Raw genomic sequence first — 72,089 nt, 5'->3', positions numbered from 1 at the left:
CAATCTCTGCTCACATCCAATTAGGATGATCATTGCAAAAGAAAACAAACACAGACAAAACAAGCAACACACACGCAAGGGTAAGCTAGATTTCAAAAATAATACAAGTGATATAAGAGCTACTAAAATAAAAAGAAACATACAAGCAATACAATCACAGAAGTACAATTTTACCGAGTTATAAATTAGAGTTGTATTAAGTGGTGTTAGACTTAGACTCGTCCAGACCTGGAATGAATATTGAGCTATGGCGGGTTATGCACTTGTGGTGGCCTCTACTGCTTTGCAAAGCCATTGCCAATGGGTTTCACCCTACCACACACAAGGTTAGTCCGTTATCACTCACCTTGGCCCATATACAATGGAGACAACCAAGACTAGGACCCCTTACTACTCTTCACCACATGAACTAATATTCTCTAAGTGAGATTGAATAGTCATTAGAGCATTAAGGGCAACCCCCAAAACTAAGCTACCTATATTCATTCCAGAACTTAACTTGAATCACTCATTCTTGGCCCATATAAAATGGAGACACCCAAGATTGAGCTTCCTATATTCATTCCAGAAACTTAACTTAGATCTCACCTAGAGGTGATACTTAACTCTTCGAATCATAATTCATACCATACCAACTTCATTGACTTTAAATTCTCAATTTTATACATAAAGATGTTATATTACTTTATTTTCATGCAAATCCTACATAATTAACTCATACAATCCTAAAAAGAATCATACAATGCTAGAAATAATTCATACATTACATGTTTTCACAGAAACATCATTTATTAATACCAATTTCTTTATCAACTATAATTACCTATACTTAAGTAATTCAAATAGCTTGGAAACCCTCACCAATGGCTCCGGAAGGGTCAAAACCCCCATAATGACCTAAAAAACATCCAAAACAGATGTCCGGAACCCCACAAACTATCAAAAATAAAAGCAACAGCAGAAAAGGGCGCCCGGCGCCCTTTAGGGGCGCCCGGGCGCCATATTTCTGGCAAATGCCGAATCAAAGGGCGCCCAGCGCCCTTCAAGGGCGCCCAGGCGTGAACTCTGCAGATTTTTCTGTAGAATTTGCAGTTTTGGATGAACTCACACCCCTAAGTTTCGTTTTAGGCCTTTTGGTGAACTTTGGACACTCCTAACTCGAAATACAAGTTGAATCTAACTTGTTTGAAGTCTCACACACCATCCTAACTATAAACTCTAAGAGATATGCAAGGAAATTGGATCTAAAACTCTAATATGATTCACCTAAGAGCTCAATCTGAATTCTACCACTTAGAAACCATTTTAGGCCAATTATACACTTCCTATAAGTCACAATTGACTTTACTAAGCTATCCCAAACACCTATTTCAGACCNGGATCCCTATTTTTAAAATTCACTACCTAAGTTCCTTATTTTTAACTCAAACGCTAAAAATTAACTTAGTCATTTTACTTACAACCTGCATAAACTAAATTCTCAACCCTCAACAATGAAATCCACATAATCATACAGTTCACAAATAGTAGCAGATCAGTTCATACCAAACACACATCATAAAACATAAATTTCAGAACATGCTCTTTTACAATTCAGTCCAAATTAACGAAACTTTTCACCCAATTTATACCTACATCAGATTTTAATAATTCTACTTGAATATCAAACTAAAAACAGAGTAAATTTTCAAACAAGAAGTTAGAATCCAGCTTCCCTTACCTGGGAATTTTAGCACAGCACCGCTAATTAGAGACTACCCCGAAAGTACCTTAGAACTTGACACACCTATAAATCCCCAAAATTGAAGATGGAATTAGTTTCCCTAATAAATTTAAGAACGAAAGTATTGAAGAGAGATGTTGGGTAATCACATGCAAGGTATCCATTTGCATGATCATCATCTAAATTAGAAGAGGGGAAAAATGAAGAAACTAATTACCGGATGGAAGAGAGGAATTCAACAACTCAGAATTATGCTCTTGGAGTTTGGAGGTCCTATAAGTTTTCTGGAGAGGAGATTATATGGATTAGTTTTGCAGAAATGGATATGGGTGCAAGGAAGGAGGAAGAAACGTGAGAGAGGAGAAGCTGTTGGTTGTTCCAGAGAAAGAGTAGGGTCTTAAAATTTCAGATTTTTTTTTACAATCTTTACATAAACTCTCACTGTCATAAACTCTCATAATATAATATATAATAGAAGAGAATAGATTTAATTATTCAAAACACGAAGTATCAATAGAATTTATAGGACTCTATCTATCACAAAATAATTGTTACAATTAATTAATTGTTGTAAATATAAAACTTTTCAACCATTCAACGTGTGAGGTAACATCAAAATAAGAGACAAACTCAATCTCTATAGTGGAAACAGTGGTGAAAGTTTACTTTCTCTTCTCTAAGTATAGTTCTACTAGTTAGTATAAAGATATAATTAGATGTTAATTTTCTAATATTAATGTAACTAACAAAGTCTCAATGGAATTAGTCTATCACTTTTAAACTATCAATTTGTCTTTATATGAGCACGAAATCATTTATTCCTTTAAGATATCTCATTATCTTTTTAATGGTGAACACCTGAATTACTCTTATATCTTTCTAAAACTCATCTATAAATGCAATATCACTTTTAGTATAAATCACAAATAGACATTATCCATACTTGATCCGATGAATCCAACATATTTTCATTGTTATTTGAGATATAACAATTTAACTATTTATGTTAAACAAGAATAATAAAAGTCTAAAAACTAACTTTGTAAAAGAGTGTATTACATATTTATAAAATGACACATTCCATCTCATGCAAAGATTATTGATCCAATATATGGGCTTTACACGCAAAAGGAATGTGCATAAAATCTTGACATAAAGTATTGAATCCTATATGGTCTACCTAAACCTTCTAGTTTAAGTGAGAACTTTCTTTTGTAAATCCTTCCTAACTGAAGTTTTTTAAGAAGTGATTTTTGTTTTCTTATGGAGTTGGTAAATTCTTTTTCAAATTCCTATATATGAATTATTAGAAGTTACTTGAAAAAAATCATCAATAAATTAGTGATTAAGAAATACATTTTTTTATACAAGAAAAAACAAATAAATAGGTTTTGCTGGGATGCCATTGTGTATTTATATAAATAGAATTAAAAGTAAAACAGTATTTGTTGGAATATATGTTATAATGGAACCTTTTTTAGTGTTGCTTGAAATAAAAGTAGATATGAATATTTGAGGACAAAACTTAATTATTTACAAAAGCAAATATATAAGCAACATAACTAATAATTATTTAAAATTGAAAAGCCGTAGTAAAATTATCTACGAATTTAAAATTTAAAGGTATTTAAGTTACTTGCTAATTTATCTATACATAGAAAACTTGAAATTTAAAATAGCTTATTCATCTCCATACAGTCAACGGGAATATATTTTCTGGTTTTTATTGATAACAGTCAAATATATTATTATTTCTTAATAAAGCTATGTATATTTCATCTTTACATCTAAACCAATAATGTAAATATATATAAAGTTTAAATGATGAAAATTCATCCATGAATATAAAGAAATAATCAAAATTGTTAAGAAGTAGATTTTAAATATAATTCAATCCTATAAAATCAGTTTGTAAGATAAGGTTTACACCCATTTATATACTTTAGATTGATCTTATTTCTAATCGATGTCGAACTTGCAACATCCCCTCTCCTCATACTGAGATATAGATAACGGTCTGATAAAGAATATAAGAATATGTTTAAGGAACATCAAAATCTCTTTAGAATAGACTTTAACATTTTTCTAATACCACGTTGAATAGTAAAAACCATATATGAGATTAATCTTCCTTATGTTGAATATATAAATAAAATATTTTATTTATAATAAAATAAATATGGACTAAAATCAATAACATATTAAAAAAATAAAAATTAAAAAAAATAAAGATAATATATACCAAAACTTTACATAGAAAATAAAATATATATTGTTTTTAAATATAAATAATTGTTGGGTAAAAAAAACTGAAAACCCTAAATATTAACACTTGTACGTTACTGTCCCACCAGACCGAATGGTTACTTGGAATCTTTCCATATAATAGTATTTACTTTTATTAAAGAAAGTGAGAGATAGTCTTTTAAATATCATAGACCAATGTGCTAAACATGAAACATATATCTCTTTGACAAAACAGTTTTAAGGTGACAACTTTAGAGGTTCACACGAAAAGTTATAATTTGTTCTGTAACTAAAGGATGCATATGCATATGGAATTTACATAACTGCACATATATGCATTAGAAAATGAGTTTAAGAAATACAATCATCATCTAGAAACACATGGGAATATTTTCTCTCCATATATTTCAATTTTCTCGAGTAAGTTTATGGTACTGCAACAAAATAAAATAGTTGAAAATAACGTAAAAATGCAAAAATATGACATGGGTTAAGAAGACTATGCTAGTTCTAAATTGAAAAAAGAAAATCCTTTTTTAAGGAGGGTTGAAACAAACACCAATTCACTTGAGAACACATGTGATCCTTTTAAATTATCGATCACAAGATTCCTAATAATACATTTTTAACTTTTCCACACAAGCCAAGATTCCTTGTAATAAGCTTTTAACTTTTCCCCATAAGCCAAGAAAAGTAGGGTAAAACGTGTAATATTGCCTCCTTGCTACGTAAATTGGAACCCGAAATCTTTTGGAGCCATCAGGTAGACGTTTAGAAAGGTGAATCCATAGTAGAGTGGAAACCAGGAAAAAACTAAACAAATAAGGAGGCAAAATAGGTAAACAAAATTATAATGCATTTTAATTTTGAAAACTTGATTAAAACCTTTAAAAAAAATTAGCATGTATTAATGAAGTTTTATTTTATTAAAAACTTGATTTTTTTTTATGTTCTTAAAATATATATTATGAAAAAGTGTTTTCATATAATATTTATGTTTTATAAGTGTTTATGTAAGTTGGAAGTCTACCACATGCAATAACAAAGTCTTCCCATCTAAGCAATAGGCGAGTCCATGCATTAGACAAGTACAACTAAAAGAGATCACCAAATAAGTATATTAAACTATTAAAGTCACTAGATGACATAAGGTATTAGACGACCTTAGACACTAGACAACCTTAGATATTAGACAACTCAAGTCATTATACGACCTAAGTCTCTAGACAAACTAAAGCCTTTAGATAACTAAGACATTTAACAATTCAAACGATGACATACGTCCAACCAAAGGACCTATTACTAGAAACATGGCTAAAAAGATACAAGAAGACTGGGAAGACATTGAGACATGTGAGCTTAATCAGATACAACTACTAATGATACGGGTCAAGGAAGATGTTAAGATTTGATGGATTGTATTAAGTCCAATAGTTTTGGTTTCTTTTGACTATATAAAACATACGTCCAAACCAAGCTCTCCTGTTTCTAGTTGAGTTCCCTTACTTCCAAACGGGCTCTCTTGATTTCAGTCGGGCTCACACGCCGACTTGTTGGACTTTCATGCTTCTAGTTAGGCTTTTAGGCCAACCTGCTGAGTTCTCCTACTTCCAGTCGGACTCCTAGGCCGACCTCTCGGGTTCTCCTACTTCCAATTGTGCTCCTAGGCCCACTTATTGGATTCCTCTACTTGCAGTCGATCTTTTCTACCTCTATTTGAGCTCCATTCCGATGGTTGAGTTGTCGAGCTCCATATTGAAGGTCAAGCTACCAAGCTCCTTATTGAAGGCCAAGCTATCGAGCTCCTTTTTTAAGGCCAAGTTGTTAAACTATGTATAAGAGGGTCGACCTTTCTTCTAAAACACCTCACGTTTAACATATGTCGCACATGGGTAAAAGTATACTAAACATGAGGTGTCACTTGTCCATTGATCCACGAATCATTACATGATAATAGGACATCTAATAAATTTACGTTAGCGAGAAGTGGAAGTCTCCTTTCCTATAAATAAGAGACCTCCATAATTGTAAAAAACACTTTGAATTGCTTAATGAAACTATGTAGAGATCTCCAAAAATTTTCATTCTTTGGTTGAGGTTCACTAGCTAGAGGTTCTTGGTAGCTTTCTCTAGCATTCTTCCCTAAAATTAGCCCTATCTTTCTAGAAATCTACCTCACTCAGGTTGTATCATGGAGAGTAGGTCGTCATCAAGTAATATTCAGAGCCAACTTAAATCACGATCCTCATGAGTTAAGTCTTTATGTTTTCATATTTTTTGTGTTGTGCCTACACTTTTTTTATTCTTTTGAAATTGTTTCTCGATTAAATTTATTGTTTCCGTTTAAAAGAAAAATAGAGGTTTTAATTATTCTTCATCTATGAACCTTTTGATTTCATTATTTAGGAATCCATACTTGTGTTCGTATTAGATTCTGTTGAGTTTTTGATATTTTTTATTTGGTTATTTCTTTCGCATTCCAAGTTTTAATCGAATAATTTCATTTTCAATCTATTCAAAATGAGTTTCTACGTTGTATAAATTTTGTCAACCATTGAAGCTATGAATTGGCTTGAAATGAGCTTTAGGATAGATTTTAATTATATAGTTATGATGTGTACCATTTTCATTTCATGCTTGATACAATATCAAATTCACATAGTTAGAATTTTCTTTGCATTCTATTCACTAGTGCAGAATTGGCTTTTAACGTCACCCATTAGACGTTAGTCAGAGGGGGTCGCGATGTAAATTATTGACCGGTGGCAGTTTTGTAAATAAGTCAGGCCTCTAGACGTTGGTTAGAAGGGGCACCGACGTCTATAATATTATAGACGTCGGGGCCCCTCCTAACGGACGTCTAGAGGCCTGACAGGTAGGTGAAAAGTCATTTCTTTCCGCCATTTGGACGTCAGATCCCGTCAGACGTCTATATGCGACTCTAGACGTTTGTTCCTTCCTAACTGACGTCTATATGTTTGACAGTAGGTGAAAAGTCATTTCTTTCCGCCATTTAGACGTCAAATCCCCCAAGTCCGACGTCTATATACGACTATAGACATTAGTGCCCCTCCTAACTGACGTCTATAGTCTGACAAGTAGGTGAAAAGTTATTTTTTTTTTCCACCATGTAGACGTCTAATCCCTCCAACCAACGTCTACATTTTCCACGAATATTAATTTTAAAATTTAATGGATGTCATATTAGTAAGGTCCCTAACGTATATTTGATTATAGACGTCGGTTTCTGTGGCAACTGACGTCTCATTTCTTGTTAAATCAGTCATCGCGAACCATTTTCACGCACTTCATCATCTTCCTTCGCCTTTTCTCTCCACTGCATTGTCTTTCAGGTGCGTTTGAACTCTTTTGAACCGTTTAAACTTCACTTTTACTCTGATTAAACTTGCTTTTGAACCGTTTGATCTCATTTAAACTAATTAAAATGAGTTTTTGTTTTGTTTTGGTGCAGTTTTTCTCGTGTCTTTGTGTAGCGTAGTGCATCTTATCCCTTTGCTAGTTTCCTCGTAAGAATAGCTTGCGTTTTTTGGATCTCTTATGGCATTTCAACCTGAAGTCAAACTTGGATTGTTGCCTACTTCCACGTCTACTGCCAAAGAAAAAGAAAACGGTGTCACCGTATTCTTTTTTTATGGTGAAAGAAAAAGAATACGGTGTCACTGTATTCTTTTTCTTTGACGGTTGGAAAGGAATTAGGCAACAATCCAGATTCGGTTTTGGGTTGAAATGCCATGAGAGATGCAAAAGCTGTCAATTTCTGATTTGGGTGGAACATTTCAAAAATTCAGTTTATAAAAAAAGTAAAAGAAACAAGAAAATCAAAGAAAAAGTGCATAGATAACCGTATCTCTTTGAGACTATTTACTGTGATTTTTTTAAACTAAGGATTTTACTTGTATAATAATTATTTTTACTTTAAGATAGGATAATACTATAAAAGAATAATTCTTTCAAAAGAAAAACTATAGAATTGTCTTGTTTTTCTCTTTTTGAATTTTGCAACTTCATATGAACTCCACATCTTCTTCCAGTTTTCCGTATGGCAAATCATTAAAAAGACTTTGTTTAACATTCACCTTCACATCACAGAATATATGTATATAATTCTTATAAAAATTAAGCTTTTTTGTTTGAACATGCTTCAAGTCATGAATTTAATAAAATTGCACAACCTTTATGAATTAGTTTGTCATATAATTCCAAAACAAGTTTAGTTCTTAAAAGATGATAAGCATCGTGATTAAGACAAACTTGTATATTCAAGGTTATCCCATTTGCAAGTGAGCCTCTAATAACTCAAAAACTAAAATAAAGAATTAAAAAAGTAAGATATCAAAGAAATTAGGGTTCTGAAACACATATTAATCTTATTTTATTATCTTTTGAAATTATGTGTGAACTTTGTGCATTAAAAAACAAAAGAAAGATGACCCAGATGAAAATGAATGATCTTTTCCCAACCAAGCTTTAAACTCGTTTGATAATTTGCATGAAATTTCAACAGCTAGCTTTGAAAGAGGGACCTCCTTTGTCTGCAGGGTGGGAAACACATGTGACCCGCAATGCAATCACCAACACACATGTAGCTACACCTACCTCCATTATCATCACACAAAACACTGTATAATTCATCATATATTTATCTCTGCAACACACTACACATTGCAAAATTTTAAGATTCAATAGGAAGATTACTATTCACACTAAGAATTTAGATAACAAGTTAAAAACAAATAGTGCAACCTCTAATATCATTAATGTATATTTTATATTCATTTTTAATAAAAAAAAAAGACTTGTTTTCCAATCTCAAATTTATTTACAAAACAGGTTAATCACAATTTTGTTTTTAAAATACGTTTTAGATGGAGAAAAATATATTTAAATTATTTGTTATCTTCATTTCTAAATGAATATATCTCAGAGAGTTGATGGAGAAAAATATATTTATCTTATATTTGATCTTGATTCCAAAACAATATAAAATTATTAAATATAGCTATTTCTGGCGGTTTTGAAAAAACTCCGATTATTTTCGATCGTTTTTGAAAATTTGTCGATAATGTTTAACGATGCTGTTTTTTCTTTGCGTTTTTTGCAATTGTAGGAAACACATTTTTTAGAAATTAAAACCGCCGGTAATGCTAAAAGTAATTCCTGAAAAAATTATGAATTTTTTATTAAATTTTAAACCAAGTTGCTTAGGTTTAGCAGAATTTTAAAGAGAAAAAGGAGTATGTGTGCCATTATATCTTTTGAAACACGCTCAAAAAGTACTGGAAAAAGAAACTTCTCTAGATTTATATCATTGAATTTTATGGAATAATAGCAAGAGATGTATAAGGAAAGGAAATGGAAATGTATAACCAACGTTAGCACCCCACTATGATATAGCATAGCATATATGTGTGATATATTTTTCAATCACATTGAATTATCATTTGCCTCCATTGATTATTTATTTCTTCAAGAATCTCATGACCTTTTGAAAGAGCTTAGAAATTATTATATTCTAATACATTTAATACTCTCATTATTTAAAAAAAAATTAATTATGAATAATTTAAATCCATTTTAACTTTTTAATTTTTTAAAATATTTTTGAAAGATAAAACTGTTATAGAAATTCAAATCGTATGATTTCAACACATTTATTTATTTATTTATTTGGATAAAGAGGTTTTCTAGTCATCTCATTTCTTCTCTTTGATAATAGTGAAAAAGGTCATACATCATATTCCTTTGAAATTTGATGATTAAAGTAATTTGGACCAATTATTGGACTAACCAATCCTTGTGAAGAAATTCTTGTATAACTAAAAAATTAAATGCTTGATAGGCTTCAAAACTTGCACGTTAAGGTTTGGCATTTAAAATAACTTGTCCAAACAAAAAGGAATACAGAAAAATGCGGCTACTATAATTTGTAAAATCTTCTTGTACATGTTATTATACCAACATGTTTAACAAGGAAAAAAAAAAGAATTCGTCAATTTCTCCATAATGTGTTGTGAGCATTTACAAATTGAATGAATTCTTGAAATGCACTAAAATTTATTGCACTCGACGTAGCCTAAATGAGAGGACCGTACACTCGTTTTGAGTTGAATTTGATTTTGTTTGTAAAATTTTGGGTTCAATTTGGCAATAAAAGGTAGAGATTTTATTAGACGTAAATCAATCAAATATTTTAAATAAAAAATAATTTTTAGTATAGTTAACGATAATTGTACAATCCTAATAAACAATACCATTAATATTGTAAGAATTTTTGTAATAATAAAAAATATATTTGATAGAGATATTTTGCGGAAGTTATTAAAACTTTAATTAACAGAATTCAAAATTGTCGTGGTAAGTTTTCTAAAGTTATTAAAACTTTAATTAACATCGCACATCTGCATATCTGCATATGCTTGAATGTTTGATGTCTGAAGATGTTGCAGTATTGGCTCTCTCAAAAGGCTTGAAGATTTCTTAAATTGCAATTTTAGCATCGCACAATTGATCTTATGTCATTACCATGGCTTTATATCTTTCTCTTGTGATGGTTTTAATATAATGGTTTACCTGGTTATTTGTTGCAGGTCTTGGTTGCGGCATGGGTGGAATTTTTTTCCCTTTGTTAAAAGAATCCAAATATCATTATTTTATTAATTACAATTACGACAAAGTATTTTATTGTATAGTTATTTCATATTTATTTTATTTATATATTACTAATAATTAATTTTATTTCATATACAAGGCTAATAGTCAAATCCTTACAGATTTTCATAAACGAATAATTATTTATTTTTATTTTTTTTATTCAAATGGTCACATTTATATATACTTTTTATTGCTTTTTATTTCCTTAACTTTGTTAATCCCTCTTATTACAAACTTCGGTTCCTTCACAGTATACACCAACAGGAGGACTGAAATCTTCACTTTATGGTTTAGGCACAGGTACTTTATTGGCATTCTGTTTCCATTGCTTATGTTGTACGTATATTTAATTTTAAAATTTTTTTTTCTGTATATTTCACAGCTACAGTTTCAGAGTCAGTTGCATGAAGCCATTTTTTTCTGTATATTTCACAACTACAGTTTCAGAGTCAGTTGCATGAAGCCAACTCCCTGCTTAGTAAATATATAGTTGATGTTTTGGCCAATAGAATTATTTATCTTGTAAATGGATCTTGTACCAATTTAAGTTGGGTTGGAAGGTGTACCTGATATCATTGTGAAACAGTTAGAGTATAGGAATGCTAGGATGTCTGTGAATGAAAACAGTGTTGATGATTTCTCATCTGGCTATCTAATGTAGAAGATTTTATTTACTGAGTTTCATTATCTCAATTTTTATATTTATTTTATTTATTTTAATTAATTGCGATATATATGTTGATGCAATTTCCTGAGGTAGGATAGGTGAACAGTATATGTTGATGTTACCGACGGCCTTTGTCCTTCGGTAATTACCGAAGGTCTTTGCCCTTCGGTAATTACCAAAGGGCGAAGGTCATCGGTAATAGTTAGCGACAAGGGTTTTACCGATGGCTTTTTAACCGTCGGTACGCCGTCGGTAATAGGTCATTACTGACGGCTTCTTGCTGTTTCCGAGGGATTCTGGCCTTCGGTAATGCTCTTCATTACTGTAGATGAGTTTTCTAAAAGTTAATAATAGTAGGGGTTTTATTCAATACACCACTTACACAAAGCCAATATAAACACACGTAATTATACAAACATTCCACTCAATAAATGACAACATGCCTTTCACACAAATTCTAATGTATTAATCTTTAACATTCAACCATAATATTAACTTTTGGTATCACTCAAGACTCCACCTATTCCTCTATTCCTAATTTATTTCGTCTTATCAGTATAACTCTTACCTAAAAGAAATAAATATTTCATTCTCACTAAAGAGGTCCATATATTCATCCAATAAAGATATCATACGATGAATTGTATATTCTAGTTGTGTCACTCCTCATGTAACAATTTGACCACCCTTTAGATATGCGAAATATGAAGTCACAAGAAAATAATAGAAAGGGAGAGAGGTTGAATAGTGTTTTGAAATTCTTTTTGTAACATAGCCTTTGATAAATAAATGTGAATGAGAAGTTAAAGACAAAGTTTAGACGTTATATTTCATAGGAGATGTTTAGAAGGATTTCACAAGAAGCATCATGTATAACTTTAAACTACAATGATAGAACAAAATTTGAGTTAAAAAAAATACCTGAAGTACCTCACGTTTGAATAAAAGTGTGTTCACACACATGTTTTAGTTCACATAATTAGTGCCTAATGAATATAAGAAAATAGATAGTTTAAACAACTTGTTCAAACGTCTTTTTATAATGAAAGCAAAAAGACATTTAATATGATAAAGCAATAGACACAAGATTTTTATATTGGTTTGTTCCAACTAAGCTACGTCCACTCTCTCCCAAAAACTCTTGAGAGGTTCCAATTATCTTTTTCAAAGATTACATATGAGTTTAACCCACTCTTGGTTATACAGTATTATTCACCGTTATTGGTATCCCTAGACTCTCGTCTAGTTAAGTTTAACATACTCTTGGTTGTGTAGTATTATTTACCACTCCTGGTATTCCTAGACTCATCTAATTGAGTTTACTTCACTCTTGGTTGTGCAGTATTATTCACCACTCCTAGTATCCCTAGACTCTTGTCGAGTTCAACTCATTCCTAGTTGTGTAGTGTTATTCACCACTCCAGGCATCCCTAGACAATCTTGGCATCTCACTTATACACTACCTAGTTAAGTTTCACCCACTCCCGGTTCCCGTAGACAACACGACTAGTTTAAGTATTCGAAACCACTCTTGGATTCCAAGTATTATAGTCACTCCTAACACATGACTATTCTAGCCACTCTTGGAACTTGAGTATTCTAGCCACTCCTAGCATCCTTAGACAATCCTGATATCTACTTGATACACAGCCTAGATGAGTATCTCCCACTCTTGGTTGTAAGTGTTTTAGTTCTCTCTAGAACATACAACAAATCCACTTAGGATATTACTAGGTACAAAATTGTATAGTTACAGACTTAAGTAACTCTCTAAGAGAGGATAAATGTATTGATTTACATTCTTGTAACTTGGAGGTTGCTTCCTTTGCTGAAGAGCATCAGACGATGTAAGCTTAATGATCAACATTAATCTTCATGTTTTATACTTGTGCTTGTTATTTATCTCTTCTCTTCATTGAGGTTGATTCTTCTTGAATGGAGAAGCTTCAATGATGTGCACGTGAAGAGCAGTATGAAGAGTATTTGTTCTTTCTCTCTTTTATTATCTTTGATGAAGTTGTTCTCTTTTTACTGAAGAGTTATAGACTGTGTAAAATCTGAGTACTAACTATGTTGAATATTCAACTAAGTTTCATATGAATGCTCATTCTCTTCTCTATTCCCTATGGATGGAAGAGCTTTAGACGATGTGTAAAGGCTTGGTGAGCCATAGAATGAATATTCAATTTATGCTCTCTCTCTTTTCTTATCTTATTTTCAAAATGCTCTCAACTTCATTTCAATTCAACCTCAACTGTTTCAACCTCTTTTTCTTTTCTTTTCTTCTTTCATTCATCTCGCTTGGGCCTCATAATTTGTTCTTCTCTTATTCATTATGGTTACTTCATTAGTCTTTTCTATTCTTTAGATCTTCTTTATATAGCCTTCTGAAGAGATGAACATTGGATGTATAGTTGACCCTTATGTAGGCTTCTTAGTTCTTTTTAGCAGATGGTTACATTCACTTGTCTTTGTCATGAAAATGTATAATGTTTTATCATATCTTCATTGAAACACGACTTCTACAATATGTCAGAGTAGAATTTTTTGCTTAGATCATTCCTAGAGTGTACTTTTCTTCTCTCAACGTCTTTATCCATGTATGTTTGTTCTAATTAACCCATTGTGTAGTTCTGATTTGTACATTAAACAAGGATCAATCATGAAGATATAAACTATAAGTCCAGTTTAATGGACAAATATCCATGAAGCCTATAAATAAAACATCTCTCAAGAAAAAAATCAAGAGGATAACTAAAGAGTACATGAAACACCTGCGAGTGTTTAGACTGCATTATATTGTAAGCAAATGCTCTCGTTGAAAGATATAGTATGAATTACTTGTAAGCAATCGTTGATTGCAATTCTAAAGAGAATTAAAACACTTGCAACTGAACTCTATTTGAGTTGAGGAATCTAGGTGCGGTAATCTAGTACTAGGAGTGGTTCGAATACTCAAAGGAAATCTCGGTAGAGTGCTGAGTACCAGGAGTGGTGCAAATACTCAAAGGAAATTTCAACAAGGTAGCTGAGTACCAATAGTGGTGCTAATAGTCATTTGTAATCGTGTGAAGATTATAGTAGAACCCTCTGCGGAGGAGACTGGACGTAGCTCAGTTGAAGCGAACCAGTATAAAATCTCTTGAGTTATTTTCTCTTCTCTTAACTAAATGATCCTCTTGCAAAACCTGCAGTTGAGTTTTATATTTCAAATACAAGAACTTCCAAGCTAAACGATTATCTCTTTTTAAGGAAGTTCTTACAAAACGTTGCAGTATATATATATTCTGAATAACACAACAAACTTATCAACGCTTATACATATATTTCAAGTCGAGTGTCTAAGCTGTCAAAAGAATATTTCAAAAGCTTGATAACGTGCTATATTAGAAGGGTTGCAAAAAACTTTTCCATTAACACTATTCACCACCCCGCCTTCTAGCGTTTTTCAGGTAATTCAGGATATTGCTTATGTTGAATTTTTTACCTCTTGGTGCCCCACATACTAGAATATTGTGACTTACTTGATCAGGAATACTTGTGGACATTAGATGATCAACAATCTTTTGATTCACAATTAATCTAGGTGTAATAGCAGTTATGCACTTCCTTGTCTAAATTCTTGACTGAAAGAACAAAGTGTATGAATATTAAATGTGGTAGGTTGAAAGGGACTCTGGTCAATAGATGATAAATGGAAAATCTATCCATCTCGATTATATGGTCCCTAAAACCACTCTTATGTAATAATATCTTGGAGCAGACATGTGGGAGAACCTTGGCATAGGAGCACAAGCCCTTATAGACAATTTCTATCCTAACAAGTTCTTGCCTGATGGTTGCTCCATATAGGGTTTGTTCCACAATTCCCTTTTTAGCATATATTACCTCTCAGCCTTCATAGTAATAATTGTCATATTTGGGGCCATTTTATACTGACGATTATGTTTTGACCTAGTACCTTTGAAACAAGGTCGTTGGGTTGGTACTGAAGGTTGTTCTGGAACTGACGAACCAGTTTAGGCACAACTGGTGTATCCCAATCAAAATAATCTTGAATCCTAAATTTGTGTGCATCAGCAAATAGATCATAACCGCACTACCTTAATTCTTTGAGGTTTATTTAGTGTTCTCGGTAGAGTTGTACTGGTTTGTCTCTAGTTCATCCTATAATTAAGACTATGCTGGCAACATTGTGTACCTCTTAAAGAGTGATAACATCTTGTTTAGTGGTGGTGGCCATAGTGGTAGATGGATGTTTCTTGGAAGGTTGAAGAATTAGGGTTTTCGAGAAGGATAACTTGAGAAAGAGAGTGAGAGAGAGAGAGAGAGAGAGAGAGAGAAAGCATAAGTTTCCTAAAGTTTCTTAGAAAGCACGAAGGCTTTTGGCTTGCATGGCGATATTGTGTGTTTTGAATAAAGGTAGTTTCTTGTACTTTTAACCGTTAGGGTTTTTGGGTAATCATTGTGTATTTAAGTTTTACTCGTACCGTTTTTGTTGATAGGGTCAGTTTATGAATTCCTCCTTAATCTGAATGATCCTTAGTAGGCCTTTTAGTTAGACTTTGTGCTTTATTCATGAATATGAATTTCCTATACGGTCTGTCTTGCACAATGCAATGATTTAACGTTTCAAACGATATGTCATAGACGTTATGTATGCAAAATGGATTGTCTTTTTAGATGATTTGTCTCAGCCCATACAATTGATTAAGTCATTTATATGCATATAATTTTTTTTTTCTCAACATGATTCATGCATAAGATATTTATATATTATTATAGATGGAAAAAGGAACTTATAATTATTAAGATCTTTAAGTTATTTGGCTTGCTTGGAAATACGAATCCTTTAGAGGAGAAAGATGTTGAATATATGTTTGACTCAGGAGTGGGAGTGTGACATTAGGGTTTGACTAATCTTGTGTAAAAATAAGTGATGGATAAATCAAGAAACATTCACAACTCAGACATTATAAGAAACATTTGATAATTATAAAAATTATATTTTTGAATTTTCTTTCAAAAACCTGAAATTTTTGAAAATGTCATAATATTTCATAATCTAAAATAAAAAAAAAAAACTTTTGAAATTGTTAGAAGATAATGTTCTAAAATGATTTTTGAAATAAAGAAACAATATATGTAAAACAATTTTAGTAAGCATGATAAAATATAATTTTGAAAAATATATTAAAGATAAATCTTAAAATAATAATTTCAAAAAGATTTATTTTAACTATGAATATATTCACATATAATTTTATAATTTTATGTATACACTGTAAAATTACCTATATGTCAATGAATCAAACATGTATATATGTAATGTGCAAGTGTGTCGAATCCTAAATTGTGATGGGATGACAAATAAAAAAGGAGTTATTTAAAAATATAGATTTGGAGTCGTCAAAGTAATTAATTCTACAAAATAATGAAAAATCATAAAAAAAATTGCATGATCTGCGAAACTGAATTTTGTTCTGGAAATCGATTACACATAGAAAAAGTGTTAGCATTGCCCAAAGGTTATACCTTTATTTAAATGTGCAAAATAGATTTATTTTTTCAAAATATTTAATTTTCTCAAAAACAAAGTAAAAGATTGTACCAAAAACACAAAAAGATATTTTTTATTTTAGTCTAACAAGGACGCATATGCATTCCATTTATAATGAAAAATCAAGATACCACATAATTCTAACAAAAAAAACTATTTAGAAAACCATTTCGAAAATAGTTTGTTTTTTTTAAAATAAACTCAACAAGAATTAACCTTATTCCTATTATCTGTATTCATAATAGAGAATCAAGAGATACATAAAATTTATAGAAAACACAGGTTGAGATGATTGATATTTTTATTTTTATTATTTATAAAATAAAATTTATATTTTTAAACTATTTGAAAATATGTATCACACTATATAGACGTTCGAAAAACACCAAAAAGTAAATTTTAAATTATTTGAAAATAACTGTTGCTTTGGAAAAACATCAAAAAGTAAATAAGAAAGAAAAAAATTTAATATTTTTGGAAGAAAAAGTTGGAAATTAAAAAGTGAGGTTTAATTAAAACAGAAGGACAAAAGTGGAAATAAAAGTATGAGGCTAATGGACAAACCTTCGAGGTGCGTGCAGTAAAGCCAAAAATTTAAAAAGACAAAGCAAGGAGAGTGAGGTTATTACATCTGGATGGTGGGAGGAGTAAGTAAAGATAGAAATAATAATAAAAACAAAAAAGGGTGGTAGAGGCAGCAAACATGGGGTGCATAAAGATCATCCATGACCCAGCCCAATGAATTTCATCTCCTCTTCTTCAAAAATCAGAAACCCTTACGACCTCTTCTTTTCCTTCTCTGTTTTGTATGAAGATGGAAGAGGCAAAAGGAAGTTGAGACACAAGAGAAAAATTGTTCCTTCCTCCAAAGAGCGGCGATGCCAAACTGCTTGTTTTTAATTTTAAAATTTTAATTGATTAATTAAGAATAATAAGAAATAAACAAAAAGACGAAATATCAATTTTAATTAATAATTTATTTTTTATCACTTTTTTAATTTTGTAATTCATTTTTTATCTAAAAAAAATCTCATTTTATTTATTTTTATTATTTTTTCTTTTTTGAAAAAAAAATCAAGCCCTTTTTTAAATCTTTTTTAAATTATTATTATTTAAGATGAAATGTTTGTTTTACTCTTTTATATTTAATATTTTATTTTTTTTATTTTTTTGGAAATAATTTTATTTATCCAAATGAAATTGAGTGTAAATGCGTGTGTGTCTAAAATATTATTAATTTGTTTGATGCGTTTAATGCTTTGATACTTCTAATGCCATGATGTATCTAATGCTTTGATGCAATGCTAAATAGTCTATGAATTAATTATTCATTTAGAAAAGTAATTCCTAGTAAGGGTTTTAATTGTTTAAGTTTATTTTGTAGGAGACATTGTAAATTTATCTACAATTTGATTTATATAAATTTCAAATTACTTATTCCTTCATAAACATAATTTCTTATAAAATGACGATGAATTTTAATGTATTCACTAGTAAAAAAACAAAGTATAACTTTACGCTTTTAATATCCAACCATTGAATAGTTAATATAAAAAATGATCGGTGACATTTTTGTAAATAAAAGTTCAATTTAGACGTCGGATATAAACTTGTCTGACGTTAATTGGTTATAAGATATCGAATATTGAGAAGTCTGATATCCTATTGGGTAAATTTCACAAAATTCTTTGGAGTGAAGGTTAAAATAAACCTACGTATGACGTCGAATGTTCTAAAATTAGACATCAAAATATTAAAAGAAGTTGAATGCCCTAGAATCAGACGTTATATGTTAGTGAATTCAATAAAAATTTGGACAGGAGGTTGAAAATTCATTCACTTAATCTTAGGGCGAGACCGTCTTCTCTACTCAACACATGTAATCTTTCTATCATTTTATACAAATGCATGTTGATTAACTACTTTAGGTATCATTTTTGTTTGTTTTGATCGATTGTTTTGGTGTTCTTCTTCATAGGTATCAAAATATTATAAGAAGTCGAATGCCCTAAAATCAGACGTTATATGTTAGTGAATTCAATAAAAATGTGGACAGGTGGTTGAAAATTCATTCACTTGATCTTAGCACGAGACCCTCTTCTCTACTCAACACATGTAATCTTTCTTTCATTTTATACAAATGCATGTTGATTAACTACTTTAGGTATCATTTTCGTTTGTTTTGACCAATTGATTTGGTGTTCTTCTTCATAGGCGCGTTCTGATTTCTCTCTCACTGACGCCAACACTTTATTCCAACGAACCCACCATCAAGAAGGTTAATTTTCGTTCTCGTTTTCGTTTTTGTACTACACTACACGTTATACATCGAAACTTTAGGGTAAAACTAAGACTGTATTCAAAACAACTCCAAATGATTTAAAAAATTATTCACAGCACCAAAATATCATGAGAACCTCCACAAAAGATTTTAGATCAAAATTCAAAGTCTAAGTATGTAAAATATTTTTTCAAAGTTTGGAAAAAAACAAAAAAAAAATACGAAAAATAGAATACGACATTTTTTATAAGATCTAGAAGGAACAACCTGTTACGCTAAATCCATATATAATAATAGCAAGTCGAACAACTGAAGCAAAAGTTATAGTTGTTTAAAGATCTATATATCACAATTCACTTTGCAAATAATTTTTATACATCATAGACAACCAAAGTAAGGACTCTGGTTTTTTTCCCTGAACTAAGGGTTCTAAGGAGTGGTAAAAAAAAACTCAATCAAAACTAATAATCATAGCTATCAAAACCAAAAATCGCAAGTTAATATTACTATTGTTATAAATTTTGTGCTTTTGTTTATAATTCATTGTTCATAGTTCATGTTGTATAAGATACCAAAAATTGGATTATATTTATAGTTTTTCTGCTTTTTTAAGTATCGTACAATTATAAAAATGGACCACAATTAATTATAAAAAAATGGATTAACGTCAAACAATGACAAAATTCGACATTAACTAACGTAAGATATATCACAAATGTAATATGAAATTTTAAAATATTTTAAATGAACTTTTTTATTTAAATCTTAATTTATATATATATATATATATATATATATATTTAAATAATATTTCTCATATTATTTGATATTAACCTGGTATTTCTTTAGTTTATGTTTTTTATAAGAGACACAGTTAATTAAATCGAGGGATAAAAAAATAAAATGTATATTTTTAAAGCCAATAAATTAAGAAATCACAAATAATATTGTATTAATAATAATAAACTTTTAGTTTTCGAAGGGATAATGAACTCTCCCTTCAACTATTTTTAAGTAATAAATTAGAATCTTTATTAGTGTTAGTAGGACTCGATTTTCTTTGAAAAGCTAATGTGTGTTTTTTTTTTTTCAATTCATTTTATTAGTGCAGAAAGGGTTGTAGACGTCTGTTATTTTAGGTTTTTAACGTCAGATCCTGATCTGACGTCTTTATGGGTGACGTTAATGGGACGTCGAACTCTATAGGTCAAACGTTTATATAGACGTCGGACTATATAGGTCAGACGACGTCTAAAACATCGCCATATTTGATTGGATCTTTCTCTACTTGAGGTCTCTCGAGTTGTTCCTGTCTCATGGCAATTCGAGTTTACAACTTTATATTTTAGTTGAAGAGAATGGATTGCATCTTTTTTTTTTTTGTATTGGATGGTTTTAAAAATGTAGTGGAGGGAATTGGAGGAATGCAAAACGCAAGAAATCACCGCCTAAGAACGCCGCCCAAGGACACGACCAAATCCAAACGAAAACACATTTTAATCGGTTCAAATGAAAGATAGTTCATCAAAGAGTAATGTAATCAGAGTAAAATTAATTTTAAACGGTGCAAAAGTAAGAAAACGAACCTGAAAAACGTAGCCCGTGGAGAGAAAACGCGAGGAAGATGATGAATAGTGAGTGCACGTAACTGTTGCCTCTTGTTCGTAGTGTTTTAATGCATACATTTAGAAGTCGGTTCCCCCATAACAGACGTCGGTTGCCCCCACAACAAACGTCTAAATGACTTTAGAAGTCGGAGTGGCGGGATCAGACGTCTAAATGGAGTCAAAAAGTGACATTTTAAATTTTTGGGCTAAGTATTTAGAAGTCGGTTCCCGCCATAACAGACGTCTATAGACGTCGGTTTCCCACACAACAGAAGTCTAAATGGCTTTAGAAGTCGACACCCCCATAGCTGACGTCTAAATAGTTTTTTTATTTACGGAAAATGTCACTGGACATTTTTTCGTTGGATATTCAAGGGTCGAACATCTAAAGGGTGGCGTTAAAGGCCTTTTCTACACTAATGTTTATAACTGAAAAAAAAAATTTGCTTTCTTAATCAAAAAAATATTCAAACTCACTTTCTTAACAAGTAAATTTTAATTTTAATTCACTCTCACAGAATTGGCTTATAAAGTAAGAATTGTATCCATTTATATATTAAAAACGCACGATAGGCCCAACAATCAATAAATATCGTTAGAATTTTTAATACATGTCTATGATACCATGTTAAAAAATACATTTTTAAGGTGTATTTGCATTCACTTATATGCTATAAACTTGTATTATCTCTAATTGATGTAAATTTTCCAACAGATGAATAAGATTAAATTACAAAAAAAATAAATAAATTATTTAATAAATTAGAGATAAAAACAATAGTTATATGATTAAAAATAATATCAATATTCATAATAATAAAAAAATTTGATAAATCTCAGTCAAAAATATTAAAATTTATAAATTACTCCAAATTTAATTAAATAAAAAAATACATAACATTAACAAAAAAAAATATCATAAGAAAATAATATACTATATTTGCGAAATCTAACACTATAGAAAATGCAAAAATATAATGCTTAATCAGTGACAATTATGGGATTTGTTTATTGGGTATGTTTTTGCTAGTTTTCTAAGTTTAAGAATTAATGAAAAGGAGAATATTTGTTTTAGTCCATTGTTCTAAATTAGGAGCTTCAATTTCCTTATAGTTTGATTAATTATCATATATTTACCAGTATTTGAGTCATTAAATCATTCTATAAATCACTCTTATAGAAGTACAACACGTAATATTGCATGCATTATAAATAAATAATAAAAGTTAAAACTCTCTTATGATCCTTATAAATTTATAAGAATCTCAATTCAACCTTTCATTTTAAGTTATCTCCATTAGATCTTCAATTATAAAAATAAGTAATAAATAAGTCATTTTCCTTAAATGATAATAAATTGTCAATACATGCTTAGTTGTAATGTTTAAGGAAAAGGCCTGTCATTGTTGTTTAATTTCAGTGATTAATGTGTTTTTTCATCACCTTGTTTGTCCTAACATTCAAAATGAAGTTTTTTTTTTTTTAAATAGAAAAGAAAAAGAATATAGTAGAAGAAAAGGAAGAAGTTACTTTAGAATCATTTAAAGGAGGTTTTATTGAGTGAAGAGTGGTGCGTGTTTTGCTATTCATTTTTCATTCAACTTTCTTGAGAAACAAGAAATAGAAAAATGAAACTTGCTTCAGAAAAACTAGGTTACTAAATTGCAAAAACTGGAAGCGTTGTGAGACGGAGAAGAAGGTGGTTTCATACAAGTGAGGAATGAGAAATAGAGAATGCGAGTTTTTTTTGTATTGGTCTTATATCATGTTGATCTTTAATTACCTTTCACAGTGTGTTCATCATTTGTTGCAAATCCATCTTTCGAAATCTCTAAATCCCTTTTCGATATCCCTATTTGTGTTGGTCTTTTGTCCTGTTGATCTTCAAATCTCTTTCACAATCTGTTCATCTTCTGTTGCAAAGTTCTCTTTTGAAATTCCTAAATTCTTTTTCGATATTCCTATTTTGAAATACCAAATGTGCACTTTCTAAATCCTTAACCAATAATAAATTATATCTGAACTACGTTATACTTAAGAATCTCCTAATATCAATTATTTTTTTTTTGGAAGAAAGTCTTCATCATTATCTTCGTTTCTCTTAATTTTTATCCTCTTGCTTGCAATATTGAACCATATGAATTAGATATACATTGGTTTTAATCATAATTGGCTCTAAAGGGTTTTTCTCTATACATTCTTTATACGATCAACTGTCACAATCGTCACAATTATTTAAATATAAGTATAAATGGTTGAAGTGTGAGAACTATAAGTTTATACTTTTATTATTTATATTTGTAGAAATGATAAAAAAATTATTATTTTTTACTTAATGTAATTATTTCAATTTTTAAAAAGATTTAATATTATTCCTTCTCTTAGCATTAGCGCTAACATCATTTTTCTTATTTCAAAATTGGATAACAAATGTGTAAAAGAAAAAGTTAATAAATTATTACTCGCCATTTTTAATTGACATTAATCTGATGAAAGAATATGTTAAGTCTGTTTAAAAAAATATAAAAACTATATTAAATAAAAAATATATGAAACTATTACTACATATATATAACAATAACTAGTATAAATTATTCAATAACCCTAAAACTTATAAAATAGGAAACAAGCATGATCTTGTAAATTCATGGGCTTAATATAATTTGTGATAATAAAATGGTTGGCTTGTGTTGATCAATGTGTCAAAAATGTGTGGAAAAAGAATCTTCTGGAGGTTAGTGGGTTTACTATCCAAGATGTCACAATCTGTGCCATGTGACTGATTGACATATTTTCTAGATTGTGACTTTGGTTTGGCTTAATGGTATTGGATTTTCATTCGTAAAGAGAATCCAACATTATAATGGCAAAGAAAATACTCAAGAACTAGATTCTCAAATTTAAATAAAAAAAATAAACTTGTCATTGTTTGAGATACCCATCTTCTACCACTTTCTATTTTTCCTTTTCTCATTCATTCCTTCTATTCATAAACTTCAAAAACCTTTCACCCACATAACAAAATATAAATAGCAAATTATCGTTGATGTTCAAGTGATTTCCAGTAACAAACAGCGGTTGCTTTACACCTAAAATAGCTAAGAATTTTTCATAAATAGCTCACGAGGCATTCCATTAATGCCTCACCTTTTATGAATTTGGTTCATAAATATTTTGCATTCTATGGTCATAGGTAAGATCTTTGCAATTTTTATGGTATGCTCGACAGGTTTGGGTTAGATTTACATTTCTTTTTTCACTTTTTCGAATTGATATACCAGAAAAGATCATCAAACAATATAATTTAAATTAGAGTTACCACTTAACGAACCAAACCCAAATTAATAAATATTAAATTAAGTTTTTCTTCCAACTTTTATTTATTAGAATATTTTAAGGGGTAAATAATAAATCTAAATTTTTTAACTTTTAGCATAAAGACTATATCTAAATATGATTGATGGAGGTTATATATGTGATTGTGTCAAGTGTCAGAAGAATGGATATCATGAATATTGTTAAAAGTTACACTCATTTATATATTATAATTTCGTTTTATCTCTAATCAATGTGGGACTTCAAAAATACTCCTTCACGTTGAGATATATACATCTCGGTTCTAAAACTAGACATTAATGGGTGATCCGATAGCGAGTAGAACAATATGCCCAACAAACAACATATATCATTAGGATAGACTTTTAACCTGACTCTGATACCAGTTGATATGTCTTTTAAGTTATATTTTTATATTTGATGGATTTTCTTTGAAAAAGAGAAGATTTCAATGGGTAAAAGGTTGCAAAAAGTTTAAGGTGTAAGTAGATTATTCAATGTAAAATGGTGGATTCAGACTTATAAGGAGAAGCAAAAGCTAACCTCAAGAGAAGGTCCTTGTGAATTGAAAGAAGGATAGGGTGACTCTTAAATGTCATCAATTTCTTACTCATTTAAAGGTGAAAATACAAGGAGTGGATGTCCATATGTTCTAAAGGCGATGCAAAACCTTAATCTGGCGTGGGATTTTAATTAGAGTTTAACTGAGTTCAATTAAAATGCTAAGACCTACATAGAAGCCCATCCAAGACAACTCAAGACTACAAGATCCAAATAACCTAGTGTAATTGGCCTAAATACCCTATAGTCTAGTTTATCATCTAGTTTATCCTAATACAAATCCTATGATATCCTCGACTAGTTTTCCCGATTATTCCTAAATTATAAAATTTATATTACATTACATATGACTCGTATTAAGAGTAGTTTGAGCTCACTGAAGTAAAAAAAAAAAAAAAAAAACCTAGTTTTCTTGTATTCTCTTAGTCATGATTCTAGTTGTTGGTCCCCTAATTTGTAGTTTTTCATGAAATTATAAATTCACTAAAGCGTCTACTAAGACCAAGTGCTATTTATGTATGAATGAAGAGAATGGAAAGCATTGTATGTGTTATTGTTAGAATTAACTATGTTAGTTTTGTCTATAAGTAGAAATTATGTGACAAGAAAAGATAGAGTTTAATAAGTTAAAAACATAAATTGAATGAGAGGTTTATCATAGAAGAACAATATATTTGTAATCTTTATAAGTTCTTGTGAGAGAAAGAAAACTTGTTCATTCTGAAACATATTTCGAGTCTTATAAAATGAAAAAATTATTGAATATATTTTACAGCATAATAGAACAAATAAAATTATAATGCAATTGAAAAAAAAAAAAGTGAACTAAGGAAATAAATGAAGAACATTCTAGCTAGGTACCCGAAAAATAAGTGAAATGAAAATCTAATGAAGAAACTCTTCAAAATAAGAACAAAGAGAAAAAACTTTCATATAATTCACACAAATTTATAATTCAATTCTAAGAGTGAATAATACATGAAAGGAACCCTTTGTTTATAAATAATAAATAACGAACCAAAACAAAACTTATTATAATTATAGGATTAGGTACATGGAAATGAATTAAACCATCACCAATTTTCAAAAGTAGGATGATAAATGATTTTTTGAGTTGATTAATTAAGATCATGAGTTGGTTTAAATATATTTTAAGATACAAGATATATAAAATATAAAATATGTAGTATAAAAAGAAAAGAAAAGAGATAGATAAAGAGAAACAATATTTATATTAATTTATTTGATCACTAGAGTTAGAATTAGTTGCCTAATCATTGTGATTATACCAATCAAATGCATTTTCAAGTCTTCTAAGAACCCTCAAGAAAACACTAAAATACCATGTAAATAAATGATCTTGAACCTACAATATCTTCTCCACTCGTGAAACCTTATTACAAGAAACACTTTTGACAATCCTAGTCAAGATAAATACACTAGAGAAATTATAAAAAAAAATAAATCAGATCACTAAAGCAAGATAACACAACATAAATTAAAGTAAGAAAATTCCAAGAAGTGTTTTTAGTGTCATGTTAGAGTACCTCTCTCTCTTTCTCTCTCTCAGGCACACACAAACAAACACACATATAGACATATACAGACATACAGAGACACACACACATACACACACATCCTTCCTATACAAATAAATCTGGGACTTTTAGAATGAAACAAAATTAAAATGTAATAGAATTAAAAACACAAGATTAAAGAACTACAAAATAGATTATTGAAAATGAAATCCAAAAAATTCTAATTCATATCCATTTATCAAATCAAGATTCAATTGATTCCTAATGCAAATTACAGTCATAAAGTGTAAATCCAAAATTATAGAGAAGAAAAACAAACTCAATTGTTAAATGATTGTTGCAAAACTCATTCAAATAGTATGCTCTTGATTTTGTTAATTAAACTTCAAGAATTAATTCGTCTAGGTAAAAAATGCAGAACAAAAAACAAAAAATAAAATGAAGAGGAAATTCAAAAATTGGAAAAACGAGAAGAAAAGAATTTATAAAACTAAAAAAATCAAACAAATAAGTTTAGTAATCAATTACAGATCATTCAATCTATATATAAATTCTTTAATCATATGTGAGCATGAGCCTAATTTATGCTCGAATTAGGTCCATAAGGCTAATTACAAAAGTTTAAGCTAAAATAAGTAAAAATAAAACCCCATAAGTTTTTATAACACCTTTGACTAGGTACCACAACCATGAGCAGAAAGGAGGGAAAAATCAAGTTTATAAAAAAGGAAACAACATATATGACTTAGTTAGTAGACATATAACGCAAAGGTAACTCCAGTCGTCTACTGCGAGTGTTGTCTAATGGATTATGAGTCATCTAACAAGAGGATTGTCTAATTTAGTTGTATACTGTTAAGTATCGTCTGGTGAACTTGAAGTCATCTAGTGGATGGACCTTGCTCATATACTCATTATTCATTAATTTAGAACCTTAGGGAAGGTCTAATTTGAAAGATTGTTATGCTCACACAAGATCCTTAAGGAATAAAAAAAGAGTTCCACAAAAGATAATGATATTCAGACGAATCTCCCATGTGTAAGGTTCATCATTCTTAATCATTACATCCCCATAGGAAAATATAGGTTCAAAGGAGTTATCCACACATCAACATAGAAGATAATAAGACTAAGGGTTTAGGAGTACATCAAATTAAACTTAAAGCGCAACTAAATAAAACATCAATTTCTATGAATTCTCTAGGACCTTTTAATCTCTTTCCATCTAGACACCACCTGTGACACCCGGGCACTGACGAGAGCGGGGAGTGATCGTCGGTGCAAGAGGCATGGACAAGGAGCGGCTCCTGGCAGGCTTCCAGTGGAAGGGGCACGTGGACGAATTGAACATACACCGGAATGAGAGGGATCTAGAGACTGTATAGGTATGGGACTATACAGTTGAAGGATAGCTTAAAGGAATTGATTTGGCTACTCATATCAACAAATGCATTTGCTTTTCGGTAGTCTAACTCATAAGAACTTCATGGTTAAGCGTGCTTAGCCTAGAGTAATTATGGGATGGGTGACCTTCCGAGAAGTTTTATGGGGGAGTAAAAGTCTCGTGCATATGTCTATCTTTTATGAAAAATAAATAAAATAATAATTGGTTAAGTTAAAAGTGAGAAAATGTGTGAAGTAATATATGTGAAATAAATTTTAAATGAGTATTATGCTGGTGAAATGAGCTTGGCTTAGTGGTTATGTGTTTTTTACTTGCCTATGACCGGTGCACTTGTATTTGAACCTAGATGGAAACAAAACTGGTTATACTTTTTTTTTATTGGTGCACTTTTTTTATTTTTTTTATTTGGCACCAGTATGCGGCCTAATGACTAAGTTAGAAGAACTTTGGTTCCTCCAACCTAATCAACTAAAGAAAACGAAATTCACTAAGATTTAGAGTTTCTTGTTAGGAGATGGGATTGATCCCCCAAGACACCTAACAAGGCCAAAACTTACAATGCAAAAAGGAAGCAAATACAAAGCAAAGAAATACAGATAAATGGTTCTTCCTTCCAAGTGTTTCTTTCTTTTCTTCTTGGCTATCACTCTAGAGTTTAAGCTCCCCTTAGGTCTCCACCACCTAGGATGCTACCTCAACGATATTGGCTCACCACAAAAAAGAGAACCTACACCCAAAATAATGCACAAAACCAAGAAGATGGAGACCAAAGGAAAAATCACAAAAAGGTCTAAAAGCAAGAAAGGCTTTGCAAAATGAATTTGTATATGACAAAACCAAAGAAACCAAGAAGACAAGCAAGAAATTAAATGAAAATAAAAGAAGGTTAAGCACTCAAAAGAAGTCCTAAAGAAAGGTATTAGAGTAGATGCAAAAAACAAAAACTACTAGGATAAGAACTGGGTGCTTCTTGTCTTCGACAAGCTTTGAGAAAATGAAGCACTAAGGCCACTCTTTTAGTATCATTGGCCAAGATTTAAACTGGTGAAAACTGAAATAAAATGTTCAAAACAGTGAACAAAACGTTTCCAAACAGATTCACAACAAAAACAGTGATAGTCGTCAATGCACTCACCTTTTGGACACTTTTCTAGGCTCTGTTTGATACTCTACTATTTGTTCTAACAATATTGCAAGAGTTACAACACAAGTATATTTGGACCTTGGCCACTCTTGGCTAAAATCAATCCAAGTATTTTTTGAAACTCAATCACTTCTAGCTAAACAAACAAGGTTTGTAAAAAGGTGAGGTATAAAAGATCATATGGTTTTATCATTAAAGAAAAGATCAACGTCTTTATGTGTATAAAAAGGATTGACAATCTTTTAGGTTGCTAAATAAATACAAATGTTCTCACATAGATTTTTAAGCATAAAAGGATTTAAGTTTTAGATTTTAACATTTTAACACTTCATAATTCGTTCTTTTCTATGTTTTACTTAAAACGGTAATTTTATATAAAGTGTAGAAAAAGTAGTTGTTGCAAATCATTTTCTGATTATTGAGAGCTTAAAAACTCGAATGACCATTTTCATGCATTTGGTTGAGCTAGAACGTAGAGATGTAATAAATGTGCATCATGCAACATTAAATGCTAATCTCTTCTTCAAGGAACATTATGATAGTTGACAATATTCATCAATCCTATGTCAAATAACGTTTTACTCAAAATGGAGTAAAAACAGACATATATGACATATAATTGGACTATGGTTGACATATGTTTATGTTAAAATGGTTGTTGATGTAAAGCAACATTAGCTCGTATTCCAAGAAATCTTAGATGTTGACATGTGCTTTAGTATATCTTTAATCGGACTAAAGATACAAACATTTCCTGTAACACTTAATAAGCTTGAAAATATTTTTGTTAGATACAATATTAAGATTAAATACATATGACTTTTGATTTAAGCTTTAAGGAAAAGAATTTGCAGTAATACATAAATGCATGAAAAGGAAAATGGAGTGTGGAGGAATCCCTGTCCGACTTTTTTTTCCTGAGACAGTTGAGGGACTGAATGACATCCCTAAATATTTACGAATACACAACATAGAGGAAATGAAACTTAGGGATTCCCTATGATGTCACAGACAAATATTTACATATACCGAAACAATATATAAACATTGTCTTAAAGACAACCCAGACTTTGGTGATCTCAGCTACTTGCAGAAGGGCCAAAGTACATACAGATGGGGGGCTCGATCCTCATTATAGAAAGGATTGCAGATGGAATTGTCCATATTCCATCACCACATATCAATCCAGAAGCAACTGCCCCAGCATAATCCTCTGCGTCCTTTCTATTCAACTTTTCCCATACAAACAGTATCACAGTTCCAACAAACATATCAACTGCAAAGTAAGCACCGATGTAGAAAGGAACTGCCATTGCCATTGGGATGGGTATGTACTGTGAGAATTTCTTGGGAGTCACATCCCTTACAAGATTGATAATCAGGGCTGCCGCAAAGAAACCGCCGCACATTTCCATGCAGTACTTTGGAAGCTCTGCGAATCCCTCAACACCAAGAATGGCCATTTCCCTGAATATAACGGCGTATGGTGCTTTGTAAGGGCCATCAGGTGAGCCAATTTCAAAGGCAGTCCAGAACATCCAGAAAGTGAGAGGAGCGATCACACAACCCATCGCTGTTCCTATCAATTGGCTCACAAACATGGACTTTGCTGATGAGAAGGTAAGGTATCCGGTCTTGAAATCTTGCATGAGATCAGCAGCAGTTGAGACTATAGACATCATAACAGCACATGCTGCTACACCTGCTATTACACCACCATTTTGACCCACTGCTGCCGCAATTATGAAAAGACCAATCTTTCCGTAAGTGGACGCCAGGCTCCAGTCTGTGAGGCCAGTGCCGTAAGAGTTGCAGAAGGCAAGGGCAGGGGCAAGGATGTAAGAGCCCAGAACCAAGTACCATTTCAGAGGAGGGAAAATCATTGGTATTGTTGCTATGGATATTGCAGCCAAGCCCACATATCCAGAAGCCGCGAACCAGGTGGGTATCCTGTCCTTCAAAAATACTTCATCCCTCATCTTTTCTACTGATTGCAGTTGAGAACTCTCATCATCTGCGAACATGGATATGAAAATAATTAACTTTCATAGATTATATACACTTGCAGTCAGATAATGACCAAATAATCAAATAAAATATCAATCTATTGAACATGGCTTCGTTTCCAAATAATCAGAAAATAGATGAAGTCATTTTCAAATAAATTATTGTCATGGCTAATCTTTTGACTATGGATTGGAAAAAATTATTAGTGGAACTCAAGGTTAACTTCAAATGCGTACTCTTAATAGCACTAGTTTCAACTGATGACACTGTGAGTAGATAATCAGATGATTTTCAATAGTTAATTAACTACATTCAGTTCCGTTGTTTTCCGCAATGTAACCAGTTCTATATTATCCATAGCCAAGTCGTCATACAGGTCAAGACTAAATGTCGGTACGGAAGTAACTTATTGTAAAAGTATAAGATACTCATGCATGACAAGTTGACAAAACCTACATGTCTGGCAAGAGAAATAACTAGGCAGATACCAACATAACTTTATCAAAAGGAAAAAGAAATCATACTTGTAAAAATATATGGAAATATTTTATTGTACTCACCATTAACCTCAGTCACAACAGGAAGGGTGGTCTGTTTGGAGCTTGCCCTCCACATCTCCCTAATAGTTATAATTATAATCTTTACCAGATTATAAATACCATCCCCTAAAATAAGGGCAATAGATATGAATACCTGCAGAAAACATGATAAGTAAGAAAAAAGTTGTACAAATGAACTATAACACAATATGGCACACCGTGAGACATTAAATCTTGGGAAACCCAAATAAAATTCAGGCCAGCTCAGTGTGTTTTAGAGGAAATAAGGCAAAACTATTTCAATATCAAGTCAAAACAAGTACTATAGTTTGCTGTACACAGCAAGATGAAAGTAGAATTTAAAATTTCAGAGTTCATAATGATTAAATATAGTTTGCGATGTCATGTTATATTATTGACTAGTTTCTTTTGAACCTAAAAGTTGAGATATAAAGAAGGAAAATATCATGTATTACATTTGTATTTTAATAAATAGTAGGTTGCTGATGCTTGGAACTCAAGTTATGAGTAATCAAGACTTTCGTATGTCAATTTCAAATTTACAATAGCAATTTAGATGAAATTTTAAGGTACCGTTTGAATCCAAAATCACAAGTACTGTTTGCTGTAAAGTTTCCTTAGAGTGCAAGTATATTTTCTTAGCCATACCTTGTATCCATAAAGACCTTTGAAATCATTGCTACCAAGGTCAGCTGGATACCAGTCCCCAGCATGCTCAGAGATAAAAGGCCACAGAAAGCCCCATGATATAATAGCTCCAAGGAGAACTGAACAATTTACTAGATGAGGACAGATAAGGCCACATCCAACATAGGTTGGACTGAAGTCAAAGTAGAATCTGCATGAAAAGGATGTCATGTTAGTATCCGAACAATTAGCTGTATCCTCAGAACCCTATACATTCACATTGCAGCACAGCAGTTAACAGTTCAGAATAAAGCTTAAATCAACTTATTTCATAATTATTACAAACTTTTGACACACTGTTATTAATGAAAGAGTAGTTGCTTCAAGCACCATGACGTCACAAGGGGCAGTTCAAAATTACAAACAACCACAAAGTAAAACCTGAAACCAATTGCTTAATTAGGCTATTCTGCGGAGTTGTTGCCTCTTATGCTACCATGATCTGTTTAATAACAGAATCAGTAAAGATGCAGTTTTGTTTAATTGTATTCTTTCAATAAACAGACAATAGAGATCCTATGCCACCATTAACATTATGCACGTCAGTCATTCAATATCTTTGTTCTCTGTTACATGGAACCAGAGGAAGAATAATAAAACTCTAGCCGGTTCTGGAAACGAAAAACAAAATCAAAGAGGACCACAGCCAACCAATTGCAGCAAGAACACAACTAGAACTCTACATATTAAAGGCTGAATTGCAAACGTAGAACACAATTTCATTCTTCATTTCTTTTATCATTCCATTTATTAAACAGTCTACAGGCTAAGAATTCAATTATCCTTCCTCGTTAATATTAAAATTATTTTCTACTTCCCTGCTACCACTTTCTCTTTCTCACTCTCGTTCTGAATGCTACTTAATTATTCTGTTCCTACGCAAACCAGGGAATTAACCGGTCTGAGACAGGCTGGGACATTATCCAAAGTACGTGCATTAGTGGAACTTTGGATCACCCACTTTTCCTTAGTCTATCAGTACCACTTGCAATTATTCTCAGGAATTCATGTAGTTCCAGATTTTCATCTAACGTGTTAGTAGTGGGATAGCTATGGGTTGAATTAATCAGAAATAACTAGTTAAAGTTTGTGACATTACCCCATTAGTTTCTTAAGAATGTATTGGAATTCATAATCATAATTGAGTATTTGTATATTTCCAGCACAGGGAAATACACATCATGAGGGACCATATCTTTTGTTATTTATCAGGTTCACTAAGTTCTGAATATTAGTAACAAATAAAAATCCTAGCACTACCTCGCGGATTTCTATTGGATCCAAAAAGTTCCAGACTGTAGGGTTGGTGCCTTAAGGCACAACTGAAATCATAAAATGATACAGTCACCAAATAAACACAAAAGTAGTTTAATACAACAAGCCTTTGAAAAAGAATTTACTCATTTCAATATCATCTCTTAATAGCAACATACAACCTTAGACCACATACAAGTTACTGTTGGACTGTTATTGCCTAGTCATTATCGCTCATTAAACAGAGTATACTATTTTGATAGCCAAAAGCAGATGTTCCATAATTATATGATTGGGAAATTAATTCTGTAAAGTGAAGAGAAAGCTAAAATCTAAAGAACCTTACGTGTTCCTAAATAGTGTCAAACCAAAGCTAGGGAAGTTGTCGAATCCACATGAATCGCCAATACCACTGAAGAACCACTTAAAGCAACTCCAGACAAAACTTATGCTTAAATACTTCCCAAGCTGCCGAACTTGATTCCTGTGCAATTCTCATAGACAATAAATTAATATTATAGAAAGCAAAGAAAATAGAGACAAAATAATAATAGGTTAAAAGATGGGTTAAAAGGTTTCAGCTATGCTTAAATTAATAAGTAAAAATATATATCAATAATGTGTGTGACCTGTACAGAGTAAGATATAAAAATCTTCTGTGTGGTCAAATTAACATAATTTGTAAAATATACCCTGCAAGTTCTGCTCCAGTTTTTGTATGGAAACTGTTAATTAGCATTGCTGTCGCTGTCCCACTGGGATATGTAAGCTTATAATCCAAGACCATAACCTAAAATTCCATTCACAGAAATCAGTATACACTGGCAAAGGAAATGATGTATCAAATACGCAACAAATGGAAGTACAGAGGTAAGAGCTATACAAAGAACAGAAAAGCCATAACCAAAAATTTGCACTCCTTGCAGTTCCGCTCTTACTTTATTCACTTTCTCATTACAGATGTACAACTAAATACACGTCATTTGATTTTGTACGAAAAGAACAATTTCAAAAGTCAAAGGCTTTAAAAAAAATAATTCCTCTTCAAATAAACCTGTCCATTAAGGTATTTTAACAACAGCCTTCTTTATATATCTATAAAAACTTTATTATCCTCTCAAAAGAGAAATTATTCACATATTTGACTCCCCAAAAAAGAAAATAATTCATATAATTTGCACCACACATATGACTCCTTCAAACTTTGTATAGGATGGAAGCATTACTTTTAATATATGGGAAAATAATTCATTCTCTAAAATGCTTTTGTATAGTCTTCACAACAAATAAATAAGATTTTGTATCGTAGAATGCCAAATATTAAGAAATAAAATTACAAACACGGAAGTTCACGAAGAAAGGTACATTCATCATATCATTAGCTCAAAAAATCCTATGAAACAATTGGTATAATGAATACCAGCTCAAAGTTTGGCCACATTTAATAAGTTGACTTTCCGGATTAAAAGAGACAAAAAGCACCCTCCTGCTTTTCTCTCTTATTAAAATTTAATTTCCATAAGATAAAGAACAAAAGGAACAATGAAAGAAATACAGTTCAAGCAAATCTAACACAATAACAACAAACCAAATAGATTTACCTTCCGAAGTGGCACAAGGCTAAAAAGTCCAAGGAAACTGACAACAAACATGAAACCCATCATCCAACCCAATCCTGGATTTTTAACATCTTCAGCTCTATTACCAGGGTAATCAGGGCCTATGAGTTCATATGTTCTCTGATCCATGGCAATCAAGGATGAACCAAAGCCACCTGTCAACAACATCACAGTTTGAACATAAGAGAAACTATGGGGAAAATATCTCACCAATGTAAGAAGCAACTCTCATGGCCACCAGATTGCCTCACAAGAGTTGACAAGCAATCGCGTGTAACAAATTATGCTTTACCATGTACAATTAATAAAATAAACACATTTAATATTCACTCCTTAAATTTATTTTATTTTTCCCTTTTGCTGAGAGATTTTACTAATGTTACAAAGCTTTTTAACAGATTTCCTTCATAAGACAGTTAAATTTGATGGATTTTAACACAAATGAAATCTCGCTAGTTTATTATCATTCTTTTAGGTATGGACTACATGTATACTCTATGACTTAATATGCTCGAGCTTGAAATTACCACAATGGGTGGTAAAACTCTTCCTGTCGACTTATCGCAACTAGTGGGTAGCCAAATCTCAAACTAAAGACTACTACTTTAAACTCAAAAGATCTCATGCTAATTTACTATTATTCCAAGAAAAATACGATAAAAATTGGAAACATACATAATATATTTAAAAATATAGGAATCCTACTCTATCATCAATTAACCTTATCCCTTTCACAAAACTCCCATAACCTCAAAGAACCTTCACAATACCAACGCCAATCTGAACCTTATGTTCCAACAAAGCACCAAACATTTTTCAAAGAGTTACGCAATTCTAAAGCGAATTCAACAGCAACAAACCACAGGAACATTCTTATCAATGATTTAAACTACAGTTGGGTCGTAGTTTTGCGGCAAACTTTGACCTTGTCGCAGACCAATTTTTAAGCAAAGACAAGACAACTGAGTGAATGTTCAGATTAAGATTTGGAGAACTCAAAAGAACTTGTATTCTAAAACTAATACCTTTTTCTTTCTTCATCATTTGCATTGCAATTAGTTAGTGTACTAGAAATCACAAAACTTGAACCAAAGCAAACAAGTACTGAAGAGAGAGAGAGAGAGAGAGAGAGAGAGAGAGAGAGAGATAGAGAGAGAGAGATACCACTAAAGGCAAGGCCATAGCAAGCAACCACACATGTCTGAATAACAGTGTTCTCTTGTTTGGTGAAGGGTTTGGTGAAAAATCCTATCTTGGTCAAGAAACCAGTCCAGGTCTTGACAAAGAAAAACCCCAACAAACCAGCAGCCACGTTGAGGGAAGGGATGATTCCAACTGTGAGGTTGAGCTTGTGGGTGATGATGCAGAACAAGCTCCCCAACACAGCACTCACCACCAACCCTCTTATCGTGATTTGCTCCTTCCATTCTGGAACCTCCTCACGCAAATACTCCTCCTTCTCCTCGTTACCGTTAGAATTCACAAGCAGGGGCTCCGAAATATCCACTGACGAGGTCTCTGTGCCCATCGTGCCCGAGAGTAACAAGGAGAGATTCGGGGTTTTTGGGTGGAATCAGAATAACCAGAAGACCAAATATCTTATCAGCTGTTGTGGATTCAGATGAGATCAATGATTGGGTTGGGTTATGGGACTGAAAATGTATCTGGACATTGACTTTGACAGGGCTAGATTTTTTATTAGCATTTATGGATCGCAACTGCTCTGCTCCTGTCATTGTTTATGGGCAAGTTACAGCGGGGCACGCAACTCCATCGGGTTAATCAGGGGATTCCAACCTAACCTAACAACCTGTCTTCACGTTGCTTTCCATTCTTTTGGTTTACCCAAGTTGTCTAATATAAAATTAACTCCTTTTGCTTAAATTTAACCTTTTATTTTATTTCTTAAATTAAAAATAATAAAGATATTAAAAGCAATAAATTAAAATGAGATTTATTCGTTCTTCTGTCTTATCTTCAATGACAATCAATTATCATAAACTACTAAAGAATAAAAATAAGAATCAAAAAGAAAAAAAAAAAATATACCATGCACAATGTATTAACTGAATACATCTTGCCATTTGGATTGCGATGTATTCGGTTTATATATTCACCCAGACCATGTTAACTAAGTCATCAATGTTAGTAAAATATAATTAAGTTAAAACAAAGACCAAAGTATATCAGTTTAATCATTCATACTTATTATTTTCCGTGATTTTTTTCAATTAGGTCTCTCAATTTTTTTTTTTCTCAATTGAGTCTCTATTTTTGAAAAATTGAAGCAATTAGGTCACTGCTGTTAGTTCCGTACTAACACTGTTAAAAAGGGTGACACGTGTCAGCTCGTGATTTTTTTGAATTTTTTAATTATATTTTTAATTTTTTTTTAAATTTTTTGTGTTTGAATGGATTTGGTTAAAAGGATTTGGAGGAGAGTGATTGAATGGATTTGAGGAGAAATATTGTTGTGTTTACTTGAGTGGATTTGGAGGTAATTGAGAGTGAACTTAGAAGTAAAGTTTATGAGAATTAGTGTAAGATTTGATTGATATGATAGTTTTAAAAAAATTGTTTAATTGGTAGAAATTGAAGATTATCAAAATGTTCCTAGTTATTAAAGTAATATAAAATGATAAGTGTTAATGTTATATTAAATTGTAAAAATGTTTATAAAAAGTAAAAAATTAAAAATAATGATTGAAATTAATTTTTAAAAGTAAAAAATTATAATTTAATAAAATGAATTTATTTTTAAATGTAATAATTGTTTGTAATAATCACATTATAAAGTTATTGATATATATAAATATATATATATATATATATATATATATATATATATATATATATATATATATANTATATATATATATATATATATATATATATATATATATATATATATATATATATATATATATTTATATAGGTTAAATATGTTTTTGTCCCTTAACTTTTAGTGAAAATTGGAATTAGTTCCTCTTCAAAACTTTGGCCTAATTTAGTCCTCCAACTTTTGAAATGTATGAATTTAGTCCTTTTAACCAAATTTTGTTAACTTTATTTGAGGTTTCAAACGCATTTCTCAATTAACATTGAAGCAAAAATGTGTCAAACAGTGTAAACAACCCAAATGCTATCATAAAACGTGCTTGAAACATCAAATAAACCTAACCAAATTTAGTTAAAAGGACTAAATTCATACATTTTTGAAGTTGGGGGACTAAATTAGGCCAAAGTTTCGAAGAGGGACTAAATTCAACTTTCACTAAAAGTTAAGGGACCAAAAACATATCTGACCCTATATATATATATATATATATATATATACAACCTTATGTTCTTCATATACCACCAACCTGCAATGTAAAAAAACCAAACACCTGCAATGTAAAAAAACCAAACACTTGCAACGTTCACTTTCATTTTCACTAACTCCTGTGCATAGTGTAGCAAAGGGGCATATGAGACTTTTTCACTTGGATCCTTTCAAATCTCGCCTTCACAGCGACTTTACCTGCAATTCACCTGTAATCGTTCCGTACAAATCGCTACAAGTAAACACGACTTTACCTTCTATTCCTCATTCTCTAATCTCCGTAAACAGTATGTCGCCCTGAAGTGAACACAACATAAGTGTATAATCTATCTCTCATTGCGCAATGCTACTCATTGGGCCCCACTTCGTTTAATTTCTTCCCTCTTTCTAAGCTAAAAAGGAAACAATTTAAGAGTAAATTCACCCTGACAGTGCATCCAACGTGACCAATCAATGAAAAGATCTCAAGCTTCTCTATCCCCGTGCGCTAACAAAAAGCAGCAGTGGGCCCACACGTTGGCCAACAAACACAAAATGCCACAATACAAAAACATAAAATGTGACTCTATTCAATTACGTCGCTACTTCCACATGGTACGGGTAACGTAGGAGACATCTCTCTTTTTCCCAGGGGGAATCCTTAGAATTACCACAGCTTAGCTTTCAATTCGCCTCTGACCATTAAATGAAATGTGAATAACCCGCCCTCCCCTGTTTGAAAAAAAGGGTGCTTCCGGTTTTGTCGGTGCTTGAAACAATTTTGTCTTCTCCATATTACTATATCTCTAGAGTCAATAATTTTATATGAGGAACTACTGAACTCAATCACTTGNTGCCGTTACTCTTCAGTTTTCTGTTGAGGTCTATCCTGTAGAGGTACTCCAATTGGATCAGTGATCGATTTCTAGGTTTCGCCGTAAACCTAGTTGGTTACTTCCAATTACGTAAATCAATAGTTCAAACTGCACTCAAAGGTAGGGCATTTTCCATTTTTATAGGAACTTCTGTACCAGAAACAATGGTATCTCCAATTATAGCCCCTTTGAGGTGTAAAATATATTTTTCTCACCATCTCCATAGTGTATGAGACAAATGGATGCATTTCGATTAGGGTCATATTCTATGGTTACGATTCTACGAGAGGTTTCCAGCGTGGGTTTGAGGGCGCATTCCCTCAAATCAAAGCAGTTTGGGAAATGTTTCAAGACCATTAAACCATGGTTAACACTAGTGCAAAAATTAATATTTAAATACTTCTTCAACCCATTTTTGAAAATTAAAATAAAACAATTATAAATTATTTTTTTATAAACTCCTAAACACTTTTCTCACCCAATTCCGTACCATAACTAAATATTTATTTTTGGAAAATATATAAATAAAATAAAAGTTTTTTATTTTATTCGAATCTTCCAATCTCCTTCTTCAATTCACACATTATGGTAGGCCTGCATGGATCTCACCATTAACGAACTAAAAAGAAAATAACAGAAATTATTCTTGCAATAGAGAATAGAAAAAAGAAGGTTTAATTGTTTCTTTTGTTCACAATTTGGTTCAAGTGTATCAAATTCGTCTCCCTTTTAGAAAAATGTCAATTTCATCTCCATATAGAAAAAGTTTGTGTTAATCAAGTCATCTCCGTTAAATACAAACTAATGGTATTAAATGCATTATTTTTGTTTAGGCTAAATTTTCTCGCCTGGGTGAGATTTGCAAAAAACCAAAACACAAGTTTTGCTGATATTTTCGCTTAAGCTAAACAATTTTCGCTTGAACTAGATATTTTCGCTTAAGCTAAAATATTTTCGCTTGAGCTAAAAATGTCCTGCAACTAAAGTTGAGCCACTGAAACTCTTTCGCGTGAGCGAAACTTACTTCAATCATAATGGGAATGAGTTTGTTGGGTTGATTCCGCATGGTTTGAATGGAATGAAGTTGGAGGAGTTGGATTTGAATAATAACTACTTCATGGGTCTGATCCCTAATTTTGTAGCGAATAAAATGAGTTTTGAAAGTAATGATTTTTGCTTGTCGAAGCCTAGGGCTATGTGTGCATTTGAGGTGATGGTGTTGTTGAATTTTCTTGGGGGGTTGGGTTATCCACTAATAGGAATTCACCATCCCGAAACCAATACAAAAGAGTTTGACATCTCTGTCCATACAACATTTCCAAAGACGTCATTCCGATATTAGAATGATAACTGCTATTATATGTAAACTCTACACTGGTAAGATCTTATTAAGACATAATTTTTTTGGATGTTTATTCTAATACTCTATTTTTGATACTTTTATTATTAAGTAAAATTCATTGAAAATCGTTATTTTTGTGAAACTTAGTTCTCATCTAATTCGTCTCGCTTCTTATTTGTAGAGATGATATTAGGATTAAATTAGATTTACAATAATTTCTAATCAATAATGGACAAAATACTAGAAACTTCTGATAGTGTATTGCGTATATTTCTCTTTTTTGTTTTAATTTGGGATTTAATATAAAGTAAAAGGATGCACTAATTTCAGATGATAAAGTGCATTAATACTAGTTATTAAAACATCAAACACTTTTAGTAATTTTTATTTAAATTAATATAAGATTAATAATTAATTGAAAGAATCTTGTGTGTTGTTCATGCAAACGGGGACAACAATTTTCCGGTTAATCACCTTACTTTCCGTTACAGTTGTCAGTTAAGACAACAGCGCTTAGTGCAACGTAATCTGCTTTGTTTCGCTTCAATCTTTCTCGTTCTCAGCATTTCCTCCAACACATAAATGGGTGATTACTCCAACACCCACTTCCTTTTCTCTTTTTCTCTGCAACCACACACTCCCATTCTCCCTTCTCTTTATCTTCTCTGTTTCCACTTTATCTCCTGCTTTCATTTTGCAGCAAAAGCAATCCTTTTGAGCAACAAATGTTTCGGACACGAACAACTCTGGGTCACACGTTCTTCCCCCATGATGCAAAAATTTATCAACGGGTTAGTTAGCGTAATTAACTTGGTTTCTGGTTCCATAATGAATTTAAAACTCATTTTTCATTCGGAAATACAATTTAGGAAAAATACTAAGAAATTAGTAAAATTTAATATAATTTATCATGTGAATTTGGTTATTTTTTTTCCTATAATGAGAACGGAGGTAGTAATAATATGAGGGAAAGCAGGTATCTTTATGGTTATGGGTATTCTATGTCCATGTTTTCTTTTCCTTTCTTAGTTCTATCAATGACCATAGAAAACAATAAGCTTCAAATGATTGAGTGAAGTTGGGTGAACTTGCTTGAAGGATTGTCTTCCCTTTCTACGAGTGTTTGTTTATTGGTGAGATCTAGTTGTCGCACTTCTTGTTTGTGTTTCTTCTCTAAAAGCATTTGTTTGTTTAATTTTAAGAGCAAATTACACTCACATTTCATGTGATTTCTTCAAATTGCCCACCATATCTCTACCTTTTTAATGTTTACAATAACTTCTTTTAGAGAAGTGTGTAATGTGTTTCTTGATACTTGTCACTGTAATTTATTGCAAACATCTATGAAGGGATACTATAGGCTTTTAAAGGACGAATATGTGTAATGTCAAGAAACCACAAGAGGTATTAGGGTCATTTGCTTTTCTTTTATACTTTTTTTTTTGTTGGTATTGTTTTGAACCTTTAAATATCTTGTGAATGCGATCTTTGCTAAGAATAGTTAGTTTTTCGGACATGAATTTGAATTTTTAGGAAGAAAATAGACCTCAAGAGGAAGGCAGTAGCTTCCTTGAATTCAAATTCAAAGAGGGCAAATTTGTTTGCTGCGAAAAAGGAGAGAATCAGGCTGCCAACATATAGTGATGATTTTGGAGGGAAGAAATATCACATCAGTGAATTTCTGAGCCACCCCAGTGGAATTGCAGCCGTTTTGAACACAAAGGCCTTGCAATCATTTCATTCTCTTGATGCCAACACATACAGGTTTACCACCTCCTTAATTCTGTTTTGGTGGCTTGAGTTGTTCTTCCAATGGTTTGGCTAATGCAAATATTGTTACCTAGATTGTGACATAGAATTAGAGTCAAGTCAAGGGCCAGAGTGCAGGTTATGATGCTTACCAAATTCTATTGCCATATAGGGCACTGACAATACAAATGAACAGAATAGGTCATGAGTTGAATTTTGCTCTAAGGGAAAGTACTCAAAATTAATATATTTTTCATAAATTCAAAGTTTTTCGTATTACTGAAGAACATGTGCAGATAATTAGCTGATTTTCATGAGTTCAAAAGAAAGTAGAGCTGTTTCATAAATTTAGGTGCTTATACTGAACTACACTTAAAATGAAATGGTTCAGCTGATAGAATCAGTTGCACTAATCTAAAATCGGTTTAAAAATGATATTCCTTATGATCTGCAGGTTATGATTATTTAACCAATAGTCAGAAACTGTTGATTTTAGAAAGCAAGTACTTCTTTTTGTAAACGTTTTATGAACTGGCAAATATCTTACTGAACATGGGTTGTACAGAAGTATACATCTGTAATCAAATTATTATTCTTGTATGTGTAGATGTGAACTGCCTAAACTTCAATTTTTAAACTTTGAAGCTGCCCCATTGCTAGATCTGCGAGTTACCTCAACGGATGAAGACTGCTTGGTTGAAATGCTTTCTTGTAAGGTGTGAATCCTCGTCCTCCCCAACCCAAAAATAACAAAAATGTTTTTGTTCATGAAGTAAGTATAAGCTTTAACTTTTAGACTTCTTTTCAGTAAACTAAAACACAATGGACAATAGAAACAAAGCAATAAGAGATAGCAATAAAGACTAATACATAGATTCTGCCCTCCTTTTCTAAGCCACCAATTCACTCCTAAAATTCTGTTATGCCTCTCCATTTTCATATTTCCTTCTCTCTCTCTCCCTCACCCCATCATTTCAAAATTCCTCTCTCCATTACATTGCAGTCACCTAATACATTTGTAATTCTTCTCTCATAAACCTTGGCCAACACGGCTGCTTATATACCCTTGCCCCTCTTATCTTATACATGTGTTAAAGACCTAGCAACGGTTTGCACTATCTACTCCCAAATTAAGGAGTATTATAAAAGAGAATGAGTGACTATATTAAACACGTGTAGTTCAACAGCTGGATTTCTTAAAGTAAATTTTCTAGTAGTTATCAGATAGTAAGTGGTGATGATAGGGATAAGAAGAGATGGTTAATATATGAGAGAAGGAAGAAGTGTAACTAACTGTAACAGCTTAACTGCCTAGGACAGTTAAAATTGGGCCGGTGAGGCTGTATAAATAAAGGCCTATTAGAGGGGAAAAGGGTTGTTGATTGATTTGATTGTTAACAGGTTCTGACCTGTGAAGAGGGTTAAGCCTCTGCATTTTTTCTGTACAGATACACTACTGTGAATAATATACAGTTTTACTGTCTTCTTTGTGTCTTTTGGTGAGGAAGAGAGTTCTTGAATTAGGTTCCCAATTTAGGAACCTAACATTTGGTCTCACCTGCCAGATTTCAATCGGTGAGGAGACGTGAGCGCATGATGGAGGGAAGAGTGGTGGCAGTCGAAGGGCCTTGGAGGCTGTCGAGATTGCGATAGCCAAGATGAAAGCAGACACGGGGGCTCTGCGACAGGAGACAACAACGATACGACAGGACATTCAAGCAATCTTGAAAGCGCTTGGAGAACGTAACCACAATCACAGAGGCTAGCATCAGGATGATAATCAATCATCAGTGAATGATAATGGGGGTGTACCCAACGATGAAGGGGGAAGAGGCGGAGATGGTAACCAAGGAGGAATGGTTAATTGGAGGAAGCGGGTCAAGCTACCCGTATTTGAAGGGGGCGAGCCATGGGTATGGATAGGCAGAGCAAAGAAGTTTTTCGAGGTCCAGAGAGGGTGGCTGAGGAGGAGAAGCTACAATTGGCCTTTATTAGCATGAAGGGTTACGTCGGAAGTTGGTTCCGATTTTGGCGAGAGAAGGCCAAGAACCATTCTTTGGGATGGATTGAAGAGGGCTTTGGGAATACGATTCGAGGGAGGAACACGGGGGACAATGTACGAGAGGCTGTCTACCATAAGACAGGCGGGACGGGTGGAGGAGTATAATCGCGATTTCGAAGTACTGGTGGGGCAAACAACCCAGAGGTGGGGCAAACAACCCGAGTAGCAGATTATGGGTTATTTCTTGTCGGGCCTACGGGAAGAGGTGGACGATCATGTCAGGCCGCATGACCCACCGGATTTGATGACCGCCATGCGAGTAGCGAGAGATGTGGAGAAGCTGTGTACAACTTCGAAGGCGGGAGGAGGATGGGTGTCCAAGAATCAAAGTTCCTGGGGAAAAACATCAGGTGCGGTGGCGCAGGTGGAATCAAATCGTGACATGACGGCGCGAGTAGGGCCGGCGGAAAGTGTTGGGTCTGTAAAGAAAGGCGCGACCCAGGGGGGAAACAACGTGAGAGCTAGCGGCAGCGGGAGTGATCGGAATGTCCGCAATCTTCCGTACTCGGAATATGTCAAATAGAGGGAAGAGGGGAGATGTTTCAGGTGCGGCGGACCTTTTAGCCCTGGCCACCGCTGCCCAGAAAGGGGATTAAGGATGCTAATTCTGGCGGAAGAGGAGGAAGAGGCTGAAAGCGATGCGGGAATTGAGTTGAACATCGCTACAATGGAGCTATTGGCGCTTTTTGCAGGCGGTCTCACATCACCCAAAACGATGAAGTTACGAGGACGAATTGGGCGTCGAGAGGTACTGGTTTTGATTGACAGTGGCGCTAGCCACAACTTTATCAGTCAATGGGTGGTGAAGGAACTGGAGATGGCGGTGGTGGAAACCCAACCATATATGGTGAGCCTGGGGGACGGGCATAAGAAGAGAATCAGCGGTTGTTGCGAGCAGGTGGCATTGGAGTTGGGGGAAGCTAAAATTGCCGAACGATTTTACCTGTTCGAGTTTGGAGGAGTGAAGGTAATCCTTGGGGTGGAGTGGCTAGAGAAGCTAGGAAAGGTGATGGTGGATTGGGGGAAGTTGACGATGACGTTAGAACGAAATGTGGTGGGGCCCAATGCATTATTAAAGATGGATGAAGTAGAAGCCTGGCTTATGGTGTGGGAATTGGGCTCACTAGAGTCCAGGGAAAGTGGCCACAATTGTTTGGGCCTCACCGAAAAGCAAAAGAAGGAGATGGACTGGTTATTGGGCCAGCATGATGTGGTGTTTTTGGAGCCTACGGGGCTACCACCTAGCAGGGAGATGGTTCATCATATCCCACTTAAAGTAGGGATAGATCCCATCAACGTGAGGCCCTACCGGTACCCACACGTGATGAAAGGCGAAATCGAGCAACAGGTACCTGAGATGCTTCGAACGGGGTGATCAGGCCGAGCCACAGCCCATACTCGAGTCCTGTAATTTTAGTGAAGAAAAAGGACGATAGCTGGCGCTTCTGCATAGACTACAGGGCACTGAATCGAGCGACGGTGCTGGACATATTTCCCATGTCGGTGATAGAGGAGTTGCTGGACGAGCTAGGGGGGCTTCCTACTACTCTAAGGTGCACTTGAAGGCTGGGTACCACCAGATTTGCATGGGTGAGAAGGATATAGAGAAGACGACATTCAGAACGCACCAGGGGCACTACGAGTTCGTGGTGATGGCCTTCGGACTCACCAACGCGCCGACGACGTTTCAGAGCGCAATGAACCACCTCTTCAAGCCCTATTTACAAATGTTCGTGCTGGTTTTTTTGACAACATTTTAGTATACAATCGTACCTGGAGTGTGCACCTTGAGCATGTCGGGAAGGTCCTGTCAACATTGGAACGGGACCATTGGGTGGCTAACCAGAGGAAGTGCGAGTTCGGGCAAACCCAAATCAAGTATTTAGGACATGTTATTTCGCATAGAGGCGTGGAGATGAACGATGAGAAGATAAGGGCCGTCGTAGAGTGGGAAAGGCCAAGATTGGTGAAGAGCTTGAGGGGATTTTTGGGATTGTCGGGGTACTACCAGAGGATCATAAACGACTATGGCAGAATTGCCAAGCCTTTAACGGAACTATTGAAAAAGGGGGATTCACCTGGAATGAGAGGACGGAGGAGGCATGGCAAACTTTGAAGAAAGCTATCACGACAGCCCTAGTGTTGTCCCTACCCAACTTTCAGCAACCCTTCCATATTGAGTGTGACGCATCGGGCAAAAGGGTCGGTGCAATTTTGATGCAGGGGAAGAAACCCATAACCTTTTTTAGTAAGGCATTATCGGAAGGAACATTGAACAAATCCATCTACGAGAAGGAGCTAATGGCCCTCGTGTTAGCCATACAGCATTGGAGGCCCTATCTCTTGGGGCAGAAGTTCATAGTCCACACTGATCAGAAGAGCCTTCGATATCTACTGGAACAACGAATCACGACGCAGAATTAACAAAATTGGATAGCGAAGCTGTTGGGGTACAATTTTGATATTGTGTACAAGATGGGGACAACTAACAGAGCTGTTGATGCCTTATCCAGAAGAGACGAGGGTGAAAACGAGGAAGAAAAGGAGTTGTGTGTGGTAGCCAGGCCCTATTGGCAAGACTTTGATGAAATCACGAAGGAAGTTGAGGAGGACAAGGGGCTACAAAAGGTGATAGAAGAAATTAAAATGGACCCAAACTCCCACCTTGCCTACACACTGGAACACGAGAGGCTGCACTACAAAGGCAGGATGGTTCTGTCAGCGAAGTCTTCATGGTTACCCAAGTTAATGGCAGAGTTCCACGTAACGCAAATGGGAGGCCATTCGAGAATATACAGGACGTACATGAGGATAGCCCAGTCACTGTATTGGGTCGGGATGAAAAGGGATGTAATGTAATTTGTGGCTAAATGTCTTTTGTGTCAGCAACACAAGTATATAACATCCTCACCTCAAGGATTATTGCAGCCATTGCCTGTTCTGAATGCAGTGTGGGAAGAGCTAAGCATGGACTTCATAGTTCGTTTGCCTAAATCCCAGGGGTATGATGCAATTTTGGTGGTGGTGGACCGCTTGAGCAAATATGCGTATTTCCTACCGCCCAAGCATCCATACTCGGCAAGAACGGTGGCTGAAGTCTTCATAAGAGAAATCGTGAGGCTGCATGGGGTTCCGCAATCCATCGTGACAGACAGGGACCCATTGTTCCTAAGTATGTTTTGGAAAGAATTGTTCAAGCGTTAGGGTACGCAATTGAAAATGAGCACCGCGTACCACCCTGAAACGGACGGCCAGACGAAGGTTCTGAATCGGGTTTTGGAGGGTTATCTCAGGTGTTTTTGTTTAGAGTAGCCCAAGGGATGGATGACCGTGCTTCCGTGGGTGGAATATTGGTATAACACGAGCTACAAAGGAGCTATAAGGTGCACCCCTTTTGAGGCTGTGTATGGGAGAGCACCCCCCTCTTTGCATAGGTTCATTCCTGGCGAATCTCTGGTGGAGGCCGTGAGTCAAGAGCTTCAAACCAGGGATGAAGCATTGAAACAATTGAAGCTCCATCTTGAGAGGGCGCAGGAACTCATGGTGAGACAAGCTCATAAAAGGAGGAGGGCCGTGAACGTGGAAGTAGGAGACTGGGTATATTTGAAGATACGACCATAGACAAACCTCAATGCCAATTAGGCTCCATCCAAAGCTGACAGCCAGATATTTTGGGCCGTTCTAGGTGATCCAGAGGGTGGGGGAGACAGCTTGTAAGTTGCAGCTGCCAGAGACAATCCTGTCTTCCATGTTTCACAATTGAAGAAGGCAATAGGAGAACAAAGAGTAGAGAGGGAATTGCCATAGGACCTGCAGATAGAAGGGCCGTCGTTCTGGCCAGTGAATATCGTAGGAAGAAGGTAAATGCAGGAAGAAGGGGAGAGTGTGCCACAGCTGCTGGTAGAGTGGCAAGAAGGAGGGCCGGAAAGGGCTACATGGGAAAACAAAATGACCATCAAGGAACAATATCCCGATTTCAACCTTGGGGACAAGGTTGGTGTTCAAGGGGAGGGTATTGATAGGGATAAGAAGAGATGGTTAGTATATGAGAGAAGGAAGAAGTGTAACTAACTGTAACAGCTTAACTGCCTAGGACAATTAAGATTGGGCGGGTGAGGCTGTATAAATAGAGGCCTGTTAGAGGGGAAAAGGATTGTTGATTGATTTGTTTATTAACAGTTTCCGACCTGTGAAGAGGGTTAAGCCTCTGCATTCTTTCTGTACAGATACACTTACAATTTTACTGTCTTCTTTGTGTCTTTTGGTGAGGAAGAGAGTTCTTGAATTAGGTTCCCAATTTAGGAACCTAACAGGTGATATTGCTGTCCACTACTAGCAGGTGATATTGCTGTCCACTACTAGCGCTGAGAGAGAGTCTCAATAAAATACAAACCAAATAATAAAGTTTCTTAATATGTAGTTTGTAAGCCCCTTTTGAAAACTTTACTCAATAATATTCCTCAAGTGTTGCATAGTTCTACTCTATGATGCATGGATACGATACAATACATGCATCGGATACAACATCTATGATATGTCGATTCTCTTATTGTACAAGTAATAGGATACAATACTTTATATATGCATATTGAAAAATATACAAAAATTCTTAAAAATATGATAAATATATGATTGCTATTGTATGAATCCAAATTAAAATTAAATTTACAAAACATTATCAAACTAAAATGTTATAAATTATTGTCATCATAAAAGTATTATTGTTTTATAGATTAGATAGTTCATCAATAAGTATCAGTAAAGTATCCTAAAGTATTGAATATGGATACATATCAAATACGGATACATGGCACAAATTAAAGTATATGTGCATCCATATAAAACGAAGCCAAAAGTTTTTCATTGACCATTTCATGTGCTCAAAGTTAGGAAGATAGCTATACTTGTGTGGTTGAAATTATTTATAATTACTATATATACATGTCTTTATGTGGTTAATAAAAACAACATAGGAACCTCTAAAAGAGAACGAAAGAGAGTTTTGAGAGATGAGGTTTAGGGTTGATTGTTTTTTGACAATTTTTACTTGAGATCTGGTAGCAGAACAATATGTAAGGAGGTTCAACACACATAGATCTCCACACTAGTAAGATATTGTCTGCTTTGGGGTCAAGTCCTCACGAATTTGTTTTTAGTACCACTCCAAAAGGCCTCTTACCAATGAAGGTATCTTATGTGTATATAAACCCATGTCCATGTCTTGTTTTATCTGATGTGAGACTTTGTTTGTATCCTAACACAAGAGTCGCATGATTGTGGCGCTAAAGATTTGGTCACATGAGTGAGAAAGGTTTATCAACCTTGATGAATAAGAAGTTGATCACTATCAAGGATATGACAAAACATCTTTGTAATTATTGTTTGGATGGTAAACAACGAAGAATTTGTTTCGGATCCTCATCTGTAAGAAGATTAAAATTATTGATTTTGTTTGCTTTTTTGTACGTGATCCCTTGTAAGGTGGAATCACTAAATGGTAACATGTGTTTTCTAACTTTTATTAATGATGCTTTTAGAAAGGTATGTGTGTATTTTTTGAGGACCAAGGATTAGGTACTAGAAAATTTCTTGCAATTCTGGTAGAATGTTAGGTAGGAAAGAAGTTGAAGTGTTTATGTTGAGACGGTAGAGGATAGTATACTTCTAAGGAGTTCAATGCCTATTGCAAGGGATATGGAATTCAACAAGAGTACCATGTATACCTCAACACAATGGTGTAGCATAAAGGTTTAACCAAATCATCATGGAATGAGCTAGAAGCATGTTAAGTATGACTAAGATGCTTAAGAAATTTTGGCAAGAGGCTGTTTGCATTGGCTATCACTTATTAAATAGATCACCATTGGTTCCTTTGAATTTTGGGAGAAAGTGTGATTTGTAAAGACCCCTCATACTCACATTTGGAGGGGTTTAGATGCTTGGCATTTTCACATGTACTCAAAGAGTGAAGGCGAAAGTCTGATCCAAGAACCATGCCATGTATCTTCACTGATTCAAAAGTAGAGATTTGGTATTGTAAGAGAACCAAACATGAAAACCTAAATAAACCTACATTGGCTAAGTCTAATTATTATAGATATTGCTCCAAATCTTACACCTACTATTTTAGACAATGGAAAGGTGCATAGGGATGTTCTTGCAGATATGCTAGAGTATGCAAAATAGATTAATGAATCGGGTGAGCTTCAACAACCCAATGAAGAAAGATTAGAAAATGAAGCATCACCAAAACCTAATGAGCCTCAATTAAGAAGATCAAAGTAGGGTTCTAAAAGATGTACCCAGAATCACAATACATGCTTCTCACTAAAAATGGAGAACCAAAAGGATTCCAAAAAGTGTTGTCTTATTCAAAATGGTTGCATACTATGAGTTATGAAATGGATTCTTTTATAGAATAATCAGACATATGACTTAGCTAAGATCCTAAAAGAAAAGAAGGTGCTAAGGCATAAATGGGTTTGCAAGATTAAAGATAATAGTGGAAAGGTTAGAAAGCACAGAGCGTGACTAGTGGTTAATAGATTCTTCCAAATGATTTAGATGAAATCTTCTCACAAATGGTAAAAATGACATTGATGTGTGTCCTGCTCGGATTGATTGTTAGTTTGAACAAATGATGTGAAAACTGCAATTCTTCGTGGTGACTTGATGAAGAAGTCATGACATTTTGAGGTTGTAGAAAAGGAGAACCTTGTATAGAAATTCAAGAAGAGTTTATACGACCTTAAGCAAGCTTCGAGGTGATGTTATAATATATTCGATTCTTTCATGAGTCAAGGATAAGAGAATAATTTTAAAGCAGTATACCTACTTCCAAAAGTTCTCAGGAGGAGCCTTTGTTCCATTGCTACTGTACATGGATGACATGTTGATACTTTGTAAGTATTCAACAAAGATAAAAACATATGAAGGAAAACTTTTCAAGTCATTGACTTAGGATCAACTCAATGAATTATTGGCTTTATAGGATAGAAAAGTATGCAAGTTGTGGTGATCACAAGAGAAGTATGTTAAACGAGTGATTCAGAGGTCATACATGGAGAATATCAAGCTAGTAAGCTAACCATTGGCTAATCAATTCAATCTAAGAAAGAGTTTGTGTCTCTATTCTAAAAAGAAGATGCATGAAATGTTAACAATTCTTTACTCCTCAGTAGTTGATTTAATGGATGCAATGGTGTGAACGAGACCCGATATAGCTCATGTTGTTAGAGTTGTGAGCAAATACCTTTAAAATGTTGGAAAGGATCATTGTGAAGCAGTTATATAGATTTTTAAGTATCTTAAAGGCATGTCTAAGAAGTGTCTTTGTTACAGGGAACTTGATCCAATCGCAGAGGTTATATAGATGCTGATATGGCTGGGGTTCTTGATGGTAGAAAATCAAAGGATACAAACACTTTTGCAAGTGGATCTTGTCTTAGCAATCAAGGATGTAGAATTGTGTTGCTCACCCACAGTAGAGGCCGTTGGAAAAGAAATATTATTGTTGAAGTGTTGTCTCCAAGACCTTGGAATCAAGCAAATTGATGAGTTTAAACTCTTACATTGGTTTCATTTTTTATGTAAAGGAAGAATACAACAATTCTCCCCCTCCAGCTACATCTAGGAAGTCATTATCTAACATTCATTCCAACAAAGTCTTTGCTCTAGCTTTTCTGTACTCAGCCTTTCGTAAGCATATCCACTGCATTCTTATCCATGTAACGCTTTAAAGGTTCCTATGTTGTTTTTAATAACAGAAAGACATGTGTATATACTAATTGATAAACGTTACAAACAAAACGAAAGAGAGTTTTGAGAGATGAGTTCTCTAGAAGGGTAGTGTGAGGTTATATGAAAGTTTATGTGACAGTTTTTTATCAATAAAATTGATTATTTTCTCTCAATTCCATTTTTGCTACCACCCCATTTTTTCCAGGATTAATCAGTGCCCGAGATTTAATACATGTATATAAACCTTAGTTTGGTTAAACATGAGTCTTTGTAATATTCCTTTTGTTACTCATCCCATTTTAATTGTTTCATACTTTATTATTCACAGTTTGAGGGTTCAGAAGTTGTGAAAGAGCAAAACCGCCACTTTTCAGGTATTTACAATGTACTCTGTGTGCGTAGTTGTACATAGTTTTAAAAATCCTCCTTTGTTAAATTGAAGTATAAAAAATGTTTGTTTTCGGTTGAAATTTATCAGTCTTCCGTATAATAGAGAGAAAAATGTTTCGTCTCCTTGTTGCATAGCCCATTTGTTGAGGGTAATATTCTCCGCCACCTGGTGCTGAAAATACTGGAATAACTTTGGGCACGCAGGGAGAAAACAATGCAATTTCTTCAGATATATGGAGAAATATACTTGAGCACCTTTAAAATTATTATCTTCTTAATTGTTAGTCTTTCATCACAATTTTGCCGCTGAATTCAAGTTTGTATGTGATACATGTTTCGTGAGACTTTTTAGTTTTTTCAGTGCTTTTAACAATTTCATGGTAATTTGTTGTTAATAACTTCTCCGTTTTCCAGCATTCATGGTAAACCACATGAAATGGGGTGGTGCTGGTGCCGAATCATATTTAGAAGTTGATGTTAAGTTAAATCTCACACTTGAGGTTTGTCTTATTCTCATAAAGTATATAAATATTACATATACTGTTGCATTCATATTTGTTTCGCTTTTCCTCGATATAAGAGTGGTAATCATGTATGTTGTTATTTTCAAGGACTACGAACATGAATTGCCTTACTTCATGTAAATTATATTGTAGCCTTAATAGTACGAAAGTTCAGGCATTCAGTTTATTTTTATCGTCAAAGTGAAATTTTTGGTTTTTTTATCCTCTAAAAACTTATGAATTGAGTTGATAGATTCCTTCTTTCTCAATTATATATCGTTCAACTAACTCCAACATAATCCTTGTTAATGCTTTTTTTTTTTTGTAGCTGTGTATTCATATACTAAAAGGTCACTGATTTTTATCAAAATTAGTAACCATTACTATATTAGCATCAATTCAGTTTAATATAACTGATTTTTGTGTTTGCTTCTCATCATTAAAATAAAGAACTTGTCTGCAGATCTATACACAACCATTTACCATGATGCCTACTTCTGCCGTTGAGGGTCCGGGACATATGTGAGTTACTTTTAATTTTGTACTTTTAGATTGTGGACTCTGCATTTTCTTACGATAAATTTGTACATAAAGTGTCTTGCATGTAGATTGGCAATTTAAATTACCAACTATGGTTGGCTATAAATGTCATGCAAAACTCTTTTTATTATAGGTCTTTCACTAAGGTCTATGTACTTCATGTGGATGAGGAATATATTCAAAAGCAAGTTAATGGAAATTGAAAGGTTCTAGAACATTGGAATATATAGTTAATATGAGGTGTAGGACACTATATTGTAGTTATCTGTTGAGTTTTATGTTGACTCAACTTAAGGAAAAATCATCAAACACTATTTTTTTTTGTTAATGGCTTAGTTTCTCCTCCTTCTTACTTTTTTCTGTTATGTATCCTTTGACCTTTGTTAAACCATAGTGGTCTTTCTAAACATTTCACCTCAATAATCTGTCTAATCTGTGAAGTTGAACAATTCCTACTTTCAATTTTGACTTTACCAATTTATGTTATTAGATAATGAAAATCTTGAGATTGAATTCACAGTGATTCTTCTGTTAATGTATTTTATTATATCTTTATTAGATTATTTAAAACCTGTAATAGATTGTTGATAGGAATTATTAACAATTACTCCATGTAAATAGGAAATCTCCTATAATCCCTCCCTTTATTGCATATCTCTTGCAATCTCCCATATTAATGTAAAAACATTTTATGCTGCCTATTTAAGAAAAGAGGGCTGCAGAATACAAACAAGCTTTTCTAAGCAAAGAAATCATGTCATATACTATGCTCTCTCTTGCCTTGATATTTGACATGGTATCAGGACTGCAGAATACAACCAAGCTTGGTCTCTGGACCATGGTTTTTTCTTAGGTTCTAGTGTTGTTTCTTGTGGGTATCTTGGGGTTGGAGTAAACACCTCTTGTGGATGATCAGGATCTTCTATCGTCATATTCCTTTTGTCTTGATCTAAAATGTTTCGTGAGTTTGCTGCGTCATAAACACAGGTTTTGGAACCCGCCTTCCTCCATATGCAGCACACACAGGTTTGTGAGGTTGGTGCTGTCTGCCCAGCCGGCCATGCTCCTTCTAGGAAAACCGAGCTCTTACTTGGTAGATCGAGCGTCTACCCGACAAGCTGAGCTCCTACCAGGCAGGCGGAGATCCTACTCGGCAGGTCGAGCTTCTACTTGACAGGGCAAGCTTCTACTTGACAAGCCGAGCTTCTACCTGATAGGCCAAGCTTCAAACCAATAGGCCAAGCTTAAACCTAATACGACATAATTTTTCTCTTTTCTTTCATCATCTCTTATGATAAATCTGAATCCTATCTTGTTCGTTTTAATGGAAAAAGTTATGCTACTTAAGAATTTCAATTTAAGGTCTTTGTCAAAGGAAAAAAAATTATGAGATCATATTGAGGGTCGAGTTCTAGCACCTATCAGTGCAACGGATTTGGAAAAATGGGAAAGCAAAGATGTCTAAATCATGACTTGGATTCTTAGCTTGGTTGAGCCTCAATTTATTCTTAATCATAGGCCTTACATTGCTAAGGACATGTGGGATTATTTGAAAAAGGTTTATCATCAAGCGAATGCTACATGGAGGTTTCAATTGGAGTATGAAATAACTAATTTCACGCAAGGGAATCTATTGATTGAGGAATTTTTTTCTAGTTTTAAAAATCTTTGGGTTGAATATTCAAATATTATTTATGCAAGTATTTCTAGTGAAGCCCTAGCATCTACTCAAACCGTGTACGAGACTAGCAAACAAGATCAATTTTTGCTGAAGCTACAATCTGACTTTGAAGCTACTCGTTCTAATATAATTAACTGTGACCTCCCGCCTCATTTGAATGCTTACTTGAGTGAGCATCTTCGAGAGGAACAACGAATTACAACACATGTAGTGATGGAACAACACATCATTTCTACTGCTTCTGTTATTGTGACCTATGCTGCTCGAGGAAAGAATAAGACTAGAGATTTTCTGTCCAATGTTATAGTTGTAAAGGATTTGGTCATCTTGCGAAGGATTGTCCACAAAAATTCTATATCTATTGCAAGCAACGAGGGCATATTATCACAACTTGTCCCATTCTCCCTAAAAAGAAGCAATGCACTGTTTATCATGTCTTTGTTGGTAATTTAAGTCTCTACATTGTCCACTCCAGCTTCTTGATGGCAACCTCCTTAGTTAGGTTGGGCCAAAACTAGGAGATGTGCATGGAGGGGTGTTTCCTTGGATGGAGGGTGCGGAAAAGTGGTGGTAAATAGTCCAAGGATAATGAGCTAAGGTGTGGATGGTGCATAAGCTCATGACCTCTAGGAGATATGGTGATGATGGTGTAATGTTTGGTGGCTCTAATAGAGGTTAGGCCAACTCAAGGAGGAAGGTGACTAGAGGGGCCTCACGGGTTGCTCTAGTCTTGATCTAGGAAATGTATGGCCTAAATTTGGCAGCATAACATTACATTAACCCAAGATGAAATACAAGAGTGGAAACACCTCTATTTATAGGCCAAGGGTCTCCTTCTAACCCTAAAAGCATGATCTCCCACCTCTGCTCTCATTGGCCAAAAAGGAGGCCTTCTAAGGAGTGGACAAGTGTCCACAAATCCTCTCTAGTGATGGAAGGACATGTGACCACTCACAAAACACAATCCTCTCCATTCCTAAAGTGCCATGTGGCCACTATTAAAAGCAAAAACTCTCCACTCCTAAGGTGCCATGTGGCTACCTTTTAAAAAGTAAACCCTCTCCAATGGAAGCATGACACATGGCACACACTTTCCACTTGGTTTGGATGTCTAACTTTAAGGAAAATTCTATGCTACTTAGGCCTTAATACAAGCCTTAAACAAACCTACACTGCATGGTCGAATACAATGGCTTAAATTCCTACACTACTCAATCCATGTTTCATGATAGCTTCAATGGTTGTCCATAAGGTAGAGTTGACACCACCTTCAAGGATGACTTTCACTCTCTTGAAAGTGTTTGACCATGGCTAAGGGATTTGCCATCACATCTATTCCTACACCTTTTGCAAACACTCGTACTCCAAAAATGGTACACCAGATGACTGTGTCAGCTTTTTCTGCCTTTGGTCTTTCAGGTAATACTCTCGTTTCTTTTCAAAATTGGTACCTTGATTCCAGAGCCTCTAATCATATGACAAATTTCATTGTGTCTCTATCCAATGTGAAAACTTATGATGGCAATCATCAAATTAAAACAATTGATGACACATCCTTACCTAATAATGCTATTGGTGATATTTACCCTTCTTTGCCTAATGTTTTTGTGTCTCCTAGTCTTTTCACAAACCTTATATCTATTGGCCAATTTGTTGATCATGATTATAATGTCCACATAAAATGGGATGACTCTTTTTATTGTGCTTATCTCCTTCCACATATTGTCCTTTTTTTCACTAGTCTGTATAAATGATCAATAGTTGAATAAAATGTATCATAATGGTTTAGGCCATCTAAATTTTCATGTACTTCGTACTCCGTTTAAATCTTGTTTGTTGGGCAATAAAAATTCATCTGTTTCTTTTGATTACTACTTGAAAACTTGGAAAAAGTAAAAATTTACCATTTCCTCATAATGCATCTCGCGCAAATAATTATTTTGACATTATTCATAGTAATGTTTGGGGGATTTTGCCTGTTATGGCTCATCTAGGTTATAGGTACTTTGTTACATTCATAGATGACTATAGTAGATTTACTTGGGTATATTTTCTTCAGTATAAAGTAGATGTTTTCTCTGTTTTCAATGCTGTCTCATTCCTTAAGACTCAATTCTCTACTCACATAAAAAATCTTAATATTTGATTCTGGAGGAGAATATATGTCTAATGCATTTCACAATTTCCTTTAACATGAGGGGATAATATCTCACTGTTCTTGTCCTTCAACACCACAACTAAATGATGTTGTTGAAAGAAAGAATCGTCATCTTCTTGATGTTGTACACACTCTTTTGCTTGAAACCTTTGTTCCTCCTAGGTTTTGGTGTGAAGCTCTTTCCACGGTTGTCCATTTAATAAATAGATTACATTCTCCTACTCTCCATAATGTTTCTCTTTTCTATAAGTTGTTTGGGTTCTCCTTCATACTTTGATCTTCGTACTTTTGGTTGTATTTGTTTTGTGCATCTTCCTGCTCATGAACGTCACAAACTCACTAATTAATCTGTTAAGTGTGCTTTTCTAGGTTATGCTCTTAATCAAAAGGGTTATGTTTGCTATGATCCTCAACTCCGTCTCATTAGAGTTTCCAGGAATGTGATTTTCTTTGAAAATCAATATTTTTTCCCCTCATACATTGCACCTTCATCTTCATCTTTATCTCTTATGCCACACTTTTTAGAATCTTCATAAACTATGGATTGGTTCAAGCTTGATTTCATGTATGAAAGACGTCGTCCTCATCCTCCTAGTACCCTTCATGGTGATGCTCCAACACTTGATTCTGACCCACCTCGTGCACTGGATCCTGTTCCATTTGTTCTACGTCTTCATCAGTCTATTTGATCTTCAAAACCCCCTGGTTGGTATGGTTTCTTTGCACCTGTTTCTTTATCAACTACCTTGTCTTCTATTACTATTCCTTCTAATTATACCTAGGCTATGGAACATGAATGTTGGAAAAAGGCAATGTAAGAAGAACTCCAAGCACTTCAAGAAAATCACACGTGAGACATTGTGTCTTGTCCTCCCATGGTAAAACGTATTGGAAGTAGATGGGTTTTCTCTGTCAAGCTTTGATCTGATGGCTTTTTAGATCACTATAAATCTTGATTAGTAGCTCTTGATGATAAACAAGAGTATGAGATTGATTATGAGGAGACATTTGCTCCTGATGCTAAGACGACTACAATTTGGACAATCCTTGCTGTTGTTGCTTCTCAATCTTGGCCATTGCATCAAATAGAAGTGAAGAATTCCTTTCTTCACGATGATCTTAAAGAAGAAATATACATGAAACTTCCCTCTAGTATGCTTACTTCTTCTTTTATTGATGTTTGAAAACTATGATGTTCCTTGTATAGGCTTATACAGGCTCCTCGACCTTGGTTTGAGAAGTTTCGCACTACTCTAGTTCAGTTCTTCTTCACGCAGAATCAATATGACTATTCTCTCTTCTTTCACATGTCTTCCATTGGTATAGTTTTCCTTTTGGTTTCTATGGATGATTTCATCATTACGGAAATTGATCCTGACTTAATTTAGAAGTTGCACATTGAGTTACATGCAACATTTCACATGAAAGATCTTGGACAACTTGCTTATTTTTTAGGATTTGAAGTACATCATTGATCTAATGAAATATTTTTAAACCAACAAAAGTACATTCAAGATTTGATTCAATTGGAGGGTTTAGATGGAATTACGCCAGTTGAGACATCGATGGAAGTCAATGTCAAGTACTAGAAAGATGAAGAAGATATTTTGCTGGATCCCACTCTTTATCGGCGTTTGGTAGGAAGTCTTATCTACCTAACCACTACTAGACTTGACATTTCGTATGTTGTTCACCAGGTCAGCTAGTTTATGTTTGCTCTTTGTCATCTTCATTTTGTTGTTGTTCGTCGCATTATTTGATACCTTAAAGGATCACCTACACATGGGTTTTTTTTTTTTTTTTTTTTTTTTTTTTTTTCCAAAGTCTTATCTTTACAGCTTGTGGCATACAGTGATGTTGATTGGGCAGCCTATCTTGATACTCGTAGGTTCACTACAAGTTCGTGTATGTTTCATGGTGGTGCTTTAATTTCTTGGAAATGTAAGAAGCAAGATCGTGTTTCTAAATCTTCTATAGAGGTTGAATATCATTTAAAGTCACTTGCTTGTGTTAAAGTTGTGTGGTTATGTGGCTTTTTGGAGTAACTTAGGTTTTTTCAACCTACATCTACACCTATTCATGTCGATAATACGAGTGCTATTCAGCTTGTTGCAAATCCAGTATTTCATGAACGTACCAAGCATATTGAAGTAGATTGTCATTATATTCAAGAAGCCTTAACCAACATTATCATCCCTCTACCTTACATCTCCACTGATCTTCAAGTTGTTGATATATTTACCAAACTCTTGTCTTGACAGTGCCATCAGTTTATTGTTGGCAAATTGTTGCTGGTTGACTTACTAACATCAATTTGAGGGGAGATGTTAATGTATTTTATTATGTCTTTATTAAATTATTTCTACCTTTAATAGATTGTTGTTAGGATTTATCATCAATTACTCCCTGGAAAGAGGAAATCTCCTATAAGCCCTCCATTTATTACACATCTCTTGCAATCTCCCATATTAATGTAAAAGTATTTTATGCTACCTATCTAAGAAAAGAGGGCTACAAAATACAAGCAAGCTTTTCTAAGCAAAGAAATCATGTCATACTATGCTCTCTCTTGCCTTGATATTTTGACAACTTCTAGATGTGGACAAAAGTTCTTCTCAAGATATTTTAGAAAGTTTTAGATTGTATTTTGTTAAGATATTTTAGGAAATTTGAGATTATATTTTTAGTTTTGTTCTATATTGGTTTTATCACTAGCATATCAATCGTGCAATCTCAATTATTTGCTTCCTAGATTAGGTTGTTCTTGTTTCCTAAAATATCCAATCAATGTATTTATGCAAGATAAGATGTATGTTATGAGACTAAATAAGAGAGAAATTATTTTCTTTTAATTTTGAGATGTATGACACCTTTTGATCTTGGGAGCCTCTGATTGTGTGGTTTAACTTCGACCTTTATTTTGTAAATCTAATTGTAATCTTCAAAGTTGTATAAACCTAAGCATAGCCTTCATTGCTGCTTGTTCTTTGTTCTTTGTCAGCCTTCATTGCTGCATGATCTAACCTCCATTATTGTGCTTCTCTTATCAATTTACTTCTTTGTGCCTTAATTCCACATAATTGTAATGACTGAAATAGAAAATGGTGACAGGCCGCAAATTGTAGGAGGGATAATCTATGAATCCTCATATGTTTACACACTCTAACAAAATGGAATTACTGAATGGAAAAATCGGCACTTACTAAAACAAACTAGAACACTCTAAAAGAATGTTCCAAAATTTTTTTGGGGATAAGGCATACTTATTGGTACTTTTTTAATTAACAACTTATCTTCTACTATTTTGTCATTAAAAGTTTCAATGGAAGTTCCACATATAACTCGTACACTTAACCTTCCACCTAGAATGTTCGGGTGTGTCTCATTTGCATATCTTCACAAACAACAAGGGAGAAAACTAAACTCAAGGATGGTTAAATGTGTTTTAATAGAGTACTCTATCACACAAAAAAGGTATAAATGCTTTCAAAATGTTATCTGTGTTAAGGGATATCACCTTCAATACCCTTCAACAAACTATTCATCCTTTGAAAAATTGTCATCTATCCATATACCCTTTCTCACAAGCCTAAATACAATAACTATACCTTTTTCTAAATATGAGGCATTAATAGACAAAAAGTGGAAACAAGCCATGGATTTAGAAATGAAGGCATTGGAAAAGAATAATACTTGTAAACTAGTCACCTTACCACCTAAAAAGAAAACCTATTAGGTGCAAGTGTGTTTACATAATAACATTTAAGGCTGATGGGACTATTGAGAGTATAAGGCTAGGTTGGTCGCCAAAGAGTTCACTCAAATTTATGGAGTGGATTACTTGGAGACCTTTGCACCAATTGCAAAAATGAACATGGTCAAAGTAATTTTGTCTTTGCTAGCAAACCATGGTTGAAACTTGCAACAATTTGATGTGAAAAATTCATTTTTACATGGAGATCTTGAAGAAGAAATATACATGGAGATACCAATGAGGTGTATAGGGCAAATTAAGGCCAACACAGTTTGTAAGTTGAGAAAATCACTCTACAGGTTGAACCAATCACCTAAAGCATGGCTTAGGAGACTCACCAAAGTCATGATCAACCTTAATACAAAGGTAAGGGGACCACACTTTATTCATCAAGCATTATGATTCAAGAGGAGTAACAGTTCTATTGATCTTTGTTGATATCATTGTTATCAGAAATGATGAAAATGAACAACAAAAGTTTGAGCCAATGCCTTGCGAAAGAGTTTGAAATCAAAACTTTAGGAAAGTTAAAATATTGTATGTGAATTGAAGTAACCCATTCCAAGAAAGGGATCTTCATATCTAAACAAAAATAAACATACATTATTGACATGCTACAAGATACAAGTAAAACAACTTGCAAACCATCACGTACACCTATTAATCCAAATACAAAGTTGGGAAGTGGGAAGGATGATGTTGTTGTGGATAAAGAAATTTACTAGAGACTTGTGGGAAGGTTTATTTATCTATCTCAAGCTAGACCAAATATTGCTTTTGCTATGAATTTAGCTAGTAAATCTATGCATCAATCAAATGAAGCACATTTACATGTTACTCTTAGAATTATCTAGTATTTAGGTACACTAGGAAGAGGAATTTTGCTCAAAACAAATAAGAATGTCAGTCTTTAGGCATATATAGATGTCTGGTTATGCAAGATCAGTTATGGATGGGAAGTTGACTACTAGATATTGCATCTTCCTTGGTGTAAACCTAGTAACATGGAATACTAGAAAGAAAAGTGTGATAGATAGATCGTGTGTCGAAGCATAATTTTGAGCAATGACTCATGGAATATGTGTAATACTATGGCTGAACATTATATTGGATGTGGGATGAACCAATGAAATTATATTGTGACGATAAATTTGCAATCTGCATAGCTCGCAATGGAGTAGAACATGATAGAACCAGACACATTGAAGTGAACAAACATTTTATTAAAGAAAAGCTTAACAATGACTTGATTTGTACTCCATATGTTTCTACTCAAAGGATAACTGGCAAACATACTCACCAAGGGGCTGAACAATAGTAACTTTGAGTGAATTATATCCAAGTTGGGAATAGAGAACAATTATTCACCATCTTAAGGGAGAGTTGTCAAAATATTTTAGGAAGCTCTGATTTTATTCTTATTGGTTTTAATATCTTGGTTTTATTACTAGCATGTAAATCCCACAATGTTAGGAATTTGTTTCCTAGAACAGACTGTGCTTGTTTTCTAAATTATCCAATTAATATATGTATATATATCAAATGAATGTAATGAGACTGGATAAGAGAAATTATTCTCTTCTAATTTTTAGATTTTTATTTTTGCTATGGATTCTGTTTTAACATGAATAATAAATAAGCACCCAGTTTAAGCAAGGTGATTGCAGTCATATTCTGCAGTTAACTTACAGTAGATATTGATTGTCTCTCTGGGTTAAAATAACAGTAGCCTTGTGGCAGAAATCTATTTTTGTAATTTGGATTTGAATGAAAAATTATAGATTGAGGTTTAAAGTGACAAGAATTTAAATCTCCTAAGAATTTTGGTGAATATCTCTTCTTTTCAACGTTGTATGTATGTGACATTTAATTAGTTTATGCTTTAGGTTAAATAATTTTCTTTTAAAGGATGGATTTCTTAGGCTTAGTTAAGTGGTTTTTAACCTAATTTAGCTTATTTCAATATGCTTTAGTATTCAAACTTATGAATCAGTTTCATTTTGTAAGAATCTTTTGAATAAGTACTCAAATAAGAAAGTGAGGAAGAATATCAAAGGATGTGGGTTTTTTTTCTTCTTTTCTCCATGTCATCACCTTGTACTCAAAGTATGTTACCCTTGTCTATAACTTGGAAGAAGAAAAAAGTTAGTCACTCGGCATTTTGTTTAGGATGAATAATCTCTTTTGGTATGCAACAGAATGATGCAGGCTTTGGTGGACAGGCTGGTGCCACTGCTACTACAGCAGATGCTACAAGATTATGATGCATGGGTTAAAAAGCAATCATACTCTTTTAAATCAGGATTCTAGGTATGGAGAAGTTGCCTGTACACAATTTTTAGATAGAGAAGACTAATAGAGGAAGAACAGTTGATGTTTCTGCCAAAAGGAGAAATAATAGATTTCTGCAGTTTCCATGTAAACAATACACTTCTAGTTTGTAACAGTTTCTCTTTCTCTTTCTTTTATTTAACATTGTAACAATACATTCTATCCACCTAAGTATTATGCCTAGAATAACACCACTGAGATGCAAAGATACAACCATAATGAATAACAGTATATATATATATATATATATATATATATATATATATATATATATATATATATGACAAAATGATAAAAGGTTACAAAATTTAGTGAGACAATTGTATTTCTTAACTCAAGTATCACGTTTGAGAGTTTCGATTTTTAGATTTTAGTCATATTATTTAAGTCTCTTAATTTTTCTTGTAATTTTCATTCAAATTTAGTCCAATAATTTTTTAAAACATTATCCACAATTATTAAAATTTTAATTTGGCCTTTTTTTAAAAACATGACTTTTTTCTTCTATTAAATGGATAAAAGTGGCATTTATACCGCATGAAGATGATGACAACTTCGTTTGCATCCTGCACTCAGTTACAATATTTAACTGTTAAAAACAAATTATAGATTAATTTATTATTTTTATTCAGTAGTATAGATCTCAGGGTCACATCAATACTACATTAGATTCTTTGATAGAAAATATTAAATTTTTTTAAATAGACCAAACTATAACTTTTAATAATATTAATTCTTTAACAGACAATCCATGAATCAATTTAAAGAGTGCAAATTGTAATTTTTAATAATTGTGAACAAAATTGAAAAAAAAATGAAAAAGAAATAAGTAGTCGAGTAACAAGACAAACTAGACGTAACAGGAAAAGTGGAAATACAGTTGTTTCTTCACGATTTAGGTTGATCCATTTCGATAAGATTTTGACAACTAAATCAAACACTTGATTTTTTTCTAACTTACGTGTTGCTCACGTTTCGATCGGTATAAATGCACAATATTAATTTGATAAGCAAATTTTAAATTTGATGTACGATGGTAAAAATATTTGTATTTGTACTTATTCATATATAAAATCCGTTCGGTGGTACATAGTTAGATATTTATAAATATTTAATATTTGTGAACAACGGGTGTTTTAGTACTAGTTTATAAATGGGTTAAACATATGTATCATGTTACCTGTTCATGTGTATTTACTATTCTAAAAAATTAAAATTTTATTTACATTTTATTAAATTAAATTTAATTAAAATTAAAATTAATTTATATTTTATTAAGTTAAATTAAATTTGTAAAGATTGGGAAAATCAGATTTTTGGAGAATGGACAAGTGGCACTTAATAAGAGGATGGGATGTTAGAAAATAAAATGAAGAAAACTCATAATCTTTGTCCATCCCTATTGTCTGAGCCATAAGTCTTACTCTCCAGAAACTCTTCATCCCTTTCTTGCCTTCTCTCCTCAAATTCTCCTCACTGAACCATTTGATTTTTGGGTAGGTGGTGTCCAAACCCTCACCGCGTAGTGGGCTTTGCATCTATCCGAACAAAATTGTCGTTCTTCAACGGGTAAGCTATTTCCCTAAACCTCCATGCTTTCTAGGGTTGTATTCATACCTTGATTTTGTCATGCATGTGACAGTAGTTTCTTTTTCTAGTTTCTCAACTCAAATTTGGGTTTTAAGACTATTCTCATCACCGAAAGGTGAATTATAGGGTACTGTGATTTTCCCTTCACAACTCAAGGTACTGTTGAGGTGCGTTTGTGAGCGGGATCGTGTATCACATAGGTAAGGGAAGCTAGGTTGAATTCTGAATTTATAGAACTTTAAATTATATTTATTGAGTTTATATTTTTGAGTTTAAAATTTCTGCATGTATGACTTGTGTGATAGAATAGGTTTTATGAAATTGAATTGATGAATTATGTACTGGAGTGTGATTTCTATTGTCATGAATCTGTATTTTCTGAACTGTAACTTGAATGAGTAACTATGAATTAAATCAAGAATTTGAAATGCATAAGAGTATGAAAAAGAATTAAGAGTTGGAGTGGAAATTTCAGTTAGGCAGTAGCTAGTTAATCCACATATAGAAATTAGAGTGTTTAAGTCAATTTGAAGGGAAGGGGAGGAGTGATTTTGTGAGATAGAGGTGAGGTGTATATTTAGACTGCTAGTACCACTTAGTCAAGCCACTTTAGACTTGTTAGAAACATTAAACCAACCAAAAACAAAATACAAATGGTAGATTTGAATTTGACCCCATGAGTAAAGGAAATTGAGTTATTTGATCCAAATTTTCTGCATAATTGTTAGAGATTAGTGTTTGGATTGGAATTGGAACCTTAGGCAAGTTAGATTCAACCTATACTTCGAATTAGGATCATTAGAATTCCATCAAAGTGCCTAGAACAAGTTTGGAGTGGTGGAGTTCTGCAAAACTGCAGAATTGGGAATCTGCAGAAGTGCAAGCGAGAACCCAAAATTAATTGGATTTTTCAGCAGAAATTCGCACAGTGCACCAGGAAGTGTGCGCTCAGCGAATTTTCTGCGACAGAGTGAGTATTTTTGATGTTTTGGGAGTTCTGGACGTCCGTTTTGGACGTTCTTTAGGTCGTTCTGGGGGTTTTTTATCCTTCCGGAGCCATTGGTGATGGTTTCCAAGCTATTTGAGTTACTTAAGTATTGGTAATTAAAGATTATAAAGATATTTGTATTAATAAGTGATGTTTTTCTGAAAATATGTAATTCTTGTTTTCTCTTCCTTTCTTGTGTGATGATCTAGGTATCTTTTCTTGTTTATTTTATATGATTTCTTCTAGTATTATGAGATTGATTCATGCTTAATTCTGTAAGAAACTAAACTAATATAAAACATTCATGGTATGAAATCAAAAGTATGAAAGTAAGTAAAGTTAGTGTGAAATGTAATGTGATTTAAGTACATCTCTAGGTGAGATCAAATTAAGTTCTGGAATGAATATAGGTAGCTCAGTCTTGGGGGTTTTCCTTAATACTCTAATGACTATTCAATCTCACTTAGAGAAGATTAGCTCATGTGGTGAGAGTAGTAGGAGGTCCTAGTCTTGGTTGTCTCCATTTTATATGGGCCAAGGTGAGTGATAACAGACTAACCTTGTGGTGGTAGGGTGGAACCCATAGCAATTGGCTTTGCAAAGCAGTAGAGGCCACCACAAGTGCATAACCCGCCATAGCTCGATATTCATTCCGGGTTCGGACGAGTCTAAGTCTAACACCACTTAATAAAACTCTAATTTATAACTTAGTAAAACTGTTCTGTATAATATTGTTTGCTTGACCTTGTATGCTAGTTTAATTTTGTTTACTTGTAATATTTTAGACATCTAGCTTACCCTTGCAATTGTGTGTTTTGTATGTGTTTGATTTCTCTTGCAATGATCATCCAAATTGGATGTGAGCAGAGGTAGGAGAGGCCCCTCTGGAGCAGATATTAGATAGAGTTGATGTTGCTGAGGCTCCAGACACTGTAGAGTAGTTTAGACTAGATAGGATCCCTTATGTATATAACTTAGTTTCTCTCCTTTTCTTCCTTTTGAAAGACTTTATAACTATATGTAAAACTTTTAAATTTTCCCTCTGTTTTGGATGACTGTATTATCATATATACTTCATCTGATAATTTCTCCTAACTACTTTACTTTATTATACATGTTGCATTCCATATGATATATAGATATATATATTTTTGGGATGTTACAAAATTAAAATTACAATTTAATTTATATTATATTTTACTTTTTTGTAATTTTATTTTTAAATTTTGTAAAATACTTTTTTTTAAATATTTGCGGGTATTCAGCGGATACTTTAAAATCCACATGTAATTTTTAAATGAGTATCCAACGAGTAACAAGTAGAATTTTTTGTTGTAGGCCACGTGGCGAGTAGATACTATCCATATCTGACCTAACCCATTGTCATCCATAACTAAGTTCATCGACACACTTAAGAAATTTGATTGTTTATTTACGTAAACTTCCATAAAGATCTTGAACATAACAATCACACTTAAGAAATTTGATTGTTTATTTACATAAACTTCCATAAAGATCTTGAACATAACAATCAATCTTTTTTATTATATTTTGGATTTTCAGCAACAATCAATGAAGTCTAATAACTAATGGATGAAGTGAAAAGTAAATGTGATTGAAATCAAACAAGGACACAATGGTAGATGAAAATGAGACAAAACAATATTAAATTAAAGGAACTTGTGCAGGAAAGTAAAAAAACTTGTAATATTAATCAATGAAAGCAGTGATCCAAATTGTAACAATCAATATTAGTCTAGCCATTTTTCTTGTTCACAACATTTCATAATATATGATTTGGTTCACAATTCATTACCCTTGTAAAATACAAAATAAACCTATTTATAATTTATAACCCTTCCTTAAATGGGTACAATAGTTGAATTCAAATTTTAACTTAATCCTAAATCAATACCTCGAAACTACCCTTGACAGTTTTAAGTTCCGCATGGCCTAGGCAGTTTCCCTCCGCCAACCCCCAGGCCGATTGTTACTTTTCTTGATTTGACTCTCCTCCTTTTGTTCATTGATAAATTTCTTCAATGTTTATGTCTCCTCCATTATCTTGACCAAAAATAATTATTGAAGGCTTCCAAAGATTTGCATGCTCGTCTTATGGTATCCATCTCATATACAGAAGCACTTGGTCGAATGCCTCTGTAGAATATAATTCTATTTGGTTTATGACCAATGAGACTTAGGTGATGTTAGGCCATATTCGATCGAATTTCAAAAGCAATGTTATCCTTCACTAACACCATCCACGTGCTTCTATATGCTATGAGCTCTCAATCCTTGATCCTTGTAATGTTTAATTTTCAATTAATCGATCATCCTAAAGTTTGACCATCAATTGATCAATCATACTGGTTCTCTTTAGAATTGTAATCAAAGATTGCTTACAAGTCGTTCAAACTATTACTCTCGTAGAGAGGATGTGATTACAATACAATACAGTCTAAACATTGACAAGTGTTTCTCTTTTTTCTCTTTCTCTGGAGAGTATTTATTTTCTTCTTTTCTCTTCTTCTCTTCTTCTCTCTTTTTTTTTTCTGCTCAAATATTTTCTTTTTCTTGAGCTCTTTCTTTTGTTTTCTTTTGAGCGCTTCTTTCGTTGTATACTATCCTTTTGTCATCCTCTTGATTTTTCTTTTGAGAGATCTTCTATTTAAAGGCTTTTTGGATAAATGTTCGTTAGACTGAGCTCTTGGCCTTTATTCTTGTGCTTTCTTTTTCTTCACGTACTTGGATAAAGTCAACTTGTCAAAGAAGGTATGCATTTTGAGTACTTTGCTTGAAGCAGGTTGTACATTCTTTTGGACACTTCTGATATTTGATTTGAAGCTTGTGGATGCATGTAGAATAGCTCATCTGCAAAAAAAAAAAAAAAGAAAAAAGAGTAGATTGTGCATACAATAGATACGTATTTTCTTATCACTTTTGTTGTTTTTGAACGTTGAACATTTAATGACATTTAATGCTTGCTCAGAAGAACAAAGTGCTTTTTGATTTCTACAATTAGAATTAAGTTTTTCTTATAAAGATACAAAGCGTTGACTAAAGACTTCATCATTGGACGAAGTGATTTTTTAGCTAATGGTATCGTTTAGACAGTGTAAACACATATTTTGATTTTTCCTGTTTAGACAGATAACGTTTAACATTATTTGTGTTATCTTTGATGTTTTTAGTTTTAGTCTTTTAGTGTGTTTTGTTAATGACAATGTCTTAACGTTGTTTTGTTTTCTTGAGAGTTAATTTGAATACCTTTTAGGTATGATAAGCTTTACGCATTTAACTTCAACTCTTTTAGATGTTTTTACTTTTTAGTCTTCTAGCATTACATCTAGGTGTCTTGACTTAGTTGTTTTTCTGTTTTCTAAAATCCTAAGTGTGTTTCCAAGGTTTTTCTATGTTGGGAATTATGATTCTAAGACTTATGTTTTCATATTATTTTTCCATTTAATGTTATTTGATTAAACTTCAAAACATTAGAGCGTTTAGGCACATAAACGATTTTGTATTAACAATCAAAGCATGCCTTCTTTTTTAGTACTTTGACAAAAGTAAGTTGTACTATTTATTTGACACAACTTCTAATAGAGAGAACATTCCGTGAATGTCTTGTTTGTTTTTAAAATCTGTTTCTTGTATGTATCGAACGTTGGACGATACTCAATCGAATTTTGAAAGCAATGTTATCCTTCACTAACATCATCCACGTGCTTCTATATGTTATAAGCTCTCAATCCTATATCCTTATAATGTTTAACTTTCAATCGATCAATCATAATGAAGTTTGACCATCAATTATCCAATGAGTAATTTACTTTATTAACCTTTGGTCTTATAATGACTTTAAATCTCTTAAACAATTTCTTCTTATTTTTTAATACCCCTAACAGATGCTCCTAAGAGAATACTTTTTCATATCTTTAGTGAATAATTAATCTCTTGCTAAGTTACTCACTATTTCTCTCTTTATGACCATTTACATCATTTAACACCTTTAAGACTTTCCTTCTCTCTTCTGTTATTTTTCTAAGGCCTTTGCCATTCTGATGAGTGATTTTGGTGAGTACGGAAGAGTTTACGCAAGTATTTATAGCCCCAAAAATCCCCCCTGCAGTAAATGCTTAATTACACATGTGTTGAACACTTCGCATTATGCTCAGGACGTTTCACATTTCTGTATTATTCTTGTCTTTCTAGAAATCCCTTAATTTAAATTTTCCACGATTTGTACCACATTTCTGACTACTAAAATCCCATTTTTTTATAGTACCTCTTTATCACTATTAAGTGGCAGTTACAATTTCTCTTTCATCCAACCATGGGCCTTCTATGACCTAGCCCAATAACCATTTTCAAGTTGATCAATTCATCAAGGGGCGTTGATCCCTCCACCCCCACACTTGTTTCCTCCACCTCCCCAACATTCTGCAAATTATTTTTAATTACAAAAATAACATTTTGTTTACATTTTTCTCCTTCTCTCTTTTAGGTTCTCACCCCAACTGAAATCCAGATCCGTAGGTTCTAACCTCCCAACTCCAGATCTCTTTTCTTCTAACTCTTACTTTTCTTTTCTTGCCCAGTCCTCCCTAACTCTCTCAGTTCCTCTTTTTTCACATTCCCACTAGTTTGTTTTCCATTTGCTTTCATTCGCATGTGTGTCGTTCTTGGATTAGTTATACCAGAGCACTTTGTTTCTTGCTTGCATGATATGTTATGTGCAAACGAAGAAGATAACCCTCAACGGATATGGGACATCCGTTTGGTCTTCAACGAATATGGAACCGAGGCTTTGTCTCACTAAGTTGAGAAAGGGAAGAAAATGTTCCACCTTCTCACTAAGTTGTTGTGCTAGAGCAAGACCTCACCTTTGCTTTCCCGAAATAGGTTTCTCTCCTCACAAACTCTTTTCTAGGGCACCCTTTTGATTTTTGTTCACAAAAAGATCCACGGCGTATTTGGAAACTCGCCAAAAAGTTAAAACAAAGAAAAGAAAAAGCACGCAAAACTGTAACAATTGTGGATTAAATTTGTGCTATTCTAATTGTACATGTAGTGTTTGGTTCTGTATATAAATGTCAGTGTTAAAACACCTCAATGGATTGGATTCATTGCTTTTCTTATCCCGAAGCATGTGAATAGTCACATTTATATTTGTTATTCCATGGTTAACATTATGGTTGTGTTGGTCTTATTCCATCTTTATTGTTTTATCTAAAAGCATTTGATTGTCCCTGTCCCCACCCTTTTTCATCTGTGTGTATGTTTTATTTTCAAGCAAGTATAACAAAGAGATAAAGTGTTTGAAGATGGAGGTGGAGACTCTGCTGATGGAGATCATATAAAGCAGAAAAGACTGTGTGGAGATCGGAAGAAGCAACTCTTATGGGAATGAATTGTTGACATCTTTTCAAATTATGTTTTCACAGAATAAAATGAACAGCTTTTCGTGGAAGTGGTGGGGTGGGGGTGCATTAGTGGTGACCATTAATGAGATTTAAAAGTAATAAAGTTTTATAACATAATAGTAGTTTTGGAAATAAATGAAATTTGGGGAGGTGGAGGAAATAGGTGTTGGGGGGGGGGGAGGGGGTGAGAAACTACGGATCTGGAGTTGGGGTGAAAATCTGAAAGAGAGAAGGAGAAAAATGTAAACAAAATGTTATTTTTGTAATTAAAAATAATTTGTAAAAAGTTGGGGAGGTGGAGGAAACAGGTGTGGGGGTGGAGGGATCAACACCCTTCATCAAGACCCTGATTATATTCTTTTCGTCTAATCGCTTCATTTGCTTCATCTCCAAGGTTCTTGCATTCTCTCATTTCGAACTCTTACTTTTGCATTCGGCTTCAATGGCTTCCTCGTCTGCTTAACAACTTCAAATAATCCTTTTAAGCTTCTTTGACAAAAAAGATGGCCAATTAGTTTGCTCCTATTCCATGTTTAGAAGAGAATCCTAAAAAATTTGAGCCACAATATTCATCCCTTACTTCGTCTATGGCCATACTCATGCTTTTGGTAGTCCCGTTTGTTATCATTCATAAACTCTTACCAGATTCACAGCAAATTTCTAACAAAGAGATTTATGATGAATGAACACACATGAAATCATAAGTCATGGTTTAAAGTAAATGTTTCGGCAGTTTAAAAACTTCAAATCAGCTGACGAAATTTAATCAATTATGATTCTTCCTTAATTGA

At 33.4% G+C, this 72,089-nt stretch overlaps 2 protein-coding genes and 1 long non-coding RNA gene across 4 annotated transcripts in view; 1 reads left to right on the top strand and 2 right to left on the bottom strand.

The window, feature by feature from the left end:
* Positions 1 to 2,173, bottom strand: part of LOC106780112 — a 2,432-nt gene extending 259 nt beyond the window's left edge. Inside the window, exons 1-3 of the long non-coding RNA XR_001377235.2 lie at positions 1,941 to 2,173; positions 1,721 to 1,786; positions 1 to 6 (exon numbers count right to left, since the gene is read on the bottom strand). The exon at positions 1 to 6 is cut by the window's left edge and continues 259 nt beyond it. This is a non-coding gene — a long non-coding RNA (uncharacterized LOC106780112). The remainder of the gene's footprint in view (positions 7 to 1,720; positions 1,787 to 1,940) is intronic.
* Positions 2,174 to 29,540: 27,367 nt separating this feature from the next.
* On the bottom strand, positions 29,541 to 36,613 carry LOC106780114 (probable metal-nicotianamine transporter YSL6). Its single transcript, XM_014668354.2, has 7 exons — positions 36,033 to 36,613; positions 34,851 to 35,023; positions 33,942 to 34,039; positions 33,596 to 33,733; positions 31,957 to 32,146; positions 31,309 to 31,441; positions 29,541 to 30,755 (listed from the first exon to the last, which is right to left on the bottom strand). The coding sequence occupies exons 1-7, from the start codon at positions 36,394 to 36,396 to the stop codon at positions 29,821 to 29,823; spliced, it is 2,031 nt and encodes a 676-aa protein (XP_014523840.1). The 5' UTR covers positions 36,397 to 36,613; the 3' UTR covers positions 29,541 to 29,820.
* Positions 36,614 to 40,836: 4,223 nt separating this feature from the next.
* LOC106780116 lies at positions 40,837 to 63,510 on the top strand. 2 transcript variants are annotated; one of them, XM_022776874.1, is made up of 9 exons: positions 40,837 to 40,975; positions 41,090 to 41,180; positions 41,923 to 42,153; positions 42,746 to 42,854; positions 52,269 to 52,314; positions 52,745 to 52,830; positions 53,297 to 53,355; positions 59,101 to 59,153; positions 63,165 to 63,265. In XM_022776874.1, coding segments are annotated over exons 1-9 (681 nt in total). In that variant the 5' UTR covers positions 40,837 to 40,971; the 3' UTR covers positions 63,167 to 63,265. The 2 variants fall into 2 exon arrangements, with proteins under 2 accessions (XP_022632595.1, XP_014523841.1); XM_014668355.2 differs by lacking the exon at positions 59,101 to 59,153 and having other exon boundaries at positions 63,165 to 63,510.
* Positions 63,511 to 72,089: the final 8,579 nt, after the last annotated feature.

Source organism: Vigna radiata, unplaced genomic scaffold, assembly GCF_000741045.1.
Source record: "Vigna radiata var. radiata cultivar VC1973A unplaced genomic scaffold, Vradiata_ver6 scaffold_146, whole genome shotgun sequence".
Classification (NCBI taxonomy): Eukaryota; Viridiplantae; Streptophyta; class Magnoliopsida; order Fabales; family Fabaceae; genus Vigna; species Vigna radiata.
The sequence above is the reverse complement of the archived record's forward strand: the minus strand, read 5'-3'. Positions and strand labels throughout refer to the sequence as shown.

Coding starts and splice junctions, on each gene's coding strand:
- LOC106780114 (XM_014668354.2), bottom strand. CDS start 36,396: ATGGGCACAGAGACCTCGTCAGTGGATATTTCGGAGCCCCTGCTTGTG. Junction 33,734..33,941: donor ACTGGAGCAGAACTTGCAGG/GTATATTTTACA, acceptor AGAATTGCACAG/GAATCAAGTTCGGCAGCTTG. Junction 31,442..31,956: donor AAGGTCTTTATGGATACAAG/GTATGGCTAAGA, acceptor TGTTTTCTGCAG/GTATTCATATCTATTGCCCT.
- LOC106780116 (XM_014668355.2), top strand. Junction 41,181..41,922: donor ATGCAAAAATTTATCAACGG/GTTAGTTAGCGT, acceptor TTGAATTTTTAG/GAAGAAAATAGACCTCAAGA. Junction 42,855..52,268: donor TTGAAATGCTTTCTTGTAAG/GTGTGAATCCTC, acceptor TATTATTCACAG/TTTGAGGGTTCAGAAGTTGT.